This window comes from Schistocerca cancellata, chromosome 4 (genome assembly GCF_023864275.1).
Source record: "Schistocerca cancellata isolate TAMUIC-IGC-003103 chromosome 4, iqSchCanc2.1, whole genome shotgun sequence".
Lineage (NCBI taxonomy): Eukaryota > Metazoa > Arthropoda > Insecta > Orthoptera > Acrididae > Schistocerca > Schistocerca cancellata.
Genome location: NC_064629.1, coordinates 311290105 through 311362193, shown reverse-complemented (window position 1 = coordinate 311362193; position 72089 = coordinate 311290105).

The following is a 72089-nucleotide window of genomic DNA, read 5'->3' as shown; positions in this document are numbered from 1 at the left end:
AGAACCTGAATGGGTGTCATCGGACGTCCACACAGAACAAATTCAACGAACAATATAGAACAAAATGAGGTAAAAAAAAGATGGATAGAACGTCTGCCGTGTAAGCAGGAGATTCCGGGTTCGAGTCCTGGTGGGGGCACACATATTCATCTGTCCCCGTTGATGTATATCAACGCCTGTCATCAGTTAATGGTATTGATTTAATTGTAATTTCATTCTGGAGAGCTGCACAGTCACCAGTGGCATCGTATATGGGTATCATATTGATGTCTCAGAGACCAAATTCACCTGATGTAAACCCATTTGGTTCGCTATCTGGAGCCATGAGCACGTTATGCAAATTACGTGGCCTGTGCGTAGACACCTAATGCCACATAACTCCACGAACCTACCAACAAACTGCCGGATTCCTGATACGCAGGATCAGTGATGTTTTCAGTTCCAAAGACAGACAAACGAGCTGTCAAGGAAGTGGTCATAATATTTTCGATTATCAGTGTATATTCCCCTCTGAAAACACTGTCCATTTCATACAAATATTCCTCCAAGTCCTTTTCTGCCTCTGACAGAATTACAGTGCCATCACCAAACCTCAAAGTTTTTATTTCTTCTGCCTAAACATTAATTCCTGTCCCAATTTTTCTTTGGTTTCCTTCACTGCTTGCTCAGAGTACAGATTAGCAGATTTTTTTTTGCATGTTCTGGACCACTAGACCAATCTTATAAAAAGTAAAAAATTACTTTCTAACACTCGCAATTTTTTATTTTCCGTAAGATTGATCTAATGATCCGAAACATACAAAAACAATCTACTATCCCTTTTACCTAATAATAATATAATATAATAAAATAATATAATAATATCTATAATGAAAAATCACTTATTTTATATACATTTCCCATAGGTGAATCTACATCTACAGCTACATGATTACTCTGCAATTTACATTTAAGTGCTTGGCAGAGGTTTCATCGAACCACAATCATACTATCCCTCTACCATTCCACTCCCGAACAGCGCGCGGGAAAAACGAACACTTAAACCTTTCTGTTCGAGCTCTGATTTCTCTTACTTTATTTTGATGATCATCCCTACCTAGGTAGGTTGGGCTCAACAAAATATTTTCGCATTCGGAAGAGAAAGTTGGTGACTGAAATTTCGTAAATAGATCTCGCCGCGACGAAGAACGTCTTTGCTTTAATGACTTCCATCCCAACTCGCGTATCATATCTGCCACACCCTCTGCCCTATTACGTGATAATACAAAAAGAGCTGCCCTTTTTACACCCTTTCGATGTCCTCCGTCAATCCCACATGGTAAGGATCCCACACCGCGCAGCAATATTCTAACAGAGGACCAACGAGTGTAGTGCAAGCTGTCTCTTTAGTGGACTTGTTGCATCTTCTAAGTGTCCTGCCAATGAAACGCAACCTTTGGCTCGCCTTCCCCACAATATTATCTATGTGGTCTTTCCAACTGAAGTTGTTCGTAATTTTAACACCCAGGTACTTAGTGGAATTGACAGCCTTGAGATTTGTTCTATTTATCGAGTAATCGAATTCCAACGGATTTCTTTTGGACTCATGTGGATCACCTCACACTTTTCGTTATTTAGTATCAACTGCCACCTGCCACACCATACAGCAATCTTTTCTAAATCGCTTTGTAACTGATACTGGTCTTCGGATGACCTTACTAGACGGTAAATTACAGCATCATCTGCAAACAACCTAAGACTACTGCTCAGATTGTCACCCAGGTCATTTATACAGATCAGGAACAGCAGAGGTCCCAGGACGCTTCCCTGGGGAACACCTGGTATCACTTCAGTTTTACTCGATGATTTGCCGTCTATTACTATGAACTACGACCTTTCTGACAGGAAATCACGAATCCAGTCGCACAACTGAGACGATACCCCATAGGCCCGCAGCTTGATTAGAAGTCGCTTGTGAGGAACGGTGTCAAAAGCTTTCCGGAAATCTAGAAATACGGAATCAACTTGAGATCCCCTGTCGATAGCGTCCATTACTTCGTGCGAATAAAGAGCTAGCTGCGTTGCACAAGAACGATGTTTTCTGAAACCATGCTGATTACGCATCAATAGATCGTTCCCTTCGAGGTGATTCATAATGCTTGAATACAGTATATGCTCCAGAACCCTACTGCAAACCGACGTCAATGATATAAGTCTGTAGTTCGATGGATTCTACATCTACATCTACATTTATACTCCGCAAGCCACCCAACGGTGTGTGGCGGAGGGCACTTTACGTCCCACTGTCATTACCTCCCTTTTCTGTTCCAGTCGCGTATGGTTCGCGGGAAGAACGACTGTCTGAAAGCCTCCGTTCGCGCTCGAATCTCTCTAATTTTACATTCGTGATCTCCTCGGGAGGTATAAGTAGGGGGAAGCAATATATTCGATACCTCATCCAGAAACGTACCCTCTCGAAACCTGGCGAGCAAGCTATACCGCGATGCAGAGCGCCTCTCTTGCAGAGTCTGCCACTTGAGTTTGCTAAACATCTCCGTAACGCTATCGCGGTTACCAAATAACCCTGTGACGGAACGCACCGCTCTTCTTTGGACGTTCTCTATCTCCTCCGTCAACCCGATCTGGTACGGATCCCACACTGATGAGCAATACTCAAGTATAGGTCGAACGAGTGTTTTGTAAGCCACCTCCTTTGCTGATGGACTACATTTTCTAAGGACTCTCCCAATGAATCTCAACCTGGTACCCGCCTTACCAACAATTAATTTTATATGATCATTCCACTTGAAATTACTCCGCACGCATACTCCCAGACATTTTACAGAAGTAACTGCTACCAGTGTTTGTTCCGCTATCATATAATCATACAATAAAGGATCCTTCTCTCTATGTATTCGCAGTACATTACATTTGTCTATGTTAAGGGTCAGTTGCGACTCCCTGCACCAAGTGCCTATCCGCTGCAGATCTTCCTGCATTTCACTACAATTTTCTAATGCTGCAACTTCTCTGTATACTACAGCATCATCCGCGAAAAGCCGCATGGAACTTCCGACACTATCTACTAGGTCATTTATATATATTGTGAAAAGCAATGGTCCCATAACACTCCCCTATGGCACGCCAGAGGTTACTTTAACGTCTGTAGACGTATCTCCATTGATAACAACATGCTGTGTTCTGTTTGCTAAAAACTCTTCAATCCAGCCACACAGCTGGTCTGATATTCCGTAGGCTCTCATTCTGTTTATCAGGCGACAGTGCGGAACTGTATCGATCGCCTTCCGGAAGTCAAGGAAAATAGCATCTACCTGGGAGCCTGTATCTAATATTTTCTGGGTCTCATGAACAAATCAAGCCATTTGGGTCTCACACGATCGCTGTTTCCGGAATCTATGTTGATTCCTACAGAGTAGATTCTAGGTTTCCAAAAACGACATTATACTCGAGCAAAAAACATGTTCTAAAATTCTACAACAGATCGACGTCAGAAATATAGGTCAAAAGCCCACAAAAAAAGGTACTCATTAGCATTTAACTTCTTCTTCCTTCTAGTAGACAAAACAAATGGCGTGCTTGGAACAAGAGCACCATAAGGCTGTTTAGCCAACAGTCCTGTAGTCTCAGCAATACTCCACGTCTTCCAAGCTAAAATGTTAGCGTCTGGAAAAGCTTCAAGGCCACCATAATCTGCTTGATTGCCCCAAACAACAGCAAAGGTCAGCCATGTGGAACCACCAAAGACAGCCTGTACATCACAGACAAAGTTCAGATGGAGTCCACGAAAAACATTTGGACCTCCAATCAATTGCTGTTTATTAAACTGCCCAGCCAAGTCAATATCAATCGCCTTCAAACTGCGATACACGGGTACACTGCGCCGCCAGCGACGACGGTAGCCACGTCGCAGAGGCATTGCTGTGGCACGTATTACTAGGCCCGCGATGCGCTAAAATTCACTTCCGGTTGCGGCAGTCGGGGTGATAAGGCGCGCTGGCGCTCTGCGAGCGCGCGGCAACCGGATGTTGTGGTTGCGATAAGCGCTACTCGGGTCCAGCTGCGCCGCAGCACGGAGCGTCATTCGCTCTGCGAACGTCGGGGAGTGCGTACGCATAGCTCTGTGTGTCACGCTGGGCGTTGGCTTGCTACGTTCACTTGTGTTAACGTGCCACAGCAATGCCTCTGCGACGTGGTTACCGTCGTTGCTGGCGGCGCAGTGTACCTGTGTATCGCAGTTAAACTCTGGTGCGACCTGCGCAATTTTCCAATCAGTAGGTACAGCTCTATCGGTGAGCGAGCGGTTGTATATGATTGCTAAGTAGGGAGCTATTGTATCAGCGTAGTCTGAAAGGAACCTAATCGGTATACAATCTGGACCTGAAGACTTGCCCGTATCAAGGTATCTACTTCTAAGAAACTCATGCTAGCAGCTGTTCGTGTTTCAAATTCTGTAATATTCCATTCGTCTTCCCTGGTGAAGGAATTTCGGAAAACTGCTTTCAATAACTCCGCTTTAGCGGCACAGTCGTCGGTAACAGTACCATCGCACTGCGCAGCGATGGTATTGACTGCGTCTTGCCACTTGTGTACTTTATATACGACCAGAATTTCTTCACATTTTCTACCAAATTTCGAGACAATGTTTCGTTGTGGATCCTATTAAAGGCATCTCGCATTGAAGTCCGTGCCAAATTTCACGCATCAGTACATTTTAGCCAATCTTCAGGATTTCGCGTTATTCTGAACTTCGCATGCTTTTTCCATTTCCTCTGCAACAGCGTTCGGACCTGTTTTGTGAACCATGTAATGTAATTAAATAAATCAGAGAATTAACTATTATTTTTAAAAAACGATTTTAAAAAAAGGCATTTTTACATCATTTTCTTAGACCCGAAAATTATCCTATTTTTGACTTCTGTGAAAAACTCGTTTTTTAAAATTATTTTCAAAACAAAGTTTTAAAAAAGCTTCCTTACAACTTTATCTTAGCGCAAAAAATTATCCTTTTTTTGACTTTTGTGAAAAACGTGTTTTTTAAAATTATATTAAAGAGTAAGTATCTAAAATTAGTTACTTTCTACTTTAGCAGCTGTAAGGTGTCAGGCAAATCCAACACCTTCCTTGAAAACCCTGACATGATAAGCAAATCCAGCAGTATGTCACATAGCTCAGAATAAATCGTGGCATTAAATTAACCAAAGTAATACGATTAACGGGTGAGCAAATGGAATACCACAGACTAACACAAGAATGCCTAAATGAATGTCATACCTTCCCACCATGAAACAGACGCAGTTCTGAGGGGAGAAACGATAACAGAAGCCGAGAGCAGAACCGTGTTAAGCTAGAAGGCCCTACAATAAGGGACAGACACCCACGTCGCCAGCCAACCGCCAGGACCACCCCCCAACCCATGTTAAAAGATAGAGCCCTACAGAAGAACAGTATAGATCTTACGATAACACTAAAAGGGCCACACCAGCTGCAAGTGTCAGCGTGAGACTTTTTCGAGTCTCTGTTATGTTGCAATCGTTAAAAACATTGCCCCACCGTGAGAAGTATAACGTTTCTCATTGGATAGATAGAATTTTCGTAAGCGGAGCTTAAGGTTAACATTGAGACCCTGATTGGTCAGATGAATACACAGCCCGCCGCCCCCTGATGCTGCCTAACCAACGACAAGGTAATGAACGCACGCGATGCAGCATAACAGCGGATAAAGCTTCACTCAGAACTGCGTAAGTCTCATCTGTTACACCCCCGTTTTACGTAATACTAGTGTCGATCGTCAATTAACAGCATGAAATACTAAAATGCTATACGCCATGACACTACACAAAAATAAAAACGAATTTGAGGATTCTTGTAGAAGTAAAGACTCAAAATATCTTAGAATTGTAACATGGAAAGGGTGCCAAAATTTGTAAGGCTTTTTAAAAAGGTGTAAAACAATTTAGGTACTAGACATGTGTTAGATGAATATAAGTATAACTTTTTATAAGAACCATTGTAAAAACTCCAGCAACAACCAGATGCAACGACCCACAAGTTGCAACGCGAGAAGTATCAAGAAAGAAAAGTACATAATTAGTAAGACACTATTCCTACAAGGCAGAAGCGTCGAGAGAAGGGAGAGGACACCGCCCGGTGCAGGGACAGACAAGCAAACACCGGACTTTCACCACTCGTAAACCCTGGGACGCCCCCACTCAGCAGAGCGAGCAAAAAACGGCCCGATGAGACCGCTTGGGCAATCTACCACTGGCAAAAAAATATAAGTAAAAGTCACACTACTGCTATTAAACAGCACGCTGCAGTCCGAAACTGAAGAAAACTTCCACAAAGTAAAAATGACCCATGTCCAAACAATTTATCAAACTGTTACTAATAGGACAACTTGAAAGCGAGTAGGTATCAATAAATATTCCAATATCCTGCCCAGAGAAGAACCAAAAATCAAGTAAGAAGCAGAGAAAAAGCAGGAGAAACAGTAGTTGAAGATTCGCAAGATTGAGGCCAAGAAAAAGATGTGTGAAGAACAGATGACATACCTTCCCAAATCCCTATCCTATTGTAAACTAGTCGTCTGCAAAGTATTACAACGAAAAACGACCGCTTGCAGCGACACATAACAATGACTTTCACACATACAAAGCCAGTAAACCATGAAATTCTGCACCCACAGGTCCATTCCATTATGGGAGCTTCACAACAGCAACACACAGTTGCAAAGCCAACAAGGAACGACGAACGAAGCTGTATATCAAATCCTTGCTCACATCCATCTCGCTCAAGTCCATCACCTTCGTGCAAAAACATTCGCCAACCTCATCCTTAAACATTCATAGGATTGTGTGAATGTGTGAAATCAAATTATGCGATGTAGGAATTGTGCAAAAGAAATGTGTGAAAAACTAAGTAAGTTAAGCACACCAGACAGCTAATAAACTACAAAACAACAGTCATTGACTATGGACAAAAGTAAAAAATAGACTATCGATAAAAATAAGTCATTAGTTCTGAATTGTATATATATGTATATGTATATAAAGAACAAAAGTAAGGCATAATAAACACTAAAACTATATGCCACTTATTTTCTAATCATAAAAATAAAAGAATAACTATATATTACTTATTTTATCCTTATAAAAACAAAGAATAAAAAATTATCTCGTTGGATGTTTTCCTTTTTTTAACAATTGTACCATTTGTTAGGATAATATCTCAATACTTGTGTATCTATATTTCTTTGTCAAAGCAATACTTGAAAATAATTCTTATTTGTTAGTGTAACAATGTTGAAATGAGTGTCTAGAAACAAAAACATTTTACTTGTACATGATATTTAGAAAATGTGTTAGGAATATATTTTACTTAATTACTGCATTTATAAAAAAAATATTTCTAAGAAAGTCGATGTGAAAGACTCCTCCCTTTCGATAACAATCTTCTTAAAAAACAAACTTCACACTTAAATAAAGAAAGAAAATAATTAAAAATTAATAGCAGCATAAAAATATTCTTCTCTTGTCATTTTTGAGAATAATGTGGAAGAATATAAAAATATAAATTAGTAATACAAACTAGCATAAAAACAGAATAACGTGGTTGAACAGTACGCAACAAAATTTAGATAAAGGAATAATTTTTGGATGGCTTAGACAACGATTCAATCATTGCCTAACTTCAGTGCAAAAATTAAGTTCGAATGGTAGTGATATGTAGGGTGTCAGGCAAATCCAACACCTTCCATGAAAACCCTGACATGATAAGCAAATCCAGCAGTATGTCACATAGCTCTGAATAAATCGTGACATTAAATTAACCAAAGTAATACGATTAACGAGTGAGCAAATGGAATACCACAGACTAACACAAGAATGCCTAAATGCATGTCATACCTTCCCACCGTGAAACAGACGCAGTTCCAAGGGGAGAAACGAGAACAGAAGCCGAGAGCAGAACCGTGTTAAGCTAGAAGGCCCTACGATAAGGGACAGACACCCACGTCGCCAGCCAACGGCAAGGACCACCCCCCAGACCATGTTAAAAGCTAGAGCCCTCCAGAAGAACAGTATAGATCTAACGATTACACTAATAGGGCCACACCAGCTGCAAGTTTTAGCGTGAGATTTTTTCGTGTCTCTGTTACGTTGCAAACGTTAAAAACATTTCCCCACCACGAAAAGTATAATGTTGCTCATTGGATAGACAGAATTTTTGTAGGCAGAGCTTTAGGTCAACATTGAGACCCTGATTGGTCAGATGAAAACTCAGCCAGACAGTTTTTTTTAAGCCAACTTCGGTAAATTGTAGTAAGGAGAAGTTAGGGGAGCGTTGCTTCTGAGATGGCGAGGTATGGGGCTGCACCACCTGCTGGCCCCTCACGCTGCCTAACCAACGACAAGGTAATGAACGCACGCGATGCCACATAACAGCGCATAAAGCTTCACTCAGAACTGCAAAAGTCTCATCTGTTGCACCCCCGTTTTGCGTGATACTAGTGTCGATCGTCAATGGAGCTGATGCTGAAATCATTAAGTAATTGATTATATCATCGCTAGTCTCACTGAACTCTTCTGAACTCTACATGTCACTTGTGGTCTGGCGTCTCCTTACCAGCAAGAGGTCCCAGGTTCAAACTAGTCAGTTACCTAAAAAACATGCTCAGAGCATCATTGCATGAAAGTGGTAGGGAGACACGACTTAGATCAAACTGATACCATGCAGAATGTTAGACAGCTATAACTTTATATAGATGATGTAAATATTATTTCAGGGTCTAAATTTTTAAACTCTGGTTTTTAAAAGAATCTAAATGAGATAGGTATGAAATTTACTTTACTTTCAGCTACTTTTTGAATCTAAGTAAATTACTTAAAACAAAATTAAATTATTTTACAAATTTTACTTTGTGAACATAAGTAACTAATTAAAATATAGTACTTAACAAAAGTAAATTGTATTAAAATTTTTAGTTTTTATTTTTTCTATCCTTCTTAAAAAGTTTCATAAATGTATATAAATGTGAAGTTAACATTTTTGTAAATTTTTTAAGTGTTTCATTCATTTATACAGAAGCAAATATTAATATTTAAAAATTTTCAGTAAATGTTCTATGTTGTGTATCATATGTAAGATGCTTTTTACCATACATAATTTTTTTTTATTTTCCATCTTTTGTTGGATAATCTGTTCCATCATTTCCAATAATACTAAAATTCATATACAATTGTGCATGGTTTGGATGGAGCCAACCATCACCAATATTTATTTCAATTTCTGTATCTTTTTAGGAACATTTAATTTATTTTTAGTTTTCTCATTCACAGGGACCAAGTAAAACTGATAACTTACAATTTCATTCATGATTTATTAAGGAAAAATCTATTAAGATACTAAGATATTTCTAAAACAACTGTTACAGTAGCACCATTAAAGTCAATTACATTTACATTTTCATCAATTATAGTAACTTCTATATCTTGAATTGTATCAAAAAAAGGAACATTTATCGGATATTTTGTTTCATATAATATTGATACACCAAATTCTGCATTATGTTAAATGAAGCAATAATATTAGTTTCTTTATGAAAATGATCATTATGTTTTACATAAATTTCATCAGCAATATTACATTTTTTATTTATTAATTCAAAAGGAATTATTTTAGGAACATCTTTAGCTACAGCTTTTTCACTAGGTAAAACAACTTCCAAAACTATGTTCTATATACATATTCAATTTTACATCACTTTCAATAGTTACTCTGTTTAAAATTTCATCTGATTTAATGTGTATATTAGGTTTTTTTATAAGGAATAAATTTTTTTAAACTGTAGTCACCTACAGGAATTTGTATTGTTTCACCATCACAATAAATTTTATTGTTGTTTGTTGTAAAATTTAGTGTTAAAAAATAAAATAAAAACTAGCTAATGAAACATTAGTATAACTGTCATGTATTGGAACAGTTAATCTTTTTCTAAGTATACTAGATATATTACTAAGTTGAAAAAAGCGGCTCATTTGTTACTGAAAAAATATTAATAAATGAATAAAATTGATTGGGAACCTAATGTAAGAATTCCAGAAAAGAACCAAAAAACAATCATTGTTATGTTGTACCAAATTCTATAAAATGTGCAATAATAGGACCAAGTGGTTGTGGAAAGACAACATTAATGATTGATAATTATATTTTACCTTCAGGTTGGGCAAATTAGAATAAGATTAAACATTTATATAAAAGTTTAGATCAACCAAAATATCAAGAATTTATAAAATAATGTAAAAAATTGAAGATAAAATTAATAAAGATATTTTTAGCTGCATAGAAAATAATAAAGAAATTATTGCATGAAATGAATGTAAAAATAATTCAGTTGGGGCATTTCATGATTTCATTTTAGAAAATCAATATTTGTATGAGAATATTTTACTAGAGGAAGACACAATGGTATTGCTTTTATTTAGCTCAAACTTATTCAAAAATACCAAAACATTTAGTGTTGAGATTATTTAAATTTTTTTATATATTTAGATAGGATGATACAAATTTAAATCATATTTACCATGAGTTTGATGGTGGAGATTTAATGTTTGATAATTTTAAAAAGATGTGTAACACATTTTGGAATGCAGTATTTGAATGTTTCACAATAGACATGACTGGAAAACCAAATGAAGTTAAGTTTAGAAATAAAATACAACATTTCTTAACAACATAAACATTAAACATAAACATAAACATTAACATTAAATTTAAACATAAACATTAAAAATAAAAATTAAAAATATATGTTAAACTTAATTAATGTTTCTTCTTCCTTAATAAATGTTTGCAAAGTACGATGAAAAAGTTGTTAAAGAAGCTAAACAAAATAGAAAGAAATCTGAAGAATTGAAAGAACAATTTAAACTTTGGAAAAAGCAACCAAGAACAGAATATGAGAAATATAAAAAGGAAGATCAACCTGTTATTGACGCAATTGAACAAGTTAAACAAGGAATCGAAGCATTAGGTGATAAAGTTTTTAAGGCAATAGAAGAAAACAGAGAAGTTGAAAAACAAATGATTCCATATCGTCATCATATTGAAGATTTTGGAGAGTTATCGCCAACAGATTGGTCTGATGATATTCCTGTAAAATATGATTATACATTAAGTGAATCACAACTTCAAGATATATTTAATAAATACAAGAAGGAAAAGAATGAAGTAGATGCCAAAATGAACTAAAAAGATAAATGTTAGTGAAAGAATGTTAAAGTATATTAATCATAGTGAAAATAAAGATTTTGGTTTAAAATGTGTTGGAATGTTTAAATATGTCGGTAATTTACCTTTTACATCAGTGGAGATAAATTAAAAATTGGTGAACAATCATATGAAGGTACAGATGGATTAATGTGACTTTTGACTGAAAAACATATTACTATAGATGATTAAAATCCCAAGTTTAATTCTGTTGATGTATCAAATTATGCTAAAATAACCTATAATTCTGGAGCATTTTATTCTAATAGTAATGCAATTAAAATAAGATCAAATAAAGGTTATAAATATAAATACTTCTTAAAGAAATTGTTGATGATTATTTTCCAAACATAAGAAAACAAACTATAGATGATTCAGAACCAAGTTCTTCTGAAAAAATAGGTGAAGGTTTAATCAAAAAAATATACAGAATAACCGATTTAATATGTTTGGTTAAATGATGTTAGAGAATTAACTGATAGATTTCAGTTATTTCTGGTGAAGAACTAACATGAAATAAGAATTATCATAATGAAAATGTCAGTATTGCACAAATGTTAACAAAGAAATTTAGTGATTTTATAATTGATAATCTAAAAGGAATTCCATATTTAATTAGAATTTCAAATAATCTTCCACATGAATTTTGGAAAAGTGATAAGCATGGAAAAGGGTTAGTAAATACTTTAATTAAGAAATTACCATTTGAAATGCATCTTACAGGTTATAATTATTGTGGTCCAGTTACAAAATTAGAAGAAAATTAGCTAAAGGTGATAAAGATATAAAGCCATTAGATGAAGCTTGTAAAAAACGTGATATTACTTACAGAGATGTTAAAGATTTACAAAAAAGACAAATAGCAGATAAATAACTTCAATTAGCTGCAAAAGAAAGTGTGTATGCAGATGATGCTTCATTTGTTGGAAAAGTTGCAGCAACAGCAGTTAGAGGAATAATTTATGGAAAACGAAAATGAGGTATGTGAATTAATGTTGATGAAAATGGTTAGGGGTTATAAATTTATAAATCTTTATTTAATTTTTAACAATATAAAACAATAAGTTTACAATTGATTATACTTTGCTACCTAGTGGCGAAACTAAACCAAAATCAATTAAATTAAAGTAAAATAATGAACAATTAAATGCGATTGAATCATTTTTAACAAGTGTCCAAAAAAGGGAAAGAGAAAAAAAGTTGGTGGAAAGTTACATTAGGTATTTCTGTTGTTAAAAAAATTATTGAATATTTAACAAAAAAGAAAGATGTAAAGGAGTAACACAACATAAAAGCAGACTTTTACCTTCATTCTTAGCTGCATTATCTTATTTAGCAAGAATTGGTTCTTTGGCTGGTGGATCTGCAGCAATTGCAAATGCAGCTACAAGTAAGAAGAAAGCAGATAGATAATTAGAAGAACAAAAACACATAACTTAGAAATGGGAAAGAAAACAGGTAATGGAATAAAGAAAACAAAAAAATGCAAAAAATAATAGATAAATATCCTAATGCATTAAGTAATTTTGATGTAGGAGAACTTACTAAACAATTAAAAATTAAAAACTTTTGTGACATATATACGATTGATAAATTACTAAATAAGCCATTAAAAGATGAGTATGGAATAGTTAATTTAGATACATCTGATAATCCTGGTACACATTGAAGTTTTTGTTATAAAAATAATTCTAAAAAAGTTGTTTTTGATTCATCCAGTGGTAGTATACCAAATAATCAGTTAATTATTTAGGAAAAGATGAATTAATTTGTGGTCATTTGTGTTTATTCGTTTTAAAACTGCAATGTGACAATTATAATTTTAGTGATACTTTAGATTTAATAAATGAAAGTTTCCGGAAATAAGATACATCTATTTAATAATTGAACAAATAGTTAATACAACTACATTAAATTTAGAAAATATAGAAAATAGTATTAAACAACTACTATCATCGATAGATCCAAATATCACAAATGCAATTAAACATAGAATTTAATGCTATATTGGTTTAAAAGTAGAAGACTTGCTAATGTAAATGATCGAATGGATGTAAAAGATGAAGTTAAAAAATAATAACTTGAAAAAGAATATGTTAGAAAACCTGCATACGCAAGCATTTTAACACAATTTAATAATTATTTTACCAAAAAGAAGTAGAAAAAGCTTTTTCAGATGATTTCTCAAAAACAGTTTTAACTTCATAGTAAAATAAGTTAAGTAATCTCACAGAAAAAGTATATAAAGCACTCTGTCTTCAGGCCACAAGTGGACCACTGGGACCATCCGACCGTCGTATCATCCTCAGATGAGGATGCAGTGGGAGTGGCGTGTAGTCAGCACACCACTCTCCCAGTTGTTGGGATGGTTTTCTTTGACCGGAAAGAAGAAGTTTATGATAAACAAATAATTGAATTTACTTTTATGACAGGTGGTGAACAAAAAATGTAGAAATTTGAATATGGATTCATACTTAAAAGGATTTAAACGATTCAGACTTTCATGATTTGGATACTACAGGAAGTGTAGCTGATAAGATATTTAAATAAATAATAATAGTCAATCAATAATGGCACATACATCAGACTTTATAACTGTAAAATTAAAAGAATCTGTTAAAACTGTTCCTTTAGATATAAATGTAATTGTATTTGGTGAAATAATTAAAATTTTAATAAATTTTTTGTCTATAGAAATGGAAAATCATAGTTCAATGATTATCATATTTATTTTTTGAAGTGTAAAAAGTTTACTGATACACATAATCCACATAGTGTAACAACTATAAAGATAGACAAAGAATTAAAGGACTTTGTACAATATGTAAAAGTAAAATGAGTAAATATGTTAAAAAAATTGTAATTGCAGGTGAATGTTTAAACAATAAAAATTTTTGCGAAAATATAATTAATGAATTACATAAACCGATGAGAAAGAATTTTAAAAGAAGAAGTGTTGTTTCTTTTAGTACAGATGATTTATGGCAAGCTGATTTAGTTGAAATGGATTCAGCTAATTTAAAAGGAATTTCCTTTACGAGCTAATTATAAATGGTTAAACTTAGTTAAAGATATAGTTGATGAACACAATAATACAAAACATTCTACAATAAGAATGAAACCAATAGAAGTTAATGAAAATTTTAAAAATAAGTAAAAGTTGCTTCTAGTGAGCAAGCTAAATTTAGAATAGGTGATAAAGTTAGTATCAGTAAACTTGAAGGTCTTTTTGAAAAAGGGTATACAGAAAAGCGTCACTGAAGTATTTGAAATTGAAGATGTTATTCATTCTAATACAATTACATATAAATTAAAATATATAAAGGTAAATTTTTATGAACAAAACCTACAGGAATCTAAATATCCAGATGTATATGTAGTTGAAAAAGTTTTAAAAAAGAAAGATAAAGTTTATTTAAGTTGTTAGGTTTTGATAATTCACATAACAGTTGGGTAAATACAGATAAAGTAATTTTATAAAAGTTCAGTTTGATGAAACATTTTAATATAACTGTTCTTGTATATAGATACACGAAATATTAAAATTGTTCATATGACAGATAATAGTTTAATTTTCTTTCGTTCTTTGATATAGATTTATTGAATTAGAATTCCAATTCAATCATAACATCTCTTCACAATTTGGATGTCTATCTTCGATTTTATATAGTTGTTTCTGTAAATTTTTTCATTCTTTTGTATTGACATAATATTTATATTTGCATTCATCCTCCAATAATTTTAAAAGAATAAATCTTGGTCTTAAACTGTCATCAATTGTTCTAGGACTACATGTGGGAATAAACTATTTATTTCTTCATTTATTTTACCTATTAGTTCTTAAGCATTATTAACTGTTTCTCTCAAATTTTTAATATGATCTTTCATTTTAACTCTGTCATCTTTCATTTTAATTCTATGATCTTTTAATTGAATTATTTATATATTAAAATTATTCAATTTTTGTAGTAGTTGTATATAATAATAGTTTGTGTTTTATTTGATTCTTATAAGCCTCAATCATCTCTTTTCTTGTCTTATATTCTCTATGTTTTTTTAATTGATTGTAAAACTTCATGACTAACCTATTTTTTAAATTGTTTAGGTTCTTCTTTCTTGAGTTTAAAATTAAAGGATATAATCCAGATTCAATGATGAAAATACGTTGTTTATTAATTTTTGATGTGGTCTTGCAAAACGCTATACTCAAAATATTAGCAAAATTTTCCTTGTTTACTCATTCAACAAGTTTAAATATTACATCATTTGTGTTTTATTATACTAAAATCTCAGCAACAATTTAATCCTTAAACCATGGATTATTATTTTCATCAATAACCATGAAAACTGGTTTATTCCTGTATGTATGCTTCTTTGTTGAACATATCTACAATCGATTCAATTTAAGAGAAATATTTTTATTGGTTTTGCAAAAATAATTATTATGTGAAATTCATAGTTTGTATTGATCATCGCATTATATTATTGAATTCGACTATTTTATCAATCTAATAAAAATAATTTTTGTAAATGGAGAACCTAAACGAAATGCAAACTAAACTAAAAGAAACTTATGTACTAATTGATGTATGTGAAAAAGATATTGATTGTCCTATTTGTTTAAATGATGAAAATTATAATGAAATTGTCAAACCAAATTGCAAACATATTTTTCATACAGAATGTGTTGATGCATGGTTAAAGGATATTGTCCACATGGCAGAAGTATTATTAAAAATAAAGAACCAACATCAGTTGACATGATGAGAACACTTGATTCTTTATTAGTAAATGTAATTAGATCTTTTGATCAATCTTTTGATTTCATACCAATAACTATAAGCTATTTTGATCCTTTATTTAATAGAAATCATCAATTTAGAAATCAGGACTATGTATCCAATGATGAGTGTTTGATTCTGGTGATTTTTTTAAGATAATTTATATGAATGAAATACAATAAAAATTCGAAAAATTATAAAAATTATTAAAATGTGAAGCATTACAAAAAAAGTTTATAATTACTTTTTTGTAAGTCTAATAATTTTTTTCTATATAAATGGAGCATATTCCAGTTCAACAAGATTGGTCAACATAAACCAAACTTTGGAAATATTGTAATACCAAGAAACCAAGATAATTTCACTTTACAAAGGTATACAAAAGAGGTTTATAGAACTATATCTAGGCCATGTTTAAATAAATATCATGTACAGAACTGCAATAATAATCGAATTCTTTGTCTATGTGGAAAAAGTGTTGCTAAATATATTTTAAAGAAGATTTGGACGAAATCCAAGTGAAGAACATACAAAAATGGAAAATGATTCTACAACGAATAACGATATCTTATAACTGAAGAAAAAAAAAATTTAAATTTATCAAGAAATTAAAGATTTAATTTGTTTTTATTTAAATCCTTCACACAAAGAAAAACATAATAATAAATGTAAGAAATGTACTTTGTAATATCTTAAGAATAAGAAAGTTTTAACTTTAAATTAATAATCCTTCATGATAAATTATCTATCCATTTATTACTAAATTATCATTTATTAATAGATATAATTTTTATATTCTAATGAATATTTTTGTAATGAATAGAAGAACAAACTAAATGTTGGATACCTTAATTAGTTAAAAATTAATTGATTGTTAAATTAAATAACAAACTAATTTTTCATAACCTAATTGAAAGTCGAAATAATTGTTTAAAATACTAATTGTTTAAAAAGTAATCGTTTGTTAAACTAATTGTTTAAAAATTATTTGATAGTTACTAATTGTTTAAGAAATAATTGATTGCTTAATTAGTTCTATTTCTGATTAATTATTTATTAATTAATAATCCTTGTCCATCTTTTAAATAATTAGCACTTCATTTAATAAAATATTTTTTACAAATCTAAGAAATTTTTTTGTAATAAATACTAGAGCCAAATGGAAAGTAACATTGCTGTTCAACTAGAACAAGTTGCTAATGAATTACAACTATATAATGTTGTAAGACTTCATGAATTTTGTAGAATAAATAATTTATGAGGATATTGAAGTTTACATCAAGCTGATTTAATTAGATTTATTATTATAAATCGTTCAATTACTATTAGTAATCATCTAAATATTGTTACAAAGGATACACCTGTACTAAGTGAAAATAATTCAAATATTGTTAAAAATAATAATATATCTGAAGTAAGTGAAAATCATAAAAGTTATTTAACTGAAGTAACTAAAAAATGTAATAATATTGTTAATATTTATGTAACTGAGTTCCGCCGCTCGTGGTCTCGCGGTAGCGTTCTCGCTTCCCGAGCACGGGGTCCCGGGTTCGATTCCCGGCGGGGTCAGGGATTTTCACCTGCCTCGAGATGACTGGGTGTTTGTGTTGTCCTCATCATTTCATCATCATCCAGGAAAGTGGCGAAATTGGACTGAGCAAAGGTTGGGAAATTGTACGGGCGCTGATAACCACGCAGTTGAGCGCCCCACAAACCAAACATCATCATCATCATCTGTAACTGAGTAAGTAAGTGAAGATCAAACAAATATTGTTAAAAATAATAAAGCTGAATATATTGAAAATCTTTGGAAAATGTTAGCATTTTATAATACTTATGATGTTTTTCTAACTAAAGAAAATGAACCATTGAAAAGAATATTTCCATTTTCTAAAAAATTTTTTTGAGGATCCAACAGATAGAAAAACGATTAAAGATTACTTAGTCGAAAAAGCATTTGGAAACAGATAACAAACTGCTAATTTTGAAAATATTATGGATACAATTGATCCTAATTATTTCTTAAATGCAGTAAAAACAAAAATTATTAAGATTGCTACAGACTATTTGAAAGAACATTATGGTGTAAAGATAAATTTTAATTTATATTGTGAAAAGACTTTAATACATAATTCAAATACGGCAAAAGACATATTTTAGGAAAAAATCTAATTTTCAAGTGCAATGATCAGGATGCTTATTAAATAGTATTAATGGTTTACAATTAGCAATTATTAAATATGTTCCACTAAGAGGATCATCTTATATTGATTATCAAATGATACTGAAACTAATATAGCATGTATTAATTTGAGATATAATGATCATAATTGTTTTCTGTGGTCTATAAAATCAGCTTTGTTTCCGATAGATGTTCATTATGATTGAATAACAAAATATAAAAATGTTGGCATTGATCTTGATAAAAAAACTTGAAAATATTAAATTTCTTGTAAAAGTTGATCATATTCCAAAAATGGAAAATATAATTAATGTATCCCTTAATGTTTCTTCATTTGATGATGAAGATGAAAATTGACAAGTGAATACATTAAAAATAACAAAATCTAACACGCAAAAATATGTAAATCTACTTTATTTCAAGAAAGATCATAATTCACATTATTGATATATAAGAAATTTATCTACACTTGTATCAAGTCAAATGACTAAACACATTGACGTAAAATTTTTTTGTGATTTATGTTTAATACATTTTACTAGTAATGTTAAATAAAATCGAAGATATGAAACCACTTGATCTAGATGAATACAAAATGTTTTAAATCTACAGTTTGTAAGCTATCTAAATGTCCTTAGACAAAAAAGAATAAAAAAGTATGTTATCATGATCATTTAACTGGAAAATATATTGCTCCATTATGTAATATGTGTAATTTAAAATTACAACAACCTGATTTTGTACCTATTTATTAACATAATTTTTCTGGTTATGATTCACATGTTTTTGTAAAAGAACTAAGTTATGATAATAAAGAAATAGAAAAATACCAAACAATGAAAATAAATATATTACTTTTAGTTAACATACAAAAACTCCAAAAATGTGATTTGTTGATACATTTAGATTTATGGGTTCTTCACTTTATAAACTTTCATCAAATTTAAAGAAAAAGTAATAAACCAATATAAAAAAATATTTTTCTCCAGAATTTTTTAACTTAGTTATTACAAAAGGTGTTTAACCATATGATTATATGGATTCTTGGAAAACATTTGATGAAACACATCTACCAACAAAAAATAAATTTTATAGTGTATTAAATGATTGTGATGAAGATTGTGAACATGCAATATTAGTTCGAGAAAAATACAAGATTAAAAATCCTGGTGGTTATCATGATTTATATCTTAAAACTTATGTGTTATCGTCAAGTGAAGTTTTTGAAAATTTTAGAAAAACATGTATAAATATATATAATTTAGATCCTTCTTATCTTCATCTTCAGATTCAATGTTAAAATTACTAATCAAAAACTTGAATTATCATATAATTTTGATATGCTTATAATGGTTGTAAAAGGGATGAGAGGTGGAATTTCACAACGATGTAAAAGTAATTTAAAAGCAAATAATAAAGATTTAAAAAATTATAATAATAAAGAAATATCAAATTATACTATGTATCTAGATACAAATAATTTATATGGTTATGCTATGAATCAATTTTCACCATATGATGGATTTAAATGGGAAGAACCAAATAGTTCTAGTTGTACAAATATAAGTAAAATGTCAAACAACAGTAAAGATGGATATAGATTTGAAGTAGAACTAGAATATCCAAAATTTCTATGAAGGTATGACATCAATGATTGATTACTTTGATACAAGCGATTATTCAACAGATATTATATATGCTATTCGACAAGTAAACACGAAAGTTGTTGGTAAAATGAAAGATGAATGTAATGGGAAAATAATGGAAGAATTTTGTGGTTTAAGAGATGTATGCTTATAAAGTTGATGACAAAATTGAAAAGAAATCTAAAGGAATTTAAAAATGCGTTGTCAAAAACAAAATAAGTTTACAAGATTATAATGATTTGCTGTGTAACAATATAGAACAATATAGACCATTTAATTTAATTAAAAGTAAAAAAATGAGATATATACAATTCGAGTAAATAAAAAAGCGCTAAGTCCTCATGATAATAAAAGATATGTTTTAGAAAACTGAATAGATACATTTCCATATGGTCATTACTCGTTATTGAAATTCTAATAAAAAATTATTATGTATAAATCTGATAAAATTTATTCTCTATAAATGGAGACTATACTCAAGAAACTTACTGATGTTAGTGTCTCAAAAGAGATTACAAAAATAACTGAACTGGAGATAAATGTTTTATATGATGTTACTGACTGTGATATTTAAATACTAGATATGGAGAAAAGAATTTGTATGCTGCTTAATAATGATTTTAAAGCTATTTTTCCAAATAGATATTACAAATTAATTGATCCTTGGGAATTTGAAATAATTAGTAAAGGGCAAATGAAACTGAAATATAAAGAAATGACAGTGTTGTAAATGTATGATTAAAAAAGGTATTGATGAATTTTATAAAGATATATATCGAACAGGTGGACATTTTTATGTATGTAAAGAATGTAAGAACATTAAAGTTACTTGTGAAAGTGGTAAAGATTAAATAAGTGTTATCTCAAAAAAAATTTACAAACAACAACTCATAATAATATTGGCTGATAAAGTAGAAAGTAAACAATTTTATATACTTATTCTTTAAAAATTTTTAAAAAACATGCTTTTGACAAAAGTCAAAAATAGAATAATTTTTGGGGCTAAGAAAATGATTTAGAAAATGTCTTTTTTAAAATAATAGATAATTATCTTATTTAACTACATCACATTCACCTATGGGAAATATATGTTAAATAAATGATTTTTATTATAGATATTATTGTAATATTTTATTATATTTTATTATTATTAGGTGAAAGGGATAGTAGATTGTTTTAGTATGTTCTAGATCATTAGATAAATCTTATGGATAATAAAAAATGGCGAGTGTTAGCGAGTAATTTTTTATTTTTTATGAGATTGGTCTAGTGGTCCAGAACATACAAAAACAATCTACTCATATTGAATAACGCTGAGGATAGGTTACATCCCTGTCTCACCCCCTCCTCAACCACTGCTTCCTTTTAATGTTGTTATGTTTCAATTTATTCAAAATGTCACGAAATGTATTCGGTAATGTAATAAGCATTCCCAATAGTCAAAATAGTCGGTCCTTTAACGCTGCATCATAACTGCAGAGTATATTCAACACTGCCACAAATTTCTCACAAACTATTTTTTCTCTTCGTCAGCAGGCAAAGTCATAATCCCAGCGTTTGCAGATGTTCAAAATGTGGTGCAGTTTGTATTCATCAATAATGAGTAGCACCATAAACTCTGCAAGATACTGTGAGCCCCTCAGAAAACTGAAAGAACGAATTTGAAGAGTTCGTTAACACATGGAGCACCCTCTCTGTCACCATGACAATGCAAGAACATACGTAAGTACTGCGAAATCTGCAACCATCTGATGGCTTTAACTCACTGTCATAGATCATTCTCCACACAGTTCTGACCTGGCCCCACACGATTTTTGGCTTTTTCTCAAAACTTAAAGAACACTTTCGAGGATTTCGTTTGTAGCAATGAAGTGGTGCAAGCTGAGGAGAGGTTATGGGACCAACGACAGTCAAACAATTTATAGTGATGATATCAACAAACTAGACTTTCATTGGGTAACTATATTGAGAAATAAATATGTAGATATGGAGAATTAAAATGTTGAACTTTAACAAAGTTTGTTTTATTTATAATGATTTACTATTTTTCACATACTACATTCAGCACCTCCTTAAATTATGTTGAGCGCAGACAGTTATTTCTTGCTAACTTGAAATCTCTCTGGCTTTCACAACATAGAAGGTCACTTAAAAGAACCTCAAGGGATAATAAACGTGTGCAGAACTAAAAGCTACCGTCCATTGCAGGTAGTTTTGGCGAATTCTTTACATCGCATCTCAGTGCAACAGATGACTGTGGGGGTGTATCTGCTGTACAACTCAACTGTGCAAGACACTAGAATGAATTCTTTTGAAAAAATTACATCTGAAGTCAAGTGAATGCACCACAAAAGTTAAGTGTGAGAAAGGACCTGTTTCTGTGATTACCCCACGAATGAATGTTCATTTAAAATCCTACTAATGGATACTCTGGCACACTGCTATAGAAAACATGCTTTCCTATGCTTGGCTGCATCTAAGTCCTTTGGTTGGGCAAGGTAAAAAGTATGTAATGGAGTGGGAGAGATTTTCTGCCTACCTTCCTACCCTAGACCATTACTGATTAACTTTTTCATGGCTGTGAGGGCCAAGCTTCCTGCCTGTCCAGCCAGCTAATGAGGCCAACATATTGTGCATCTGGCCGCTGGACAGCAGACTCAGCCGACAGACTACAGCCACTGTCTGCTATTCATACGTTCCAGCACACTTAGAACTGCTCTTCAATAGTATTCAGCAGCGTAAGACACCATTGATGTACTTTAATAATATGCTTCAAAGTTGATAGCACAATTAGTGTTATCGATTTTACTATAAGTTCAACACTGACCAGTGAATGGCAGCATACTTCCCAATTTCTGTATCATCTCTAAAACCGCCACATGTCTACTACGCGAGAACACAGAAGAGTTATTCGATTTAGTGATGTTTCCATATTATTACATGGATTCTTGGAACAAATTTGCATAGACACAATTACCAGCAAAGAAGAATTCTATAATAAACTGAATGACTGTGAAATAAGTGATGAAAGTTATGTACCAGCAAAAATAGTTTGGAAAAAATTTAATATCAAAAATCTAGGTGTATATCATGATCTATATCTGAAAACTAATGTATTTGTTAATATCTGATATGTTTAGAAATTTTAGAAAAACTTATGATTTTAATCAATCTCGGTATTTTCTTGCTCTAGGATTATCTTGTGATGCACTGTTGAAAATAACTAAACAACCACTTGTTTTATACATGAGTGTGATATGATTTCAGTGGTTGAAATGGGAATAGGAGGAGGAATATCTTAAAGTAAACAATAAATATATCGAGGATTCTGACATTAAAAATGTATCAAATTATCTAGCATGTTTAGATGTGAATAATTGATATGGATATGCTATTGAGTCAGTATTTACCATGTGGTGAATCTGAATGTGATAATACCGATTCTTTTATAGTACTAAAATAAGTGAAATTTCAGATACTTATTAAAATGGCTATATTTTCGAAATAGATTTCGAATATCCAAAACAATTGCATGATTTACATAAAGATTTGCCACTCTCTCCTGAATATAAAATTGTACCAGGAACTACAGAAAGCTAATTGTTTACTACTCTGAATGATAAAAATAAATGTGTAGTTCATTATAGAAATCTTAAGCAGTATTTATCATTAGGGATGAAATTAACAAAATACATAGAGTTTTAAATTTAAACAAGCGGATTGGTTGAAGAAGTATATAGATATAAATACAGGAATGAGAACTGAAGCCAAAAATGATTTTGAAAAAGATTTCTATAAACGTACGAACCATTCACTCTTTGGTAAGACACTGGAAAATATTTGAAATAGAGTGATATGAACTTAGTGTCAGATGGAAAAACATGTGATAAATTAATAAGAAAGCCAAACTTCAAACCAAGACCATTATTTAATGAATATCTTGCTGCTATTTATTTGAATAAGACAAAAATCACATTTAATACACCCATCTATGTTGGTATGAGTATACTCGATTTATGTAAAGAACTGATGTATGATTTTCACTGTACAGTAAGGAGATGTAGATCTGTAGGAAATATTGAATTTGATATCAAGATACAGACACTTATATATATAATATACAAACTGAAGATTTTTATGAAGGTATGAAATCGTTAATTGATAAATTTTATACTAGTGATTACCTTGAATACTATTTATGGCATTCTGCAAATCAAGAAGAAAGTTGTAGAAAAAATGAAAGATGAAGGCACCAAAAATAATGGAACAGATTTTGTGGTCTGAGAATTAAAATGTATGGTTACAAAGTTTGTGATAAAATAGAGAAAAAATCTAATGGAGTTAAGTAACATATAGTCAGAATTAGAATAGGATTAGAATATTGTCAAGATTGTTTGTTTAACCATAGAGAATAGGATAGAAAAATTAATATCATTCGAAGTGAAAAACACAAAATGTTGAATGACAAACACAAAATGTTGAAATAAACAAGAAAGGGCTGAGCCCTCATTATGACAAAAGATATATTTTGTAAAATAAAATAGTTACATTACCATACAGTCATTACAAATTACAAAAAGTCCAATAAAAATTTTCTTCATAAATAGAGTCTAATCAAGATGCTCAACAATGCAAGTGTCTCAGAGATATTAAAAAGTTAAGTGAGTTAGAGATAAATGTTTTACATAATGTTACTGGATGTGAATTTTCTTACATTCACCTTTTGTAAAGAAATATGCAATTTTATATTCTTATGTTCAGCGTTCATTAAAAAATATTATATTTTATTTTCTTACATTCACCTTTTGTATGAATAAAATTATTATTTTGAAAATTGGTGAGTGTGATTCGAAAAACATTTTTATTAATTTTTCTAAGTAATTTAAATGAAATTTAGTGAGTTAGACCTGAAAAGTGGTTTATAGTTGACGAAATGTGGGGGTTCTGGATAAGTTTCCATTTTCTAGTGAATGAACGAATGAAACGAGTAAGTGAGCTAGAAAATGGAAACTGAGCCTGAACCTACTCTTTTAATCAACTGTTATTGGATTTTTAAAACTACCTACACTCGTACTACCTGTTCTATGGCCAGCTGGCTTTTTCTTTCCCCAAGGGTTGAAAAAAATAAGACTTCAAGGTCGGATTACACAGCCGTCTCTCCAGCGTACAAGAGAAAGAAAGAAACAGCCAGACTGAAGGAGAAAGAGCGGGAGACAGAGCCAGAGAGAGAGAGAGAGAGAGAGAGAGAGAAAGAGAGAGAGAGAGAGAGAGACCTTGGGATCCGTGGAAAATCCCTTCTGCTAAGTCAAAACACTTTAGAACAAAGCGAGAGAGAGAGAAAGAGAGAGCACAGCTTTGGAGTCCCTGAAAAAATCCTTCTGCTCAGTCAAAACACTTTAGAACAAAGTCAGACATCTCTACAGCGAATAACACCTGTCTTTTCAGAGTGCAGATTGTTTATTTCCACATATACAATATATAAATCTGATTCATTATTTGGAAATATTCCGCCGTCCGTACGTGATTAACGCTGTTACTGAAAGTAAATACGGATACTTCTTCATCCCCCTACCATTATCACATATGTAGCCACCCTTTGCCACGGCGTCCATAAAGAACCAGGTATGTTTATAACAGCTTTTAGAGTTTCAGAGCAAGATGAGTCATTCTTGCAGTAATCGAAACTAGCTGGCGTTATCTGGTGACGTCATCAGCTTCAATATCGGCTTAGTGCTAAGAATTTACACAGATACGTATATCACATTATAAAGACACTTTACATATTACAGACGAATTGAGTAAGTTTCGCTGTTTCAGCAGAGTTCATTTAGTGAAATATCGACCAAAACCACAATCCCACATATACTCTGGTAACCCAGTTGTGATAGTTACCAAGCCACAGCGGGTAATTGTCCATGGTGGCTCCATGGGAGGAGTGATACGACTACTGTCCACGGCACATACTTGCAAAAGTTGCAGAATAATGTTAGTGTCGAAAGAAACGGATCCCACTGCTGTCGAATTCCTACTCGTCCTAGTACATTTTTCTCCTCCATACTCGAGACATAACACGTGTAAGTAGACTGTATAGGTTTTTTTTATTGGTAACGCCACATAGCGCTCTGTATGAAAATCACTGGCTGTGCTGTGTGCAGTCTGTGGATAGTTTGCATTGTTGTCTGCCATTGTAGTGTTGGGCAGCTGGATGTGAACAGCGCATAGCATTGCGCGGTTCGAGGTGAGCTGCCAGCAGTGGTGGATGTGGAGAGAGAAATGGCGGAGTTTTGAAATTTGTAAGACTGGATGTCATGAACTGCTATATATATTATGACTTTTGATGACTATTAAGGTAAATACATTGTTTGTTCTCTATTAAAATCTTTCATTTGCTAACTATGCCTATCAGTAGTTAGTGCCTTCCGTAGTTTGAATCTTTTATTTAGCTGGCAGTAGTGGTGCTCGCTGTATTGCAGTAGTTCGAGTAATGAAGATTTTTTGTACTAATGAGTGACAATTTACAATGTTGCTTTTGCGGTGTTTCTGTTTTATATCTGCACAGTTTTTCTGAATTATTCTGGAAAGTAAAACATGTTTTAGTAGTAACTTTTGTGGTATAACTACAATGAGACAGCCTCTTTTGTAGCACAACAATACGTTACAGCACAGTACTTTCTTCATCACGGCAATAAGAGTAATAACTAAGATATCTATACGCAAAGCATTTCACTTTTGTTTATCATGAGGTAAGTACATTCACTTCTGCAGAACTTAGCTTTCGGAGGACGATAATTATGAGACTTCCACAGAGATTATCTTAGAACATGACTCACAGTTTAGCGCTACAGTACATGTATTTGAGTGATTAATTTTGTACTTAAAACATTTACTTTTAAAGATATTTGAAGTACAATGATACAAAGGTTTTCCGTGATACATTTCATTCCATTGCTGTAATTTGTAACACCTGAGGGTATAATTACATTAATCCTCAGGGGGGTACATGCTTACTTTGTGTACCATGTGTTTGGCAAGCACAAGGAGCCCTAGCTAATATGGTATTTGCTTATACAATGTGGTATACGATGTGGTATACACATCGGTACCATATTTCTCTAACACATAAATTACACAGCTATCTGATCATTTAACTGAGAGATAAACATTTTTTTTACTACATCAGTGACACATGTTTACGCAATTACACAGTTGGGTAACTTCACACTTATGAAATTGTATTTTGTCTGTACTTTGTGAACTGTTCATATTTTTTTGGAACCATTGTGATACTATGAGAGCTTTGAATGATGTATTTGGGATGGGATCATGATTTTTAAAGTACGTTTGAGGTAGATGACACTATTGAAATGATCAGAGAATTTTCTTTAAGTTTTGGAATTATTGCAGAAAGCTACGACGTTTTTGAGATTTGACTGAGGTGTTATGATGTTATTATTACGACGACGATGTGTATTGTGCTGCTGAGGTATGTTTATGATCAATAAGCTGATGCTATATGAGTTATTTGATTCAGCTACGTATCTGTTATGATGAAATATTGAAGAAGTGTCGACGAATAAGGTAAGGAATAATGAGTAGTGGTTAGGGACTCTGGTTTGTGAAAAAGGATGTTGGAAACCAAGAATCGCACTTTAAGAGTTATGAAATGTGTGTAAGTACATGAATGTATCACAATGCTGGCGAAAATTTTTTGGACACTGCTATATTCATAAGATTTTGCTTCTACACATTTGCAGCGCAAATTCTCGACCTGCCAAGTTTTGTATATGAGACTGTCACTGTAGCGGAAACTGCTGTCGGAAATATTTCCGTAAGAAAGGTAAGTGACCTTGACGTAATGCGTTTTGGGTGCCCAGCTGAGAGGTAGTCGTCTGACAAAAGAAAGCCATTCGGTGGAGGAAAAAAAGAGGCCATTATCCTCGCCATTGATATTCCTTTAGAGAAAGCATCAGAAATATGACACGATCATTATTTGGAAAGATACTTACATCTGCACACCTGATTATGACAAGCGTCTTTCTACGAGAGTTGAGAGAATTTCTACTAACTTATGAAATGTCACATGACTATTGAATGATATTTTTATTCTTTGCTTTTCATAGTTGCTTATTTCATTTGATATCTAGCTGCACTGCAGCATTGGTTAAAATAAAATTTAATAGATGTACTAATATAGATATTTTATGCCTACAGATCCAGTAAATAACCATTTTATAATGTACTTCAAAAAAAACTGAAGGAGCACAAAAACACATTTCCCTTCACAGGAATTGCATACAGAATTTTCTTTTCAAGTACTTGGTAATTTCTTTTGTAGAATAATTTGTGGTGCACCACTTTAGTTACATAGACATTAAGATGTGAATATACATTTCCCTTATCTGCATTGTAGTTTTTACTGTAATATTTTTTTTTTTTTGCTTGAGCTATGTCATGTTTAGATATAAGTTGCTGCTGCTGTTTGCCAGGCATAGTGCTACTAAATTTCACTTTGTATTACTCTGTTAAGCTAGTTTTACTACTGATTTATTTTTCTTGTTTGCTGCACAGTGCCTTATATTAGTTGTAGTCCTGCAATTGCTTTGCCTATTTAAATTTTTTGTCATTGATGTTTGTGTTAATTGTTTTATGCTGCTGCATTGCCTCGTCCCTTAGTTTAGCATCTGAGCTCAGTAGATTTAAGTTAGCTTAAGAGGGGGTAGCCTATAAGAGAATGAGTTGCGATGAATTTGAAGAAATGCACTGAGAGGTTATACGAGAAAAATACAGAAAGCATGCTTGAATAGGATTTTTTTGGTGGAAGCAAAGGTTGAAATAAGACGATCTATGAAATGAAGTTTTGGGTTGGACTGCAGTACCAATTGTTACACCGAAAACGAACCCTGTCCTTTCCTTTTGTGTTATCCCACTATGTGTTTGTTTACCCCTGTGTATTTGTTTTCTTCCTGTCTCTGTGTACTGTTTCATAGAATTTTTTTCTCTTCTAATACTAAGCTACATTCACTATGATGAGGAATACTGTTATCCTCAAATATAACTGGCATTAATAATATGTTATTTACTTTGTAAAGATGTTTAGACATTATTTATTCTGTTTTGTTTTAATGCTTATGTGTAATGTATATGTTTATTTCTATTATTTCGTAAAGCCTGTATTACTACAAATTTTATCTGTATTATTATGTTTTTAGTGATGTATTTTTTACCTTTGCTATTGTATTCTTATGTTATAAAATTGTAATTGACAGCAGTTCACCAAATTAAGTAACTTGTAAGTTCCATTTCACTGCACACGTTTCTGTTGGTCATACTATATGGACAATATGTGAGAAGTAGGGACTGTTAGTGTTTGCACGTGTGTTAATAATTCAGCAAGGGACTGGATAACAGCATTGCTGGTTCTAAGGACAATTCCAAAAACTTTGTGAGTGCACAAGTGGTGGTTATGGACTTGCTATATTCTCCGCAAGACTCTTCGATGGTGATTGTGCACCTGCACAGTCGCAACAGATGGCTGCTGGCCGTCTCTACAAGGACTACAGTGGGTCTGCACCTTTGATGACCCACCAATACCATTATTTGTACAAGTACTGCAGTGGATCTGCACCTTTGATGACCCACCAGTACCATTATTTCTACAAGGACTGCAGTGGGTCTGCACCTCTGATGGCCCACCAATACCATAATCTCTACTAGGACTACAGTGCGTCTGCTCTGTGACGGCCTACCTACCAATATTCTTCAAAACGTCGAATGACTGTGCTGTGGGTTTGCTCTGTTGTGGCCCATTACCTGTCAGCATGTCAAGAGTCAGCACTGTCTTTCCATTGGAAGGACAACACTACTTCTTCAAGACTGCATGGTAATCCACTACTTCCGTGTACATTTTCTTTTACTGCTCAGACTTTGAGAAAAACACTGCAATTTTACAGTGATGAATGATCAGGACAGTCTTTATGGACTGTGAGAAAATTTTAGCTTTTGACCAACATTGTATCAATAAGTGTGTGCATTTGATATCTTTGTTATTTTAATTATGAAAAATTTTATCAAATCATTATTGGCCACTGCCCAAAACGATTTGTAAAATTTTTGTGGGGAGCATGGGGGCTATGTAAGTAGACTGTATAGGTTTTTTTTTATTGGTAACGCCACATAGCGCTCTGTATGAAAATCACTGGCTGTGCTGTGTGCAGTCTGTGGCTAGTTTGCATTGTTGTCTGCCATTGTAGTGTTCGGCAGCTGGATGTGAACAGCGCGTAGCGTTGCGCGGTTCGAGGTGAGCCGCCAGCAGTGGTGGATGTGGGGAGAGATAATGCGGAGTATTGAAATTTGTAAGACTGGATGTCATGAACTGCTATATATATTATGACTTTTGATGACTATTAAGGTAAATATATTGTTTGTTCTCTATTAAAATCTTTCATTTGCTAACTATGCCTATCAGTAGTTAGTGCCTTCCGTAGTTTGAATCTTTTATTTAGCTGGCAGTAGTGGCGCTCGCTGTATTGCAGTAGTTCGAGTAACGGAGATTTTTGGTGAGGTAAGTTATATTTGAAAGGTATGGATTAATGTTAGTCAGGGCCATTCTTTTGCAGGGATTTTTGAAAGTCAGATTGCGTTGCGCTAAAAATTTTGTGTGTCAGTTTAAGCACAGTCGTGTACAACTGTTCTAAGGGGACGTTTCACGCGGTCTCCTCACAAGCATGCAAATACCATCCCCGAATGAAGGATCTGTCGCATTATCTTTTCTTTTATATAGAATGTAGATGACGTTACTTCTACCTACTTTGTACGGTTGCATATAAATGCTAACCATCTGCATAGCAAGGCATGTAGCATACTTCACGCCAATATTATCTTAACAGTGTAGCAATTTTAACGGCCCGCAATTGAGTTAATATCGAAGACACCTGACCAGTTTTATATTCGACACTAGTCTACTGGGTATCAGAGAAACTAACCATTACCGAAGATTATAGAGGAATGCTTTCCTAGCGGGACTTTCTTGGTGAGAGTGTATGTCTTTTATTGTAGAAAACATTGGTTATTATGAGTCAGCAGTTGTTACCAAATAATTCGATTGACAAAATGAGATTTATGAGCTCGCCTTTCAAATGGATTAACATAGCGAGAGCAGTTTTGTGGAACGCCTAGGAAGAGATATTGATAACTGTGACATTTCATTGTTTGCCGTCACAAAGGATTATGCTACATTTCATTTGGAGCACCTCAGCGTGTGCTGAAAGGTTGCACAAGTGATTGCTTGTGTGCATAAGTGATCACTGTCTGTAGAGGTCATAGAGGGTTGCAGCCTTTCTCAAGCGTGTAACACGATGGTTGCCTGGTTGTCATATGCTCTAAAGTGTATCTGTTTATAGCAGTAACTAAGCAAGAATTCCCCGAGAAAATTATTATCATTCTGCCGGCCATGGTGGCCGTGCGGTTCTAGGCGCTGCAGTCCGGAACCGTGGTACTGCTATGGTCGCAGGTTCGAATCCTGCCTCGAGCGTAGATGTGTGTGATGTCCTTAGGTTAGTTAGGTTTAAGTAGTTCTACGTTCTATGGGACTGATGACTTAAGATGTTAAGTCCCATAGTGCTCAGAGCCATTTTAACCATTTTTGATTATCATTCTATTGTAGTGCGTGATAGTATTAAATATTCTGTAATCATGTTTTTGTAGAAGGTGACTTAAAGCAACAAGAGTGATCCAAACAAATCTATTCATGCATCTAAACCAATTGAAATGTACTCGACATATAATCTGGCAGCTAGTATACCTTATCTCTTTATAATGAATATCTAAATCCAGCACCATAAGGTTAGTGTATTACAATAAAGGCGAAAGAATAATGCATGTCGAACATGGATAGGAAAGTATTGGACTATTGGTTAAACTTAAACATAGAGGAATGTGGAAGTTCAGGTGATGCTGACACAGCAGAGTTCCAAAGTATATCAACAAAATAAGGAGACATTCGTAGAGAGAAACTTGGGCTGATGAGAGAAACAGTATATTGATTTAGAAGTTATCCTCACTATTCATTTACGTTATACTATCAAGACGTCCATTCTCCAACAGAGGTGTTTCTGAGAAAGACCTGAAGTAAGTATAAGAACGGCACATACTGCATATTTTAGTCACTTGCACATAGCGTTTAAGATGAACCGAGCTGTAATGATATTAGGTACATTTACCTTTAATGAAATTATTGTACCGCAGAAGACAGAGTAGGTAGCTTTAGATGTTGGCACAAAATTCAAAAAGCAAGTGTATTGTCAAATATAAACATTTTACCTAGCTGCTAGAGGGTCCCAGAAAATCCCAATGGCTTAGCTCACTAACCACTTACTGGTGTCACCGAGAATGTTCTCTGATAATAAAACACCTCATGTGCACGCACATGTTCTGTAATATGCAACTATTTTGTATAATACCCTCCTAAACAATTCATGGAAACCAACATTTCGCCATCCACTGGCACACTTCAAGAAATATGCACCAGAAGTCGTTATACAGTCGATGAAGCCTTTGGTTAACACCTTTAGTCTATATTACACAGTAGACAGTCTATTCTGGGGACAGTGGTAAGAATTCATCTGCAACCTAGACACGCATGACCTATGCACAGTGTGTCATTTAGTTCAACGTAACGGTAATCCTCCGAAGTCTGGCTGGCCATATGGCTGAGTAGTTCAGGAGCCCTCAGAGGTCACCAGGATGCTCTGACAATCCACAGGACTGACATACTATTTGGTGCTTAATATCGGTGGGCACTCATAGGGGTCTAACTATGACCAGAGTTGGTTGTACTATGTTCCCCCTTCAACTTCCGAATATACAGTTGTCATCTGTCATTTACACAGGGAAACATTAATATTTTGAGCTATGGAAGGTGGAGAACACACTTAAAATACCTTCGCTACAATTACCGTACACCCGTCACCGAAGCCGAGGTCGCAAACTCGTACCTATGCGGTAGCGCTCTACTCGGAGGTAAGCGAGTTTGATTACTGGTGATAGATGAAATTTTCAATGCCAGTATTTAGCCGACAAGTTGTGGTGGCGTATACTTTTTGATCATCAGTCTTTGTACCAATGTCCTGAATTAAATTCCAAACCTCTCCCCATTGTCTCATAAAGTAAAGGCATGCGAAAAAGTTGGTAATGATCCGTCTGTCGGATGTGGCCGTTACACTCGGCAGCCGCCTTGGTGATTTTCGAGAGTAGTAGTCTGTATGCCGGCACTGAGTTTCACCCTCTCCCTTTCCTCATCATCTCCAACATGAATATGGTACTCCACCACACAGACACACCCATTGCAGTCACCTCCACGTAACAGATACACTTACAAGCACAGCTCAAACTTATCGAAGGAAAGGTGCCTATAGACGTTAAGGATAGGAGAAACCTTTCCAATTAGGCAGCTGAACCTGGTCTTCGGCGTCTCCCAGCCATTCATGCTATACCCCTTTCTTTACTTCAGTTCTTCTACGTAATACGACTAACTGGCTTCGCTGACTCCAAGGAGATAGGAACATGAAACAAAAGATCACTAAGGTCCACAAGCAAAGGCTGTTAACTATATAGTTATATATATACGCATATTTTCTTACGGCAAGAAACTTGTAGGAATTTGCCACAGTAAAAATCCAGCCTGGACATGGTGAGGAATGTATTGTATGTTATGGCTCTCGTACATGGGAATTAACCCATGATTTAAGAAGTTGCAGCTACATAGATCAGGCAGACACTACACAGGTGCCCATTAAAATAGCAGCACTATATCTTGGCGTGAAACAAACACCAAATCCGCTTGAAGTGTATCATATGTTGCATATGAACATCATTAGCACTTCAGTGCTACCACACAAAGTAGGTAGCAATAACGCAACCATTTGTGTTGTGGTCTTCAGTCCGAAGACTGGTCTTATGCAGCCTTCCATGCTGCTCTATCCTGTGCAAGCCTCTTCATCTGCAAATAACTACTGCAACCTACATCCTTGTGTATCTGCTTACTGTATTCATCTCTTGGTCTCCCTCTACGATTTTTACCCTGCACACTTCCCTCTAATACTAAATTAGTGTTCCCTTGATATCTCAGAATGTGGCCTATCAACGAATCCCTTTTTCCATTCAGGTTTTACTAAGTCCCCTGTTTTTACAATGAATGTCACCCCTCAACGTGTAAATGATCAATGTAAAATAGTAATAGAATCTAATTTTATATGCTAAGTTCGCGTGTACACCTTATATTCCGTACCTGGAAGTTTATTTACAATTCCAAGTTTTCTATTGCCTTTCTGTCATATAGTTTTTTGTAAAAATATTGGTATACATAGTATGCTGAGGATTACTTGCGGTTATTTGTGATGTAAGTAAAGTAAAAACTGAAAATAAATAAATAAAGGAGAAGATTTCATATAGTACTTCGACTCCGCTACTCTCCGTTTACCATTCTGTATTCTTTTCAGTGAACCAACTAACCGCTATCTGGACACTACGGTAAAATAAATGGCTCATGGCTCCTTCGACTCGCGCCGGTAGTGCAGTTTTTTTCTGAACTCTTGGCCATCTGGAGCTCCCACTTCTGCCACTTTCATTTCTGGCCAAACTCTGCGTATATCATAAATTTGACGAAATTGTAAACGAATAGTACTCGCGTTCCCCTTGTGAGTCAGGAACTGGACGTGTTTGGAGTTAGACAAGTATCCACTCGGTCTGTACGACGATGTCTGGAACCCCAGTGAGGTTCATGAGGAGAAAACTGATGCGGATTTACTTTACGTGGTAGCAGAGAGGAGCGGTGGTAGTGGTGCGCTTGACGACAGCGCCGGCCAAAGTAATGGTTCCATGCGTCCCGCAGCCGCGTGCGGCATCACGATATACGTATCCGAGTGTGCAGGGTTCGAGGAAATCGAACATTGCCAGAGTGCATTCTCCGTTGTCGTATGGGCCCAGCACCTGGCTTAATGTTATGGGATGGCACTGTGTACACACACCTCTCGTTCGCACTGCTGGTAATTTGGACTGCAACCGTTAAATTTCAGACTTGTGAAGGTCAGTGATTGAGCCCCATATTAAAGATCTCGATGACGTTATCTTTCAAGTTACCCCTATCGTGTTTACATATCTCGGTAGAGAATGTGCAGTACTGTTGCTCTGCCTGGCACGTTCGTCAGACCTTTCATGCACAGACCATCGGCTCATGGATGGTCGAGAGACTGCCACGCCACCACCCGCCAGACACTACGATTGATGAACCTACACCGTGCCGGAATTGTGGCCTGCGAGCGTCCACGTAATTAGCCCTAGTAAAACGTTCAGCCACCTCTCCGTCCCAGAACACGAGAAATTCGAGAAAAAATTTATAAATTACATTAAATTGGTAATTAATTGTGGAGACGCGCAGTAGAATTATATCCAGCCTCTCAGAAGAACACAGATTACTAAAAAAACTGTACGAGCAACGATGTGACCATTAAGTAATCGTATGCTTCATCGAATTGGTAATTATTCCCTCAAACACTATAGAATGCCTTTGATTAAATCGATATTATTTAGTTTATGTTTATTCACCAAAAAAAATCTACTTATAATGGAACTAGTGGGCAGGTCAACTCACCATTAATGAAGCGTCTGCTTGACTGTAACACTTGTCAGTGATGCTTCAATATACGTGAATTACTATTCAACTGTTAATAACGTAGTAGCTGTTATTAAGTTGTATGCTTTAAATTATTCAGAATCTTCAGTATCTCTATTTTTGTTTCGTGAAGAATTAACTCAATATATCTATCGTACGGCTAATTAAGCCAGCACATAGCAATATTCCACTAAATTAATGTATGATAGTATCGTGATAGTTAAGACATTAACATTTATTTAGCATCACTTACTTACAAATCCTTGAAGTGTTTCAGAATTCAGGTATTTTCATAATATAGTCTGACGTCCAGTTCCATAGATATAAATTGTTACTAAGACAACGTAAGTAAACTTCTTGTCCGCCCCCGGTAGCTGAGTGGTCTCGGCGCTAGCGGCCGTGCGAAGCTGGGGTCCGATACTTCCGCCTGTGCGGCGTGTGCGAGTGTTTGTTTACTTGTGGACTTAGTCTGCGCGCGGGCTAGTAACAACGATCATGGCGAACAAGTACAGGAAAACTACATTACGATTCAATTTCTGCAAAGACTACGAACGACCAAAGGCTTTAGCAGTGGAACGATTCATTCGAGAGGCAGTCAAGATACCGCCAAACGATATTTTCGGAATTCACCTGTCCATCATTAGTCCCACGGTGTATGTTAAGATGGTAAATGACGCGGCGTGTGAGAGAATTCTACAGGCGACAAAAGCAGGTCTCCGATTTTGCCATAGTGACGGGAATGTCGGCACGGTAACTGTAGAACATGCTGGCCTGGGTGTACGGACAATACGTGTTTTTGAGCTGCCATTTGAGCTCCCGGCTGACGAAGTTATCGAGGCATTTAAGCCATACGGCACGGTACATGGTCACACAGCAGAACGCTGGACACAATTCGCCACGTACCCTGTTCTTAACGGAGTGCGACAGATCACTATTGACCTTCAGAAGCATGTACCGTCCTATCTGACAACTGGTGGTTGTCGGGCGGTGGTGATTTATGATGGTCAACCACGTACATGTTCTGGCTGTGGCCAGGAGGGACACCTCAGGTCGAACTGTATGCGTGGCTTTCACGACGTTTGGGACACGCATCATCAATCTTTATGCACCGTCGGGAAACAATCGGCGGCGGGAAAGGGAGCGATTTTATGCAGAAGACATTGCCCCACTATTCCATGGACGTTATGAATGTGTAATAATCGGTGGAGATTTCAACTGTGTTCTCAGCCAGAAAGACCAATGGCCGCAAGCAAACATCAGCCAGGAGTTGTGAATCGTAGTCAACGATCTTGTACTTAGTGACACTTGGGAATTACGACATGGAGATGCAACGGGATACACCTATGTGGCAAGTCATTCGGCGAGCAGATTAGATCGCATTTATATCTCACGGGCTCATGCAAATGATGTCCAGGACTCGGAACGCTCGCCATTGGCATTTTCCGATCACAGTGATTACATATGTACGGTGCTTCTTCCCCGTAGAGAGGTGCGGAACAGTAAGACCCTGTGGAAATAAAACATTCAACATCTACATGATCCTGAATGCCGTCAACGGATCCTTGAGACATGGACGATGTGCGAGCGAAGGATTGGAAGGTATGCGACGAAGCTTGACTGGTGGCTGACTTGTGCTAAACCGGCGCTTCGCAGTACGTTCATCTCATATAGTAGGGAGATGGCAGAATGGCGCCGCCGTACGACCGACTTTTATTTTGCAGCACTGCGCGACCTGGATGATGGTCCGCCGGGACAGGGCGTCTGGATCTAACGAAGGATAAAAGCTAAATTAGTGGCTTTAGCTCGGAAACATCTTCAGGGAACCATGGTGCGCGCCAGATGCCACGATACGATAAGGCATGAGATTCCTTCCATGCACCACGTCGTGAATGAACGAAAGCACCGACGACGCGTTTTGGTACGGGAATTAATTACCCGCGAAGACCGAAGAGTGACGCGTCAATCGGACATTGTCTCTGCATTCGTCGAATATTACCAACACATCTATCGGGAAGAAGCAGCCCCTGTCGATGGCCTCGAACGTATAGCCACGTACGTCTCCCGTACACTGACGGTGGAAGCCGCGGGAACCTTACTGGAAGCCATTAGCTGTGAGGACGTAGATGATGCGATCGCACAGGGTGCGTTGAATCGGTCCCCAGGCATTGATGGGCTCCCTGCTGAATTTTATCAAGAATTTCGCAACGAAATGGCACCGCGATGGACGGAAATGTACAACGAGATGTTAAATTCCGATGCGCTTATTCCACCGGCTTTTATGGAAGGCCAAGAGGTGCCAGTGCCAGTACATAAACCGAAGCCAGGAATTACTGTCACACATTATCGCCCCATCACCCTGCTTAATGCCGACTATAAGATCTTTGCACGGTTGCTAGCGTCCCGATGTCGTATGTTAATTCGTAGCGTTCTCTCTCCAGAACAGACGACACCGGGTGGATCGGTGAATGTGCAAACAGCTACTGGCGAATGCCGTGATGTGATAGCGCTGGCGGAGGAGTGCCGGCTTGAAGCGGCGATGGTGGCGTTTGATTTTGACAGTGATTTTGATAAGGGGCGCCACAACTACCTGTACGCTGTACTGGAACAAATGGGATTTCCAGACCGTTTTACTGGTCTCATTAGAAGGATTTATGGGGGCGCACAATCCTTGGTACAGGTTAATGGGCGTATAGCAGGGCCCATTCAAATTCGACGATCCATTCGCCAGGGCTGCCCTCTTTCGATGCTGCTGTTCGTGATAGCGTTGAAACCATTAATTGGAAGGCTAACAAATTCTCTTTCTGGGATGGAACTGCGGGGCTACACCTTCAAATGTCGTGCCTATGCGGACGACCTCCTGCTGCTCGTTCGTTCTGAGGAAGAGGTGAAGACGGTCCTTGAACTGTTGTTGGACCACAGTTTGACGGCGGGTAGTGCAGTGAACATGAATAAATCGACAGCAATGCCGGTTGGAAGGGGCCTTACGCCGGAAGAAATCAGTCCGTTTCCTTATGTGCAACGATTCCGCTATCTCGGCATAGACTTTACCTCATCTGTAAAACATACTGCGGCAGTTAACTACCGACGTATTTTACAGACAACACGTTCCGTGGTCCGACAACATCTCCTACGGCGCCTTGAACCTTTGCAGCGAGTCGAATATCTGAACACTTATGTGGTTTCTCGAATGGTGCATATTTCGCAGTCCTGCCCCTACCACTCACGCTCGGACGTCGACCTCAATCAGCACTCGGCTATTTTGTGATGATTGGGTCGCCCCTCAAGGTGCTCACGCTCCCTACGGACAAGGGGGGACTCGGACTTACGAATGTTCACTGCCGAGCGACGGCGCTTCTTCTAGCCACGATGTACAAGCAATGGCGTAGCGGGCGTGATTCCCTTACATCCCGTCTACTGGATCTCCTGGTTCCAGCGTCCCCCAAACCTCCGGTGGCGGTGGGCAACATTACGCCACATTTTGCGCACGTATCAACATTTATCGTGGAACTTAGTTATATCAGAGACGAGCTTCCGCGCACGAGACCGCCATGCGCGAAGGATTTATATGTTTGGCTGCTACGACGGATAAGTCGTAATGTCATTGAACTCAAACACCCCAAGTTGCATTGGCCGAAGATTTGGAGACACGAGCACAAAAAATTCCTTCCTACCTTCGTTCGGGCACTGTGGTTCTCTGTCGCCTGTGGCAAGTTCAACACCAACCAACGGCTCCATGCAATTGGACTAGTGGACACTCCACTATGCCCGAAACGTCGCCAAGTGGATGACGACCATCACCGTTTAACTTGTATCACAGTGGAGGACGTATGGCTCCTAGGAAGACAGATGGTGACTAGCTACCTCCGTGTGACCCCGCAACATATTACACCTGCCCCCTTCTTACCTCCGGAGAGTGACTACTTTCCGGCGTCTAAATCACAGTCGATCATCTGGGTCAAAGGTTGGATGATCGCGTACTTCTATGGGGATGCTGCCAAGTCGCGACTTGACTTTTGGTATTTCTTGCAGCAAGCCTACAATGAGGTTCATAGATGCTCACATTATCGGAAAACCTTTGCCAACTATCTTCAGGCAGTCTTCCTCGACCCCCCCACGCAGTTGGGATGTGCCGGGTGCTGTTGGTGTGCACGTTTGACAGCTGATAATGAACCTCACGCTTCTCTCACCACTCAATATGTAATGCACATACTGTACCATGAAATGATCTACATGTTCCTTTTAACAGAGTGATCTTTATGGAAAATAAATAAATAAATAAATAAATAAATAAATAAATAAAGGTAACGTGCATGCCTGTCAGGTGCACGCTGCCGTTGTTCGCCTTCCGAGACTTGCTGAGAGCCAGATTTTTAATTCTTTTGTAGCAGAACTACAAGCAGGCGGATACAAAAAGAAAAGAAAAAAATGTGGTCAGCGCGACAGACTGTCAATCCTAAGGGCCCGGGTTCGATTCCCGGCTGGGTCGGAGATTTTCGCCGCTGAGGGACTGGGTGTTGTGTTGTCCTAATCATCATCATTTCATCCCCATCGACGCGCAAGTCGCCGAAGTGGCGTCAAATCGAAAGACTGGCACCAGGCGAGCGGTCTACCCGACGGGAGGACCTCGTCACACGCCATTATTATTAGTAAACTCCTTTAGGCACCACCTATATTTATATTTATGAACGTTTAATATAATCTTTAGATACATATTAGTTCATTCTTTTCCTAAACATTTTAGAAATATTCTCGTCAACTCTAGTATTTAACTAATCGTAATATTTTAATGTCAACATCTTATGAAATTGTTTTAATGTTTTAAGCTATAAGACGCTAGTCTTTGAAAATGATCTTCTTTGATTTAAGTATTGTGAATTCAGTTGTCTATATGTAATTGGGTACTAACGCTACTTACTAAATATCAGAGCTATAACTTATGCTTCCTTTTCAAGTTCTTTTCTCTTAGAAATTAGTTACTGAAAGATTGTCGTGTTTAAATAACTCAGGGACTAACATTCATTTTTTGACTAATGAAAGTTTGTTTTATGGCCTTTTTAAATGTAAGTGCTTCACAATGATCAAACGTCGATTAGGAATGAGTGATTGCCAAAAGCCTTATAGCTGGACACTAAGACAGATGAAAACTCCACAAGAAAAAACTCAAAATAAGTCCTAGGAGCCACCACCACTTTATATCTCAACTTAAACTTTATATTTTCAAAATTTAAGCCTCTTTAGGTGTTGGCTTCTCGCATTCCCACTAGCTGATCCTAAATGTAAAGTCACTCATCACTTTTACTACAGAAATAATGGTAACAGTTGGAATAATCGCTTGGAAATCGTTCAACTAGGGCAGTATTGTATCAATGGTTACGTCACTATCAATAAGCACTGGCTAAATACGTCGTCTATAACAATTCAGCTCAGATCCGTGTTTCCCTGTGCTTGATTCATCGATCCAGAACAGCTTCGAGAATAGTACTCCGTAAGTAATTAAAGTAATTACTTCACATACACAACAATGTTAGTATCGAGTATTACGAGTCTATTTAAAGTACACTGTGCCTTCATAAATCTCCGCTATACATTTGTAACATCGAAATCCATTGGCGTGTGCAATAACTAGTATTACAGTCAACACAACACGGACCACTTCAGACAAAATTATTGAAATCAAAACTTTTGTATCGTCTTATTTTACCTACTCACGAATTCTACTACCAAATATTGACACATCGTACGAGCTATCCTTGACTAAACCCATACCACCTTAAAATCGCTTGACCTTTCGTCAAATGTCATGAAAAATACGAGGAGCCGGACTCTGACAAAATTCAGAAAATAATTTACACTCATCATGCCATAGACTAGTTACTGCATTCTTCAAACTTTGTATTTTGCATACAACTTATTCCAAGGACAGCTTCTTATACTTTTGAATAAAATCGCGGAAAATTCCACACTGACGAAGTAATCGATACAATTTCGCTCCAGGTAGGTACCGATCACGACACAACATTTAAACATGTCGTAACTCACATGCAGTAATACATATGTGGTCTTACCGACCCAAATTCGCTATCTCTTTAGCCCTTCAATAGTAATTGACTGAAACCCTCTTCAGTATCATAGTTGAACCACTAATTCAGACAAATGTAGGACGCTACCATTATTTATTAAGAATTAAAATAGAGAATGTAGTTCGTATCGCCTACTTTTCTAGCGGACAGTCTGCCCAGGACTGGTGCGCTCAAGATCTGCCGTCGGCCAACGCCTCAGAACGATATAAGGTGCTGGCACGATGACAGTTAAAAAGACATTTTCTCACGTCTTGTTTTGGTTGTAGGGCACCACCACCCAAGGAAATTTCATCAGTTGGGAAAAGAATGGGTGAAAGCTAATGTAAAACGTGAACTAGCTGGCTGATGATGAATCTGTCGGTTCGAAGCCGGCAACGGCGATCTTTAAATAAATGAATAGCATTGTAAAAGTGGCTGGTTGCTGTACTCTTCTATGTACGAGTAATCTATATTTTGTACACAGCCACGATCTCAAAATGTCAGTTTTTGACAAAATAGCATTATCGTAATAGAGTGCAATTTTACGCACATAAATACTTTCATTTAACTATCATTAACCTTCCTCCTACCAAACAATTTTTTGTGTGACTTGTGGTTACTAGATATACAGCTGAAACTTCCTGGCAGATTAAAACTGTGTGCCAAACCGAGACTCGAACTCGAGACCTTAGCATTTCGCGGGCAAGAGCTCAATAATGTAGCTTTCTCCACTCTCGTTGTGTTAAGAGATCTACTTGCCTTATCACGAAATTCTGTCTTGAATTAAGGAATTAGTAATACCACGGCGGCCCGGTGCGTTGCTGTTGCATATAAAGTTCCTCTCACCTTATGATGGTGGTATTACTAATTCTTTAATTAAAGACAGAATTTCGTGATAATGCAAATTGATCTGTTAACACAACGAGAGTGGAGACACCTACATTATTGATCTGGTAACTTTAATAATCATAACATGGGGAAGCCCATGTGTGACGCACTGCATTGGTAATAAAGATGTCCCCTGTGGTGAATTATCGTTGCATGCAGCCGCTCTCAGTGACTATTCTGTCGTGTGTGAGCACGTTGCATCAGCGCACGTATGGCAGACTACGTGCTGTCTGCCAGAAAATCGTTTAAACGCAACCTCGTTCTTGTCTGCCTACATTAATATCTTACAATAAAGCTAACATTTCACATTAATGCGTGTAAACGTAATAACATAAGGTCATCAAATTAGGTAAAATGAGCGCTGTGGTTAAATTCAGTTTGTCTATCCAGAAAGCTTTCAAGTTGACATTTATTATCACTGTAGGCAATAAATCTTTCCTGTACTGTTAATACATGTCAATTTGGACATGTTGCTGTATTACTGCATGTCTCAAATCAGATGATGTCTGCTCTATTAACGTGTAGAATTATATAGAAAACAGGGGCTCAGGAAACTTAAAATAGGGAATAGTCTCGTCGGTACAATGGCAGATACTTGTGTAAATTGTTTGGAAAACATAGCACTCGAAAATCGTCCTGTAATCAAAAAGATATCGATGAACGCTGAGGTAAAGCAGATATTTATAAGTTATGTCGTGTTAAATGTGCCCACAAAATTAATAGCACTATTGAAGTAGAGAGCACAAGCATACAGGATGTCCCAGAAATGTTGCGACGATCTTCGAGGTTTTGTAGAGGGTGTTTCAAACCGAGAATAAGAACCCGTGTCCAGAAATGTCATCCAACGACGCTACAGATCGTCGAAACTATAGGAGCTGGCACCTGCCACTACGACAATCCTTTGGCAGCAAACTTCACTTTGTAAGTTGACGGACCGTAGGCGGAACGTTTTGCAAAGTTGTTTGCTATTTTGTGGTCGCAAATGATTACCACGATCGCCAGTGAAAACGATGGACCTGGCTGCTTTGTAAAGAAGCCTCCTATGAAAGCGATGCAGTGTTGCTTTGGTGGATGGCGGTATTAGACATGGATTTCAATCAATAGTTTATTTTTCTCCTGGAACCCTCTAAAATCTCATTTGGTTACAGATATATAGGAGAAAAATTCACTGCATGTGGAAACCAGTGTGCGAAACCGTCGTCCACCAAGGATTCAGTAGTCAGAGGAGACAAGGCCTGTGTACGAAACAACTCGCTTAGTCTATTGCACTGACGATTGTGGCAATCAGTCGTGATCACTAGCCGGCCGCTGTGGCCCAGCGGTTCTGGGCGCTTCAGTCTGGAACTGTGAGCCTGCTACTGTCGCAGGTTCGAATCCTGCCTCGGGCGTGGATGTGTGTGATGTCCTTAGATTAGTTAGGTTTAAGTAGTTCTAAGTCTAGGGGACTGATGACCTCAGATGTTAAGTCCCACAGTGCTTATAGCCATTTGAACCAAGTCGTGATCACTGAATTACAAACAACACAGCGAGACGTTCCGCCAACGTTCTGTTGGCGTACAAAGTCGCATTTGCTGACGAAGGGGTGCAGTAGCCAGCGCCTATAATTTCTACCCTTGTAGTGTAGTTGGATGAAGTTCCCGGAAACAGGTTCCAGCCGTCGGTTTGTCCCTCATTACACCCTCTACAACCCTTCGAAATTTGTCTGAAATTTTCTGGGGTATCCTGTATTAATTATTTATAAGTAACTACTGCGAGAGTAGGAAATAAAAGAATATTTCGTGTCTGAAGAAACCGAATATGTCTCGGCGTGAAAGTTAATACGAGATCACGTTATTCAGAACGTTTTCAAAAATAATTTTGACACGACTATTCAACAACCTTTAGACACTCCTTTGCAACCAAATTAAATTTACAGATCGCCTTTGGCTGAAGATCCAAAGCTTTATGGATACCTGTACAATAGTGTAATCCTCCACCATTTGAATGCAATAAAAAAGTTATTCACCATGGTAAAGATTCGGCAAGTGCTTAGTATGTTTCCGTGGCACCAGATGTCTACGTGCATATCCGTATGTAACGGGCGTGTAAATTTTCGTTCAGATATGGGGTATTTGGTGCCCTAGAGATCAATGTGAGTTCACTATCACTGTACTCTAACCACCGTAGCACGATTCTTGCCTTGTGGCATGATTCGTTATTTTTCTGGAAGGTTAAGCATGAAGGGATGTATGTGCACCTCAATAACGGTCAAGAAGCCCACTTGTATCATGGTGTCTTCGACTAATAGCACAAGTCCCATCAATGCCCAGGTGACAGTCCACACAGCATTGCACTGTCTCCACAACTATTTATCTATGGCCAATGCCCGTTTCGAGCAGTCATTCAGCTGGATAATGCCGTTTCCGAGCACGACCATCCACCTGGTGTATCAATAAAGGTTCTTCATCCTACCAGGCAAACGTCTAAGCTGAACCACTATTCAATCTCTGCGATATGCTTTCCAGTGTAGTCGTAACTGACCATGACGTTAAGCCAACATGGGAGCATGAAGGTGTGTTCAGTCTACAGTCATGTTGAAGAATGTTACAGGACTACCACGAAAGTATGAAAATGTAGTAATAGGATTAGATACACAACAAAATCCAGTTAACAAATGATTCAGTGACACAATTAAGTCAATACAGTTGACAAAAGCAGGAAAAACAGATACTAACAAGTGCGCTGTTCAGCAAATTTTTCACCTTTAGATCTACAGGGTACATATCAATTCCTTTACTGATTATTGATCTGTTTGCTAGGGCGTCTTTCACAGAAGTGGTAAAAGTCTGGTCTCTAGTGAGATTAGAACCGAAAACTAACACACTATTCTGCTTCAAGAGTGAACACCTTACCGCTAAGCTAATATACAACAGCGGCCGAGAGTGCTTCCTTAATGCCCCATTGATGGCGAAGACAGAGCATTCGCAACGTAAATGGCAAAGTAAGGTGCGGCTTCTGTTGAAACAAACTTCCTGCACTCAGAACCATAAATTTTCTATCCGGTGTCATCCCATCAGTGCCAACGGCCTTACCAAAGTGGTAACACCGGTTCCCATCAGATCACCTAAGTTAAGCACTGTCGGGCTGGGCTAACACTTGGACGGGTGACCATCTGGTCTGCCGAGCGATGTTGGCACGCGTGCTGCACTCAGCCCTTTTGAGGCAAACTGAGGAGCTATTTCATTGAGAAGTAGCGGCTCCGGTCTCGAAAACTGACATGCGGCCGGGAGGGCGGTGTATTGACCACATGCCCTCCATATCAGCATCCAGTGATGCCTGTGGACTGAGGATGACACAACGGCCGGTCGGTACCGTTGGGCCTTCCAAGGCCTGTTCGGACGGAGTTTTGGTTTTTTAGTCATCCCTTAACTGACAATAATTCAGAATATTTAACGTTATTGGCAAGAAAATATCGGGTGAATTTACGAGGATAGCTCTGAGCCAAGCAAGGACGTAAGTCGACGGTCACATAGCTGCCACAAGTATTCTAAAATGTTAGTAATTTTCCATTAGACTAGCTACAGGCAGAATATATTTGCTCAGCAGATTAAATCTTGAGCTGGGTGTCACTGGGTAAGCTCGTCCTTCAAAGACACACTGTCGCTGCCTGCCACTGCATTGATAGGTGGCACAAATTCGTAGTATACGCCGATGAGTTTTATTTGCATTTCTGTAACTATGATTTGGGCATATAGCGTTGCTGCGAATAACATCCAGACACACCGACCGCAACAGGAACATCGTAAATAAAAAACAGGGAAAATTATTGCGTCAGGTCTCCTTTTTTGTAGCTGACGTAGGTATTTTTGTTTTTCTGCCTTTAGAAAACTGTAAAATAAAATAAAAGAATTAATTCAGTGGAAGAGATTCGCTTCGTCAGCATCAGCAGACACTAATAATATTATGAGTAAATAACATTCATTTTAATATTATACACCTTAAAACACGTTTGCTTGCGAATATTTGCACTGTCACCTCCAATATACATAAAAACACCAATAAAAAGATCACATAACACTTTTTGTGGATGTTCGTTCATTGTAATCAAATTTTATATGCTGCGAGTAACGTAAGTTTCAAATCACAAAGGAAACCGTGACTGGAAATTTTCGTAATGACCGAAAAATGGATCTTAAAAGCAGTGAAGGTCACTAACCAATTGACTGTCGTGCACTTTCTATTCCAGAATCTAATAACATTACAGAGGAATCAGCATTGCCGAGAGTGTGCAATAAGGAACACAAAGTGCCATCGGTAATATGTCGAATATTACTGTCATTTAGTCTCTATAAATCACTGTCTAATAGTAAGGATTACAATATAACTTCTAGTGATGATCTGTCAATAACAGAAAAAGCACTTGATGGATGAGGTTCTCAATTTTCAGGAAGCTTAAGACACTGACGAACCAAAGTAACGACAAGACGTTTCCCTGGCAGTATCTCGCCGTTTTCGCCGTTTGCTCGTAGTTTATTTCTCAGATCCCTACCGTCATATGTGAATCATCGAGTTGTAATTGTTAAAACAGACTGCTATTCTAAATATTACGGCACTTGCGGTCAGATATAACTCAGTAGACAATGCTAATAGTAATTTCATTCCATCTCGGAGACTGTTGGAGAAGCTTAATAATGATTTCAGGATAATCACTGCACACATCAACTTGTTTCCTGCGAGAATCGAGCATCAGCTCTCGCTTGAGTAAAAACTTGTGGGTGAGATACATAGTGTAAACCAAAAGGATGCACAGGAATGGACAATAAACATCTCACTCTTTTCTTCAGCATGGAACAACCTGATAAAGGTAGGTACTGTCAAGGCAACGAAAATGGGTGAAATCAGGTTAATGAAATAAATTAGACATTATGGGATCACACATAAATCATCTTTTCAGTAACTATTCCCGTTCTGAAATCACCTTCACACAGCTAAAAATTGCCAGATATGGGTAACTGGAGTTGTCTTAAGTTCTTTGTAGCTTGGTAACACCCTTTCACAGTGTGAAGAGTCTACAACCTAAGTCTGTCGTCATCCCTGTCCTTGTGCGACGTAGTCACCAACTAGCACCCTACAGTTCCATCGAAATTCTCGACAAAGATATAGTTTCAGGAAGGGTCTAAAAGAGAGAATAAAATGTCCACATGTCACAACGGAAAGGGAAACATGTCAGTTTCTACGGAAACAATAATGTTCACTCTTACTTTAACAACCCTAATTACATAACAGTAGTCCTGAGGTATGCCGGACTTGTTAATTAATTTCGGTGGTATACTAGTTTCTCAAGACCGACATTTGGGGCCCATAGGAACTGGCAGAGCTATGCTCTTGGTGTGGAAATACTGCAAGAACTTCGTGTTCTATGTATGAGCGTCGATTATCAGCAGTTTCTTGAGATAATATCTTACAAGGAAGATGCGCTATGAGATGCCCTATGACACAGTCGAAACATCGCATGGTGAAAGAAGAGTGAAAATAAACGGACACTTATTTTGTCTTACTTGCCAACACTCAATAAGTTTCAAGAAAAAGATAGGCAATGTCTTGATACTACTGCATCAGTTCGCACACGCGGTGTTATAACTGACTGACTTGTTAGCGTAGAAACTACAAGCAAAGGTTTGAAATTTTGCGCTCCATGTCCAAATCTAATCTAATCTTGATATGATTTCTTTTGTTGTGGTGGAAGAATGTGACTTCAATGACATCAAAATTTCTCTGACACAGAAGAAAGCTATGGAATTATTTACAAAATAAATAAGAATCTTAAGCACTGTTAAAATTAAATTTCAACATTACATACCTTGTACCAAAATATTTACTTAACTGCAACTGAAAATGAAAAACATACAGATTCCAGTTCGTCAAATTTTCGATTTTCACTTTTATACTGCAATAGAACCAGTGCCTTCCCCAGGGTGATACCCATCAGAAAAACGTTCAAAGCGTAAAAAATCAAGCACCATCAGCAACGTGCGAAGACACATTTGGCACAGTCGCATTCTTTAATGTGATTATCATTAAGAAAAGCAGCTTTGTTAAAGTTCTAAATACCTAGCAATCTGGCGATAATTTCGCAGCAAACCAAGCATGTGAAATCATTTTTACCAAAACAGGACCCTACAATTGACGACGGTTCCAGCAGTATATCTTACAAACTTAATAGATTCTACTTGTTAATTCCTTTTGTTGAGCGACGAGACTAAAGCATTGCTGTAATCGGATAATGCAATTCATCATCCAGTAGTAAAATTATACATCGGAGGGGAGATAGAAAGGCATAAACTGTGACGGAATAACTTTAATTGATTGCGTCGGTACTGCGACTTCATCGATAACCAGACCATCTTATATTGAGGGATAGGTTTGCACATTCTACGAGTCAACTACGTACAGAAATAACTCCAATATCAGGGTCTGTACCCCAATCGGTAAAAATGGGACCACTACAGGATACTTTGTGTACGTCTGCCTGACTGTCTGTCTGTCTGTCAAACTCTTAAAGCCCTTTCTTTCAGGAACGGTTTGAGGTAATATGAGATTCCAAGCCAATGCCACCAAAAGATACGATCATATATGTCACGTCTTTTGATACTCCCACACTCATTCTTAAAAATCTACTTGTGAATTATGCACATACATGTATTCTAGAAGTAAATCTTGTGCCCGATAACAAAGAGATTGTAGTACTGGATGTCGGTGGTACCATGGATTTTTGAGTCTACGTTTTAATGAAGCCCTCCCCTCTCAGTGACATGAGGAGCCACCAGAAACAACACTTGGTTTGGATTCCCAGTTAAACTTCAAGTTCCCTTTCTCCAGTTGGATAACTGGGATACGTTGGGGACATACAAGTCGCCGCCATTGAGCTACACAAGATTCTTGTTATCATCTATATACATAATTAGGTTTATAAAGAACTTTCAGAGCGCGTGGTATCTTCGAACTTGTCCTCTTTTTCCCTTTCTTTTATATGTAAGGTTGTAAGACTTTTCACAAAGGCTGAGGACAGATTTGTTTCTTTTCATATGCCGACTGCTATTTCTGTAACTTTCTCACATCAAAATGGTAATATCCTCTTATTAGAGATATACGTTTTGTTTGATCCGCACATAGAACTAAATCTGGGTTGAAATTAAAAATTATACGTAGTTGAGGTCTGAAGCTGAAATAATGTTTTTGTTTCCAATAATTCATCAAAGCTAAGCTTGTCATTGATATGATTTATATGGTTACACAATGCCGCCGAATTCTGTGCTTCCCTTTAATGAATCGCATCAGGAGTCTGAGGCTTTGAATTCAAAACTTTATGACCGCATTGTAGCTGCACATCTCTGGCCACTACCATAGTGTTCGTGAAGTTACCGTCTCTGTAAAACGATTGATCACTCACGGATCGATTATTTTATATTTATCTCGAGCGGACCCTCCTCTTGTCGCTTGGATCCTCCATCACCTTAGCTGTTTTATACTTGTGCGCTTGCCGACTCGTACACAGAACAGTACGGATTAACACTTTCCGAAAAACTGTAAGTAAAAGTTTTTGTTTTCACTAAGAACTCAATAGCAAATTTGGTCCTCGAGTCCACTAAGACATAAACCACACATGTGTACACAACATCCACAAAATCGGGAAAGGTCACAAAACACTCTTAGCATAAGTTTTTGGGTAAAGTCCTGTGACCTTACATTGTGGAGCATTTTTTGTACATTATTGATTCGTGTCATGGGCAAAGCTTGTCCCTCTTTATATGATGCCCTGATTATCGACGAAATCCGAGTACCGACGTGTTCACAAAAAGTAATTCCGCCAAACTGTGTGCCATTCTCTCAAAAATACGACGTATGCTTTTAGTGACAGTTGATGAATTGCATTCACCCGTTGCAGAAGAGCGCTATTCTCCTCGCACAACACACGGAATTCACAAGTAGATGCAATGAAATCAGTATAAGTACGCCTGGATTGGCAATCAATTGCTGGCCCCAGTTTTTGAGAAAATGTTTTGATATGTTTGGTTTACTGTGAAATTATCGACAGATAGAGACGCATTTTAAGCGCAAATTAAGTTTTTTTCCTAATGATAATCACATTAAGGAACGTGTCTATGTCTTATTTGTAACTGCAAGTTGCCAATGGTGATTTGATTTCTTATGCTTTCAACGTTCTATGATAGGTATCACCACGGGGAACACACAGATTCTTTTGCTCGTATAAAAATAGAAGCAAAATTTGGTGTACTAGAATTTACATGTTTTTTAATTTCAATTACTTTTAGTTAAATATGGTTATATGAGATTTGTGATGATAAAATGTACATTTAATAATATTTTGAATTATCATTTTGAAAAATAATTTCATTGCATTTCTCGATGTCAAAAATTTTGATGGCATTGATGTCACATACTCCAGCGACAACAAAAAGAAAAATATATCAGTACAAGACTGGATTAGAACAGGGGGCGCAAAAGTTCTAACCTTTGTTGTTAGGCACAACGCTACAAATCCGGTCTTTATAACACCAAGCGTGCGAACTAATGCAGTAGCTTCAAAATTCTGACTGGCATTTTCATGGAAACTATTGAGTGTTAGAACCTAAGACCAACTACACTGTCCTCTCACATTAATATGACCACCTGGAAAAAGTTGAATAACCACCTTTTACAGTGTGGACCACTGCGAGACGTGCAGAAAGACAGTCAGTGAGGTTCTGGAAGATACCTATAGGAATGTGGAACCATGCTGACTCAAGTGCTGTGGCCAGCTGCGCTATATTTCACGGTTGAGGATCCGTGATGGGAACAGCCTAATCGAGGTAATCCCACAGATTCTCGACATGGTTTAAAAGCTGGGAGTTTGGTGGCCAGGGAGGCACAGTAAATTCATCCTGGGGCTCTTAAAACCACGTACACATACTGCGACCTGCGTGACACGTTGCATTGTCCTGCTGGTAGAAGCCAGCGCTCTGAGGAAAAACAAACTGCATGTAGGGGTATACATGGTCTCCAAGGATAGATATATACCTGTCCTGTGTTGATCCTTTCTACCTTCCTGAATGACTAGCTCCACGAAAATATTCCCCAGACCATAACGCTCCCTCCTTTGGCATGGACCCTTCTGACGTTTTTCGCAGGGTGTTTATTTTCAGTCCGATTCATCTGAAAAAGTCACCTGCCGCCACACAGCAGACGTCCAGTTGCGGTATTGGCGTCAAAAATCAAGCCTTCATCGCCCAAGAACAGCAAAACGCAAATATGCATGAATCAGTCACCTGCTGCAGAAGCCCATACGTAGCAACGTTCACTGAACGATCGTTGAGGAGATACGGTTGGTAGACCCTTGTTTCTTCTGTCTGTTCAGTCGCTCAGCAGTTGCTCTTCTACTTACCTGTACACATATCTGTGGCCGTCATTCACCCCCATCACCTATGGCCTGTGATGTACCATAGTTGCCTCAGCGCCGGTTTTGATAGCGCCATTTTCCATACATGCTATATTTTAACCGCGACAGCACACAAACAGTTTACCAATGTGACCGTTTCGAAAATGCTCTCATTTCAATTATCATACCCGTTTTGAGGTCAGATAATCGCCCCGTTACGGCAGTACGACAACGACTGCCATATATCCTTCTCCCCCGACATGCTTTATACACCTTCCACTGCTAGTGCTTCCATCAGCCGTATGTGCGTGATTAATGCATGTTGACTTCGAACACAGGCAGTGGTGACATTAATTTGGCTGGACCGTGGAAGTGTCAACTTATTGCCGCAGAGTTTCGACTCTGTCAAAGAGCGACTTATTGTGGATCCTCTTTGTAAGATATAGTTTCAGGAAACTGCTGATGTAACTCCACGCCCGCACGTAGAACGTGACGTTCTAGCAGAAACATAGCTCAGCCAATTACTACGGGCTCCAAATGTGGGCCTTCAGAAACCAATATACTGTCAAAAATAGTCACCGTGTCAGGCATCCCTCAGGACTACCATTATATACACTCCTGAAAATTGAAATAAGAACACCGTGAATTCATTGTCCCAGGAAGGGGAAACTTTATTGACACATTCCTGGGGTCAGATACATCACATGATCACACTGACAGAACCACAGGTACATAGACACAGGCAACAGAGCATGCACAATGTCGGCACTAGTACAGTGTATATCCACCTTTCGCAGCAATGCAGGCTGCTATTCTCCCATGGAGACGATCGTAGAGATGCTGGATGTAGTCCTGTGGAACGGCTTGCCATGCCATTTCCACCTGGCGCCTCAGTTGGACCAGCTTTCGTGCTGGACGTGCAGACCGCGTGAGACGACGCTTCATCCAGTCCCAAACATGCTCAATGGGGGACAGATCCGGAGATCTTGCTGGCCAGGGTAGTTGACTTACACCTTCTAGAGCACGTTGGGTGGCACGGGATACATGCGGACGTGCATTGTCCTGTTGGAACAGCAAGTTCCCTTGCCGGTCTAGGAATGGTAGAACGATGGGTTCGATGACGGTTTGGATGTACCGTGCACTATTCAGTGTCCCCTCGACGATCACCAGAGGTGTACGGCCAGTGTAGGAGATCGCTCCCCACACCATGATGCCGGGTGTTGGCCCTGTGTGCCTCGGTCGTATGCAGTCCTGATTGTGGCGCTCACCTGTACGGCGCCAAACACGCATACGACCATCATTGGCACCACGGCAGAAGCGACTCTCATCGCTGAAGACGACACGTCTCCATTCGTCCCTCCATTCACGCCTGTCGCGACACCACTGGAGGCGGGCTGCACGATGTTGGGGCGTGAGCGGAAGACGGCCTAACGGTGTGCGGGACCGTAGCCCAGCTTCATGGAGACGGTTGCGAATGGTCCTCGCCGATACCCCAGGAGCAACAGTGTCCCTAATTTGCTGGGAAGTGGCGGTGCGGTCCCCTACGGCACTGCGTAGGATCCTACGGTCTTGGCGTGCATCCGTGCGTCGCTGCGGTCCGGTCCCAGGTCGACGGGCGCGTGCACCTTCCGCCGACCACTGGCGACAACATCGATGTACTGTGGAGACCTCACGCCCCACGTGTTGAGCAATTCGGCGGTACGTCCACCCAGCCTCCCGCATGCCCACTATACGCCCTCGCTCAAAGTCCGTCAACTGCACATACGGTTCACGTCCACGCTGTCGCGGCATGCTACCAGTGTTAAAGACTGCGATGGAGCTCCGTATGCCATGGCAAACTGGCTGACACTGACGGCGGCGGTGCACAAATGCTGCGCAGCTAGCGCCATTCGACGGCCAACACCGCGGTTCCTGGTGTGTCCGCTGTGCCGTGCGTGTGATCATTGCTTGTACAGCCCTCTCGCAGTGTCCGGAGCAAGTATGGTGGGTCTGACACACCGGTGTCAATGTGTTCTTTTTTCCATTTCCAGGAGTGTAATTAAGGTTATTAAAGTAATATTCAGCCGTACTTATACTGTTGAAAACGAAATATTTCATTTTCTGCCGTGATCTATGGACTTCTTTTATCCTATCTTTTTCACTCTCTTCCTGAAACAATTCTACTGGTGAGCATTTGGATGACACTGTAGGGTGCTAGTTGGGGACTTCATCGCGCCAGGCCTTGGATGACGAATGCATCGAGTGGTGGACACTCTCCATTGGTACCTCGTGTTACCGACATGTTTTCAACGACACGAAGAGATCTTCAGTTACACGTATTTGGCCTTCGTTAGCTGTGTAGGGAAATTTAAAAACTAAAATAGTTACGGAGGATATAATTTAGGTTTCATCCGGAAATGTTTAATTTATGTCATCAACATTACTTCATCTAAATTCGTTGAAATTATAATTAGCATGGTCCATTGAGTCACATCCGCTCACAAGTGCCCCAGTACATAAAATAGCAGTTTGTTTCAACAATTACACTACGATAATTAACATGTGAATTTTGTGATAGCTTAGAGGGGTAGTCAGTGTGAAACAACCGAGAAATAAACAGCGAGAAAAATGTACGAACTGCGAGGCACTGCATAGGAATTCCGACCTACGTTCAACTACAACAACCTCTTCTCTTGTTGGCTGTTTGAAAATTGAAAAAATCATTCGTCAGGCGCTTTTTGCTCTTAAAAAGGCACCACAAGCAGTTATGTTCTAATGGTACGTTTAAACTATTCTTTTCTTCCCTTTAGTTTTTACAGAATGAACGACAGTATTACTTAAGAATGACGTATCGAAAACCTAGTGATGGCATTTTTTCTTCCTTGTTTCACATTCTCATCACAACTGCTTGTCCTTTCATGTTATCAGAATCTGGACTAGAACTTCCACTGCAATAAGTCACTTGTTTAACTGTCTTCGCAGCTTTTCCGTTCTTTCTTTCGATCGTTGCGAGAAATTCCGTTGCACAGTTTCCTTTGTGATTTGAAAGTATATGTTGTCCGCAGCATTCGACATGTGATTACCAAACGTGAACAACCAAAAACGGCGTTGTGTTTTAATATCTCATTATGTATTAGACATGGTACCAATGCGAACATTCATAAGAAAAACTGTTTTCAAGTATATGGTATTAAAATGATTGTTACTTACTCATATTGTTAATAATGCCTGCTTATGCTCAAAGTGTGAATCACTTCTAGTGAATGAGATTTACATTTAGCAATTTGTTTGAGGCAGAAAAACATAAATACTTACAACAGCTACAGAAGGAGAGAACCAGTGAACCTTCCGTGCTCTTTATTTATGCTGTTCGAGATGCAGTTGGTACACTGGGTAGTTATTATAACTACATTTTAGACCCAAGTCACAGTTGTAGGGATGTGAATAGGACTTATTGTCCTGTACGAGCTATTTCTGCCCCCAGTAAATGCAGACACAGCCAGTGACACTTCGTCTTCGAAGGGCAAGTTAACCAGGTGCCATCCAGCTCAAGATTTACATCGACTGAGCAAACGTATTCTGCCTGTAGCTAATCTATTGGAGAATTGACAACATTATAGAACACGTTTGGCAATTATGTTAGAGTCGATTTACGTCCTTGTTTGGATGAGAACTGTCCCGGTAAATTCACTCGGTATTTCCTTGTCATTTAGATTAAATATTCTGAATTACTGTCAGTTATGGGATGACATAAAGGTAGCAAATTTATAGCTTTGAGTCCAGGAAGCTTGTCTTAACATACTTACTTCGCCATTTACGTTTTGGATTCTCTGTCTTGACTGTCATTAGGACATTAAGGGGCGCTTTTGGCCGATGTAGTATGCTACCGTAGCGGTAAAGTGTTCGCCATTCAAGAAGAAGAGTGCGTTACTTTTCTGTTCTATTCTCGTTGGAGACCACATATTTACCTCTTGTGTGAAAGAGCCACCAGCAGGAATTTCGATAATCAGTAAATAAACATTAAGACAACTTCTCCCCTATTAGTTCTATCGTCACCTTGAATCTGTACCTTTCAAATATAAAGGCAAAAAACTTGATATATTGCACATTTGTTACTCCCTGCTTTTTTGTTTCTGTCAGATGTATTTATTTAAGTGTGTCACTGAATGATTTGTTAATTTTGTTAGCAGCTATAACTAGTGCTACATTTTCATACTTTGATCGTAGTGTAAACGGGCCGTGTTAACACACACGGGACTCCATTGCCCGTCACCGGGTTCGAACGTAGGCTCTCTGCTGGGCATGAGGAAGAGGATGGTGGGGGTGTGTCCACGGATGGCTCCTGTTGACAGAATAACAACATTTATTGGTCATCTGCAATATGGGTCCCCTGGCCGAGGTTTGCTTCCGCTTGTAAGGCATCGAAGGGGGCCGGGCGCCGCTCACACGCGCGCCCGCTGCCTTGCTAGGTCGTACTGCGGCTGCTGGAATCACGCACCGCGGGCCTCTCTTGTGGTGGCGGCAGGGGAGCGTGGCAGCTGGACAGGTCAGTGTCCTATCTCAGCAACCATCCCCGGCTGCGGATTTCTGGCGTCAGTGGGCCAGGGTCTCCGGTTCCGTCCCCAGTCTCTGCGTTTGTGGAGGCAGCGTCCCAGGCTGATGGCGATAGTGCGTTACCACAACGCACCCCAAACAAGGATTTCCATGACAGGCGGCTACCTGTTGAGGGCGTCCGACGGTAGTTACCGGGACGGTGTACTCTGCCGCGTCCTAGGCGACGACCTGCGTTACGGCGGTGATGTAATGACTGCGATGACCTTGACGACTCTGAACTGGTGGTGGCACTAAGTGACTCAGGCTCTGTGTCACTTCAACGCCACACGACGGACGATGTGACTATCTGGTTGCCGGTCCTTAAATATGGCTTTCTGCCACTGATGTCCAGTTCTTCTTCACCAGCAGATCGATGGAATGCTCTGGTGTTACTCGACTGGCGTAACTGACTCGACTACTGCCATTGATGTTGACACCTTGGTGTGCGGCGAGGTGGCCAGTGACACGGTGTTGTCCTTCGTGTTGCTTAATTCGGAGCTCTACAGACCCACTTACTTCACAAAATCACACCATCGAACTAGTACCAACAGAATGGAACACACATACAGGTTCTGACTCCAAACATTGCTTCACATTCTAATTAACTTTAATAATGTAAAACTCTTATCTTTAAGTAACTTAATCTCACTAATCATTCGACTCTCTACACTCCCCCGTTCAACGGAAAGTATGCTTTCCCGCATTTTGCCTTTACGTCTATTTACACTCCACTCTATTTACATGGTTTTGAAACCTCTACCAGTACTGGACTTGTACTATATATACACAGTTCACTTCCTTTGATACTATATAGTCTGACTTGGCACTGCTAATTACACCACAGTTCTCACTCTTATACACAATTTTTCCTTGGAGTCCTTCAGCACGCTTGGCCTGCGCCTTCATGGTTCAAATGGCTCTGAGCACTATGGGACTTAACATCTGAGGTCATCAGTCCCCTAGAACTTAGAACTACTTAAACCTAACTAACCTAAGGACATCACAAACATCCATGCCTGAGGCAGGATGCGAACCTGGGACCGTAGCGGTCACTCGGTTCCCGACTGAAGCGCCTAGAACCGCTCGGCCACAACGGCCGGCTTGACTTCATGGCCGTTCATTCACTACACTGCCTTTTCTGGGGGCGTGCCATTCTTATCAGTTTGAACCAGTTGGCTGAATGTTGCGAGGGGTGGAATTTTGGCATCTCTTTTCTTGAACAAGAAATATTTAACTCCGATCACCGCAAGGAATATGCAGGCACCTGATGTTGATGAACCAGTGACGACCAGTTGCTGCGGCTGTTTGCTTTTGCAGCTTTCATGTCCTCTAGGACCTGTTCAGTGGTAATACGACCATGTTGGGTGGCAATCATCTGATCTAGACAGGTGATCAGGTCCTCGTCAATGGTGTTGTTAGTAAACGAAAAGGTTTTAGTGAGGAAAAACCGAGGACAGTAGGTCAGGTACGTAAATTAAGGAATGGACGGTACTGAAGACTATGGTTCCAACTATCGTAGCTGGTAAACAGAGAATGGGTCCAGCTATCTAGCAACGAGTTCCATTGCGTATTAATGATTGACTCTGCAGAACCAACCTTCGTGTGCCATCTACCTTGCCCTGCTTGTAACATGTACCAATAACGACTGTCGGCTCAGCCACTGAATATAACTAGTGCTGTCCTATCTGCTGGAAGTATTACCCCTCCTCCAACAGTACTTCTTTAGGGCATTCCGCGACCCCATACTCGGAACGAAAAAACGTGAACTCGCAAGACTTCGGCACTGTATGCACTAACTTCTTAGGGTAGATGGTAGCCGGTCCGGATCGACAGCGTAGCAACTCTTGTGTAGACATTAACGCATGACCGTGTCTGTCTGGTGCCACTAATAAGTTCTCCTGCATCTTTAGTCTGAAGCACTTCAGCAAAGACTCCCATGCTACTGGGTATACATGTACTGCATAGCACTCCAAATTTTAGTGTTATTTGAACGCTACTTTCTAGGTGAGTCCCTCTTTGCTGGGTTGTAACGGTAGCCATTCAATAGTACATAGTCAAGTACTCTTGCCTTGACAGTTTAATAAATCCCAAAGGCACTGTCACAACAGTCTGGATTTCCTCTAAAGACACCAATAATCGTTCCGGTGGTAGTAGAGCTGATGTAAAGTACCCATGCGTGGCATGCAACAGTGCTTCCTGCAACTATGCGGTTTCAATACGGACATCCGTCAAACTGTCGGCAAGATTGCATAGTAATGAGGTAATCATTAACTGCGCATCAATATTGTCCAAGCGATCACCAATAACACGTAAGTCTCGACTGGTGGTTTAGGCAGATGACCTAATATGAGACATTAGAGTAGCGGCCAACTCAAGAAACTGCCAAATGTTGCTCAGCACATCGCCTTCCAAACTGGCGAGCAGCATTGAGTGCAAATTCACTATCTTTTGGTTGCTTCCGAACTTCCAAATACTTTCTTTAGGGTCCTGTCGTCTGCGTCTAACCATCCTCTTTTCCATCTAATTAGTGGGATCAACTCCATAGCCTATCGCAGTTGCACCTGCAGCTTTGCAAACTTTCGATCGTAGCAGACGATACTCCCCTTGCGTATCATTATATCCTGACTGATTACACATCATGCTGTGCAGTTTCCCAAAGGTTTCTTCCAGTCTCTGAATCTTACTCCAGAGTGCCCAAATATTACAATTGACCCTTAATGTCCACTGGTGATCGGACATAATCACGTCCGTCTGCTTGGAAAACACGACATCACTCGACACTGAATGTACCTTAACTGCTTCACCTACACACGCATAGCACAATACGCCTAACACGATAACTCTGTGCTCCATTCCTCCTACATGGCTCGAATGTCCTCCCGCATGGTGCTGCTCGCACGTCAACCCCTGGTTTGAGCAAGGTCTCCTGCGCAGGGCAGATGTCGACCGTCTCGTTCCACAGCAATTGACGAAATTTGCCGTGCTGGGTGTGGATGTCCCTAGCGTTGAACGTGCAAATGGTAAACCCATAAATATGGTCGATATCCATTTTAAGGCTGACTTCTCCCGGTGGTGACCTGAAGGGCCGCCGTCATTGCTCCCACGAGCACCGGTAGCTGAGTCATCAGCTGGTTGAGCGACTGCAGAAGCGCGGCCAGCTCGGTGGTGTCTTTCTTCGCTGTTTCGGGAAGGTTTGACTCCGTCACGACGTTTCCCGTAGTCGGCAGCGGAGCGGCATGCTGGGAGCGCCCTGCGAGAGCGGCAACCCTCCTCGCAGCCGCGGGCGCCGGCACGCCGGCTTCCTCGACTGCAGGTGGTGCCGCCGGCGAGGGCAGCTGCGACGGCTGCGGTGCCGGTGCGGCCTCCTGCGAGCGGCGCTGGCCTCTCGGATAGCGGTCGGTTTCCCCTTAGCGATGTCCAAAAGCTGCGACTAGGGTTTACGCGGCTGGCGCGCTTCCCGCGCTTGAATGCAGTGCATCGTCAGTAGCAGTCGACGTGGTCCCCGTTGCAGTTGCAGCACTTCAGCGGGTCTTCCTTCTTCTTCGGGCAGTCCCACGACAGGTACTCCTCGACTCACTTGCAGCAGCGCTCAGACATCCTGCAGTATTTTGCCACATAATCAATGCGCTCGCAGTTGAAGCACTGGGCTGTCCTGCCGTTCGCACGGAGTGGCTCGACTTTTACGTCGAAGTCGGCAATGTTGTCCACCTGTAAAATTTTCCGGTTGTGAACGTTGTCTACTAATACCACTATGAAGTAGGGCATGTCGCTGTGAGTACTGGGCGACCGCATCAGGCCGACGTGGCGAGTCTGTAAGCCGATTTCCTCCAGCTGCAGCTGTAGGGACTCGGCTCCATCTTCAACGGCAGGTGGCGAAAGACAACCTTCAGCTGTTCAGTAGTCTGCGTGAAGCAGTGCCACTTCTCGGTTTCGCAGAGCTGCATGAGTTTCGAGTGGTCCTCAGTGCATTCTGCTCTAACCTGGTAATTGTCGGTTCCCGCGATCATCTTTCGCAGTTTTACGACCGAGTAGAGCTTCTCTCGCAACTCATCATAGCCCTCGCGCCAACAGATAGTGATCGGCGGCGGTCGGCGGGGTGGTTTCGTCACCGTAGTCGGCGTTGTCCGTCCCCGTCAGTCTCGGCTACTTCCAGCAGATCTGCATACCGGTTTGCAGCCTGGACCTGTTCCGGTGTCACCAGTTCGATCGCCCTGGCTCTCGCTGTGTGGCGCCGGGAGGTCGCGATAAAGCCTTCTTCATCGGATTCCCTTGGCAATGTGGTCGTCCTGCGGCGCACCCTCTTCTTCTTCCGCCTGGCGCGACCGGAACTTTCGTGGGGGGAGGGAGTGTCTTCTATGGCCGGTGCTGGGCGCTTCCGTGAGGTTTACTCGGCTTCTGCAGGCTTGTCTGGTGTTACCAGACCAGGCGCTGCCGAGGGCGTGGCGGCTTCTGTAGCAGGCGTGGCTGGTGCGGGTGCGACTGCTGGGGCGGCAGCTGTCGTGGCGGCTGCGACATGCGCTTGGCTGTCGCGACCCCCGGATACCAAGGACCAGAGTCTCGAAGTACCTCCTCCCAGTCCTCTTCTGAACCCACGGCCAAACGTTGCATGTAGCTGCAACTCTCCTGAGGGGCCAGCATGGCGATGGCGGCGGCAATTTCCTCCTTTGTCAGGGGGATCGGCGGCCCTGTGCGTCGTCTCCGTCCTCAGAGTGTGCGGGCGCGGCGGCGGACATTCACGGAAATTTCCACGTCAATCCGGCGTCCGCGGGCATCACTCTCGCTCGTTCAAATGGCTCTGGGCACTATGGGACTTAACAGCTGTGGTTATCAGTCCCCTAGAACTTAGAACTACTTAAACCTAACTAACCTAAGGACATCACACATATCCATGCCCGAGGCAGGATTCGAACCTGCGACCGTAGCAGTCGCGCGGTTCCGGACTGCGCGCCTAGAACCGCGAGACCACCGCGGCCGGCACTCTCGCTCGTCATCTTCTTCGGAGGTGGGGGGGGGGGCAGATGCTGCCGTCGTCCGGGCAACCTCCCTTGGACGGTCATCTTCCGTACCCTGCGTTTCGCCGAAGCGATCTTCTCGTCTCGACTCCTCCTCCTTCGTGGTCTTTTAGAAAGCGACGACTATTTTGCTTTCTTTGATAAGGGGGTCACCCCACGTGGATTTTCCCACCCGAGTCCCTAAAGTCCCTAGCAAGCTGAGATCAATTCCGGAAGGGCAATGGTGAGCGAGGACACAGGAGGCGAGTAGCCAACTGTGTGAACCAGTGCGAGCGGTCGCTGTGCAATCAAAAGCAAAGGGTTAGAATCGGCAGCGTCAGCATAGAGCTTCCGCGCGCTTCGGCAGCCACAGCGGGAGCGACGCGTGCGTGCGTGTGTCGGGTTCACGTCTCGTCCGGGTCTTTATCGCCGCTGGACCACGGGCTTCTCTGCATCCTCGGCGCCGGTCGGGTCAATCAGCCGCGAGAGGAATCGGTGCGGCGGCGCGTGGTCCGGGGAAGCCGCGGGCGCCGGATCCTGGCATCTCGTCTCAGTGCGGCCTGTTTATTCCATTCCCCGCCATCGACCTGCCTCGATCGGTGCCCTCTCGTCGTATTCTTACTAATGTTGTGTTCCACGCAGTGCTGAGTTGGAAGCTGCTATCCCGGTTGACCAGGTTATCACTGACTCGTATCTACACTGCCTCTTCAATAACAGAGTCCCAGAAACACAGAACCTTGGTTTGTTCGAATTGAAAGATATGTTCTTCAGTGAGGCTGTGCTCCGTTACCGCGAATTTTTCCTTTTGTCCGAGGCGAACGTTTCTCACATGTTCAGAGATGCGTTGTATGATGCAACGCTGCGTGTGTCCATTATATTGCTTTCCACAGTCACAGGAAAGGCTGCAGTCACCACGTGCTCTTAGACACAAGTTGTCCATCATTGAACCCAGCATACTCCTGACTTTTACTGGAGGACGGAAGAAGATTTTTATTTTGTTCTTCCCCAGTGTCCTGGCAATCTTTCCCGTGGGCGGTCCTGAGTACAGGAGGAACGCCAGACCGTTGTTCTCTTCTGCCTGAAGTTACTCCTACTTCTTCTCGCTCATCTTGAGAGCGCGTCTAATCTGCGTTTCGGTGTAGCCATTTTTCTAGAAGGTTTTCTTCAGGTGCTGAATCTCAGTAGATAAACTGACGTTGTCGCATCTCTTTTGAGCTCCGCGGACAAGGATAGTGAGTACGGATCTCTATTGTGCTGGTTAATGGCAGTTGTTGGCGTTGACGTACAGTCTGTGTATTTTTCTTTCGGTAGACCGAGTGTTCCAGTGCGATATCCGCTTTCTTCTTTGTAAGGACATCGAGGAATGATAGGCACCCATTTTCTTCTAATTCCATTGTGAACTTGATGTTCTCGTATATGTTGTTCAGATGGTTGATAAATTCCATTAGAGTGTCCTTGCTGTGTGGCCAGACCGCAAAAGGATCGTCCACGTACCCATAAAAGACCTTGGGTTTAAGATGTGCTGTTTCCAAAACGATATTCTCGAAATATTCCATGTACAGGTTGGCGATACATGGCGCCAGTGGGGATTCCATAGCGACTGAATGCACCTGCTGGTAAAACTTGCCCCCACACTGGAGATACATGGACGTGAGTCAACTTGGGTCTAAGACCACCGGGTGTCTACAGAATTTTGCTATGAATGTGGAAAACAATATATTGGACAGACGCGAAGCGTTCACCTCGGACATAATGAAAAATACGCGGTAGAGGAGCGCAGACTCAGTGAAGAACACACCTTTCAGTTTGAAGAAACCAAGGTGCTATGTAGAGAGAGAGGTTTCTGGGACTTTGTTATTAAAGAGGCAATGGAGATACGAGTCAGTGATTACCTGGTCAACTGGGATAAAAAAAGTCTTTATTTCAACATCAATAATAATATTTATACAAAAGGAACCCACCACCTTAGTGATTAGTGGGTCATAACAATTCAACAATGTTATATATTCAGCAGCTAGTTTCATTATTATTATTATATTGGTACTATGTTTATTATTGTGAGCTACAGACAGGATACTACAGGATAATAGGCAGACTACAGCTATTAATCTACTCTACTTGCTAATTGTTAGTTTTCTTCCTACTTGTTAATTCATAACTGCCTGCAGCGTTACAGGAGTGTCAGCGTAGATATAAACCTACTACTTTAGGCCCTGCTCATCGAGCTAATCCCGATGAGCGTGCCCCTGACACTGGGCAGGCCAAGATTGTTTGTCGCTGCAGGTTCCTAACTTAGTATCTATATCTAAAGCTACAACTACTGTAATAACCTACGTCAATTCCGGTGCTTTAGTCTAAATCAGTGTACCCTGGTCCCCCTAGTCCTGCACGTGGCGGATTGCAACTGAAAATTCGACCTGTCCACGCACAGGCGGTATAGGATCAGGATAATTGGACACATTCGGTATTTGTCGTTAGTCGTGAAAGTCCCTCAAGTATGCTGTCAGTACTTTCCGTGATACCTCATTTGCCAGTCTGTTTAGAGTTTCAAAAGTTTCTTCATGTCTTAATAGGTCATATGTGTTGTTATGTGGAAGCTGTTGTCTTAGTGTCACTGCTATATCATCGAAAAGGGGGCACTCGTAAACCACATGGTCGGGACTGCCCTCCGAAGCACCACAGTCACACTCGGGTGTAGCCTTTTTCCCAAACCGACACAAGTATGTCGAGTAGGGCCCATGACCAGTGAGAAAGTGTATTAGACCCCGCGTTGGCTCGAAGTACTTCATCCTTGGCCTTTCTTTTACATTTGGCAAGAACCCAAAGGTTCTTCTGCCAGTTTCTTCCGTTTCCCAAGACTGCTGCCATAAGTCCTCACCCCTTCTGCGTATTTCTCCCTTGTCCCTCACCAGAGCCTATGTGCCCAGACTCCCGATCCGTAACCCACTACTGACGTTAATATACTATTATGGTACAGCTTGATTAGGTGTGGTGGAAGGTGAAATCGTTTATGGCCTATGGAAGTAAGGTTGTTCAGTAATTGTAATGCTTTTTGGGTTACGGACTCAATATGCCTTCCAAAGTTCCACCTTTCATCGATGATGACGCCCAAGTAGCGAGTCTCATGTCGTCTTATAACTGGTGAGCCTCCGATTCTGACTGTAGGGTTCCTTACCAGCTGTCCCTTCAGTAATAAGTACGTCGATTTTGTTGGTGAGATCGTCATCTTAGTATTCGTTCACCACAGTTGTAATTTGGTCATTGCTCTGTCTATTTTTGGCTCAATGTCAACTGGGATAGCGGCTTCCAACTCAGCATCGCGTGGAACACAACAGCAGCAAGAATACGACGAGAGCACACCGATGGAGACAGGTCGGTGGCGGCGGATGGAATAAACAGGCCGCACCGAGACGAAACGCCAGGATCCGGCGCCCACGGCTCCCCTCGACCACGAGCCAACGCGCCGATTCCGCTCGCGCCTGACAGACCTGACCGGTGTCGAGGATGCTATAAAGACTCGGACGAGACATGAACCCGACACTTCGCCTGATGATGGCTAGTAAGAAACTTGGTGAAACGTTGCCGGAGAACGACACATTGACTTGGCTGTCAACCCGAGAAGATTTTGTGGTCCTTGATGTTGACACCCTGACGCACGACGAGCTGGCCGGTGACAGAGCGATGTCCGTGTTTCTGAACTCGGCGCTCTGCAGACCCAATTACTTCAAATAATCATACGACTGAACTGAGCAACAGAATGGAACACACATACAAATTCTGGCTCCCAGCATTCCTTCAGAACCTAACTAATTTCATTACTGTTAAATCTTACCCTTAACTAAGTTAATCACTCTAATCATTGGACCCGCTACAGTTGACCGGTAATCCAACATCAGCATCACTGTGGACTGAACATAGACGCAGAATATTAGAATCAGAAAGTGCATATTATCCTGTTAATTCGTGACAGTTTTCGGTATTTCGTTTGTTAAGAAAGACCTCTTACATAACGTTATCATGTTAAATTATATTTCGCGGTGGTGAGTGGTAGTAATGTTCTAGTCGTCACTGTATAAATTGAAAATCATGTTCGTTTACGGTTCCAAATAACTCATACAATAAAATTATATAGATAAATAAACGGAACTTGAGACGAAAAAGTGGAAACAACCCCGTGAATGATATCAATACAATTAAGTACTGCCGCACAAGAAACTGTAGTTTAGAAAAACTAGCATCATAACCTGCTTTCCAACAAGTAACACTTTAAAAACACGTTTAAGAAATGACTAGATACTGTAGAATGCTAACTTTCTGAGTTCATCTAATTTTTAATGAATCTTTAAGAACTACTGTAGAAACCAAACCATACGAAGCTCCGACACGAAATTTGAATAGTATAAGCACATACAAAACAAGATGAATTTCAGAGGACGTACGTTATCACACACGATTACTGTAATAGACATAAAAAGCAACGTGGAAAGGTGACATACAGAACACAATGGTCATTTATTAAACAAAGTGAAGAATTAGGGAATCGTCGGTCCATACCAATTACTAAGATGGATGTATGTATGTCTGTTTGTGTTCTCCACCTCTCCTCCTAAACCACTGGACCAATTTAAAGGAAACTTAACAGGCAAAGCAAATCATTTACTGTTTGCAAAGAATCACTGCAGGGGTAAGAACCACCTACCTGTCTAAGGTGTGGGGGTGGGGATGGAAAAGCAGTGTAGGCCCCGATGCGAGAATTGAGAATGAGAGCACTTAGAGACCTACAGCACAATTTACAGATATGTAAAACCTTTACGAAACTTTTTCTGACTGACGACTCCACAAAATGATGAAAGGAGAAAAGTTTGTCACTTACTACATTTTCGCTGTTCAGGCATTAAAACTGCAAAGCATGACGTTGTAATTTATTTCATCTTTACTACTAACTGCATTCGTGACACATTTTGACAGATTATTCACATATACCACTAAATACTCCAGAAAAATTACACCACTGCAAGACCTTACTTCAGGAGATACGACATTTTATACACTGAAGGAGTGAAAAGTTTCAGCATAATGCAATACGTTTACATTTATTTCTTCGTTGCTACTGACTCCATTCGCAACAGTTTTCGCAGACAGTATCCACTTTTGCCGCTGAACGTACCTATCAAAATATATCGTCGTATGACATGTAGTTCAGTAGATATGACGACAATTACTGATATTCGAGAAATAACTGCCACATCATGCATGACGTTTTAATTTATTACCTCTTTGCTCATAACTGTATTCTCAACACATATCGCAGACAGTAGGCACATATACCATTGGATGTACCTGCAAAATTAAACCATTGTACAACACGTACCTCAGGAGATACGAAGTTATAAATATGCCTGAAAATGAAACAACAGGGTGAAATTCGCTAGACGTATAGGTGAAATATGTGTACAAATACGCGTGAATCATGTTAAATATATGTGACATATATTTGACATATTCTATGCAAGAAAAGTCACGGGTAAAAAGCTGATTCTAGACCCCTGGTATTATGTCAATCAAATTAGATACATGTTTTAGTTACAGTCTTGAAAGAAACACTACAGGGGTAAGAACCACCGCCGCGCGGAGTGGGCGCGAGGTTTGAGTCGTCGCGTCACGGACTGCGCGGTCCCTCCCAACGGAGGTTCGAGACCTCCCTCGGGCATGGGTGTGTGTGTGTGTTGTTCTTAGCATAAATTAGTTTAAGTTCGTTTAAGTTGTGTGTAAGTCTAGGGACCGATGACCTCAGCAGTTTGGTCCCTTAGGAATTCACGCACATTTGAACATTTTTTAAGAAACACCAGCCTCCCGTTGAGGTGAGTGTGATAACTTGGAGAGAGAAGAGTAACGAGGAGATTGACGGGGATAACTGGAATGAGGAGATGGCTAATAGGAGATTGTGATAAATAAATACCCGGGCAACGCCGTGTTATTCAGCTAGTAAAAGATAAAGTAACCTTCTTTGACGACCTGGTAATATAATGACTACTCGTACATATGAGAATTGGAAGATCTATTAAGGCGTTAGTTTCGAGGTTTGGAAGTTAAGAACGAAATTCCTAGTTTACGATTTCCTAGTGAGTAGCAGACAGTGTGCTGTATTGCGTTGATCATTTCGGCTCAGGAAAGACAGGAGTATAGCTTGTCGGCGGTTGAAGTACTCCTGAGTTAGTCGGAACATCTCAGTTATATACGTAATGTGGTAACAGAGGACGTTCTTTAAAATAAAAAAAATTAAATAAAATAAAAAAACCAGCCGAAGCCGTTATTTCACTACAGAATGAGTATGGAATTCCACGCGGCTTGTTCCAGTATACTTCACATGTCACACACCTATTCTAGACAACGCAGAAATTCACGAATATTTCTCTTTCTTTGAAAACACAACTGTTTTTACCATCAGAGAGTACATCTAGATCTATATCTTCATGACTGCTCAGCAATCCCCGCTCAGGTGCCTGGCAGGGGTTGCTTCTCTACCTTTCCACTCTCGAACAGCGCCCGGGAAAACGGACACTCACATCTTTCAAAATGGTTCAAATGGCTCTGAACACTATGGGACTTAACATCTGAGGTCATTCGTACCCTAGAACTTATAACGACTTAAACCTAACTAACCTAAGGACATCACACACAGCCATGCCCTAGGCAGGATTTGAACCTGCGACCGCAGCGGTCGTGCGGCTCCAGACTGAAGCGCCTAGAACTACTCGGCCACAGCAGGCGGCATTTACATCTTTCCACGCGGGCACTGGTTTCTCTTAGTTTACTACTATGATTGTTTCTTCGTATGTGGATGGGTGTCAATAAAATATTTTGTTATTCGGAGAAGAGAGTTGGTGATTGCGATTTTGTGAAAAGTTCTCACCGCTATGATTAACAATTTTGTTTTAATGACTGCTGTTACGGCATAAAGTCAACCGCCGGCACGCCAGTCGGGAACGACAGGGAAGAGAAGGCAGTGAGGAGAAGTCAGCCAATCGCACGCTGACCGACCTCTCTCCCAAGACAACAACACGACAGCAGTGGCCCCTACGTGAAGAGGACATAAGCGCTGCGCGCGACTGGTCACGGGCACTTGGATAGCAGCGTCAATGTTAGCAACTTCGTTAGCCGCCGCATCGTGGCTCTATCATTAGTACTCTCTACGTCGCACAGACTTGCGATTTTGTATTCTGAAGAAGGCTAATTATTTTGTATGTCGCCCTTTGCTTGCGATACATCTAGCAACGTTAAGTATTTTAATTTTCTTATTGTAATAAAACGCATTAATACGAGTTGTTTGACTGTCTAGGGAACCGAGTAGGCAGGAATCCTAGACACAACAACTGCCACCCCAACCCTCGTATCATATAAGAGACACTCTCTCCCTCCTTCGCGATAATTCAATACGGGCTGCCCTTGGTTGAACTTATTATCTGATGAGGATTCCACATACCACAAAAATGCTCCAGAAGTGTATGGACAAGCGTACTGTAGGCAGTATTTTTAATAGACCTGTTGGCTGTTCTAAGTGTTCTGCCAATTACACGCAGTCTTTGGTTTGCCTTCCCCACAATGTTTTTTATGTGATCGTTCCAATTTAATCTGTTCGTAATTGCAATCCCTAAATATTTATTTGAATTTACAGCCTTTAAATTTGTGTGTAATCGAAACTTAATGGATTCCTTTCAGTACTCGTGCAGATGACCTCACACTTTTCGTTTTTTTACAATCAATTGTCACTTTCCACACCATATACAGGGTGGTCGTAAATAGTCCTAAAATCTTGTAAGTGTGTTGCAGGGAAGGTTGTGCTGAGAAATAACTGTTACAAAGTAATTTCGATACGCTGTGCCATTTCCGAGTTATTTAGCAATGAAAAATTAGCCAATCAGGTCGCTAAGCGGTAAAATTTCAGCTGCCCGCCAGATACGGTGTCGCGAGACGTGTTATTCGTTTGGTTTCCTAAAACGGAACAACAGAGCGATACAAAAATATTAGGCATGGGATGGTATTAACGATCGAATGCGAGCTAAATTCTCAGCAGTCTCGTGCGCTACCATCTACGCTATGAAAAAAAAAAAAAAAAAAGAACACGGATGGTATCTAGAAGGCTGCTTGAATTTGCGCGCACAGCGACCTGATTGGCTAACTTCAATGCTAAATAACTCGAAAACCGCAAAACGTATCGAATTTTCTTTCGCAAATATTTCGCAGCACAACATCCACAAAAAACACTTACAAGCTTTTCAGGCCGTTTCTGACAAACCTGTAGATATAACGTCTAAATCATTTGGCAGCTGGTTTTGATCATTTATTGACTATGCTAGACGGTAATGACAGTGTTATATGCAAACATTCGATGAGACCTACTCAGATAGTTATCTAAATCGTCTGTTCAGATTAAGAACAGCACAGTGCCTACATCACATCCTAGGGCAACACCAGATATCACTTGCTTTGTGCTCAGTCACTTTCCATCAATTACTAAGAATTGTGAATTTTCTGACAGAGAATCACCAATTCAGTCAACCAACAGAGACGATACCCCATAGGCAGACAGTTAGATTAGAAGCCGCGTGTGAGGAACAGTGTCCAAAGCCTTCTGGAAATCTAAAAATATGAAATAAATTTGAACACTCCTGTCGGTAACACTCTTTACGTCTTGTGAATAAAGAGATAGTTGAGCCTCAAAAGAACAACATTTCCTTCATCCATGCTGCCTAAGTGTCAACAGATCATTTTTCTTTTTTTCGAGTAATTCGTAATGTTTGAACACAGTATGTGTTCCAACACTCTACTTCAAATTGGTGTCAGTGATACAGGTCTGCAGTTCAGCTGATTGTCCCCATATCCTTCCTCGACTATTGATGTGACCTGTGCAACCTTACAGTCTTTAGGTATGGATCTGTCGTCGTGCGACCGATTGTATATGATGGCTAAGTACGGAGCTATTACATCAGCGGTCTCTGAAAAGAAGGTAATTGATATACATTGTGGACCTGAAGACTAGCCTTTATTAAGTGATTTAAATTGCTTATTGATGTTATGTTGATAGCTATTCCTAGTTCGAATTATGGAGTATTTTCTTTATCTTCTTTCGTGAAAGAAATTCGGAAAAATCTGTCTAGTAACTAGTCTTTAGTGGCAATAGTGAAGACAGTGATCCTGTACGGCCAGTGGTGTACTTTACATACGATCAGACCCTCATTTGATTTTCAACCAGATTACGAGACAGAATTTCATTGTGGAAACTGTTAACAAGCATCTCACAACGAAGCTCATACTTAATTCCTAACATCAGTGAAACATCCCCTTCGTTGTTTTTCAAATTGCGATCTTACCTCTCATTTTTGTTTCATTTCTTTAATTCAATTTTCGCATGGGAGTCTTCTTCATTTCTTTAATTTTCGCATCTGAGGCTTCTTGTACCGATTAAATATGTACAACAATGCTGATTATGAGAAATCTCAGTGATTGCAACGCTTAAGCCATCACTTCCTGTCTTAACATCCTCTCCAATCTAGGTAGCTGTTGCGTGTCTCATTTCTCTATAACTGCATATCTGCGTTGTGTAATGAGCTAAGGAAGGGAGCTGGCGTTTCTCGGACGCCAGGTGATATCAGCCTTTTTCGTAGGAAGAGAAGTAGTGAAGTTCGTTTTATAGTTTCTTTTCACCCACTGTGGAGGCGAGATTCTGTCAGCCAGGTGAATGGCCACTTGCATCGCAGAAATGTGGGAAAGAGCTCGATTGCCACAACTTAATAAACTACTAGACACTGGGGATATCTGGCCGGCATCTAAGAATTACAAAGGCTAGTGAACTATCTATTCGCTGAAATTAATATATATTTTAAGAGTGGGAATTCTGAGCTTAGCTTTTAGGAACAATGTTCGCGAAAACACAAGGCATTGCCCGGTTAGGAAACTGTTCTTTGGAGGGGAGTTTGACAGTTTTGTTCCGAACATTTTTGTTGCTCAAAGTTTAATGAAACCTTGCAATTCGTGAAGAATAGTGTATATGAAGTTCGGGGAATGCAGAGATGAGTCATCAATACGAAGGAACTCTGATTCGACACCTCTCTGAGAGCTCTGGGTAAAACTCGGTGAAAACAGAGTGATTCCTCAGCTCTGCAAGAGGACAGTGATCTCAAGCTACTTTTGAGACTCTGATTGAGAGAGACGGTATCCAGAGGCCAATATGTCAGCAGCAGTTCACACAACGCCTTCCCGAAAGAATCTACAATCGTTCGGGAGGAATGTGGTTCAGACAAAATTAGATTCCGAGTTCTCGATACTTTTGATAGACATTCCTAGACTCATTACTGATCCTGTTGGTTATGGTAGTTGCATTTACTGATCAGCCAGAACTTTACGACCACCTGCCTAATATTTGGTACGTCCACTTATCGTACGGATGACAGCGGCGATGCGTCGTGGTATGGAAGAAATGAAGCCTTGCACCATACGTGTATCTGAGTAGCAGTAATTCCTCACCAGGTGACGCAGCTATCTCCTGGGCGTGTTTATATCGGTAATAGGTCGGTGGACATAATGATATGGGTGATCAGCGCATGACATCCTTTGCTTTCTGGT